Source organism: Oryctolagus cuniculus, chromosome 7 (genome assembly GCF_964237555.1).
Source record: "Oryctolagus cuniculus chromosome 7, mOryCun1.1, whole genome shotgun sequence".
NCBI lineage: Eukaryota > Metazoa > Chordata > Mammalia > Lagomorpha > Leporidae > Oryctolagus > Oryctolagus cuniculus.
The window spans coordinates 88967001-89039089 of NC_091438.1; the positions used below are offsets into that span (position 1 = coordinate 88967001).

Here is a 72089-nt window from a genome sequence, read left to right on the forward strand (position 1 = left end):
TGCAAAAGTTCATGAAAGAAGTTATGCTCATAGTTAAAACATATTTTCTCTTTGGTTGAATTCATAAGCTTCCTTTAGTTAGAAAATAAAAACCACTTAATTCATTACACTTATCTTGGTTTGATTTCTAAGAAGTTTACTTTCAATTCTTGTGCTTAATTATAATAGTTATTTATTTTACCTTTTCTCATAGAATACTAAGTAATTATCATTTCTACCTAATTATGTTAGTTATTTTTTTTTGCTTTTTTAAAAATTGTAATTTTTATTATTTTTTATCTTTATTTCTTGGAAAGGCAGGGTTTCAAAGTGAAAGAGGCAGAGAATTCTGCTGGTTTACTCCTCAAATGGCCGCAAAGGCTGGAGCTGGGCAGGTCTGAAGCCAGGAGCCAGGAGCCTCTTCCAGGTCTCCCTCATGGGTGCAGGGGCCCAAGGACTTGGGCTATCTTCTGCTGCTTTCCCAGGCCATAATCAAGGAGGCAGATAGGAAGCAGAGCATCTGGGAAATGAATAGGCACCCATATGGGACACTGGCATTGCAGGCGGCTTTATCTGCTACGTTACAGCACTGACCTCTATATATTTTTTTTAAAATCAATCTTTAATATTTTTAGAATAGATGATTATGTTGGTACATTTGAGTCTGTATGTCTATGGAAAATATATTTTTCTTTAAGCAAGACAGTAACACAAGACTATACATTTGGGAATCCAGAGAACCGTGTTTTACTCAGTAGTTTGGATAAATTTGCTGTAAAAATTTTGGACAAATCATCCGTCATTTCTATGTGTTGCTCTTTTTTAAAAAGAACATCTCCAAATTGTTTTTCCCCTTTTATAGTTCATGATTCCTTAATTTTATTTTGACAATTGTCCCTAAATTCTAAGAAAATATTAGCTTACGTTGCTCTTGAAAAAATTTAAATGAACTAAATGCAAACATAAATTTCTCTTTTGCAAATAGGCCTTCTCTGACCACATAAATAATGTTCCCTGCTTTAAAAATGTGCAATCTCATTATTCTATAGTCTCCTTTCAGTTAGCTATATGAGAAGATATGTTCTTTGTTTCTTTGATTACCTTCTCACCTCTGTCTCTCCCACCTAAGTGGTCCGAGGGACTTGGACTAAGAGGTTAATTGCAAAAGCCACTTGTGCTCAAAAGCAAGGATTTGTATAGGTCAGATGCCAATAAAGACTTACTGAATGAGTGAGTGAACTGCCCATTAAATCAAAAACCTTGATTAACATATATTTTAATATATGCCATATTATGGAGGTTTTTTGCATTTTTATAGAGTTTGGGTTTTTTTTCATAAAAATTTATTTTATTTATTAGAAAAGCAGAATGACAGAGAAAGAGAGGAAGAGAAAGAGAGAAAGAGATCTTTCATCTGGTAGTTTGCTTCCCAAATGATCCCAGTGGTTGGGGATGATCCACACCTAAGCCAGGATTCAGGAACCCCATCTAGTCCCACACAAGAGTGGCAACTGCCCAAGCACTTGGGCCATCTTCTATTTTCCCATGTGTATTAGAAGGAAAGCTGGATCAGAAGGGAGTTGGACCAGAAGTGGAGCAACCAGGACTCAAACTGGCTTTCTGATATAGATGCAGGCATTGTAGGTGGATGATAAGTTGTGTACCACAACACTGTTCTCTATTGAGTTGCTGCTAATGATAAAAAACTATTCTAAGTAATTTTAAGTCAAATGAGCAGATTTTTCTTTAAACTACAAAAAATAATAACCACATAGAGTGACTGAAATAGTGGTAGATAATCTCTAGGAAAAGAAAAAAAGTGTGATGAAAGCAGTCAGAAATCATCTTTTATAAAATACAAAAATATTAATAACCAACTTTGTATGCATTTAAAATTTTCTAATTCTATTCCATAAATTAAATTTTTTGTTTTTATTTAAAATAGAATCTAGCTTACATGCTACATGCTGAATAACACATAAAAGAATTCCATTATTTTTTAAATACATGAGTAGATGAAAAAATAAAAATAATATCAGTTCTATCATTATGGGGGATTCATTGCTTCCAAGTAAAGATTAGCTAAAATTTTAGAATAGTTGTTTTTCAGAAAAGCTCTTGTTCAAATAAAGAACCCACACTTAGCTTTTAAAATTCACAAATTAAAACAGAAATCATGGAGCAGTTCTTTGTTTTGTCACTTATGTTGAAATTTCTTGTTGGTAGTCACATTGTAACAATATAGTTCAGAAATGTTTAGTGTATCCTAACAGGAGAGATGTGGGTAATCCTATGGCTTGCTGGGAGACTGCCTTCCTAGCCTATGCAGGAGGTCAAGAGGGTGTGGCACACCATATCCCCCAAGAAAAACCCTGGTTGAGGATTCAGCACACTGAGTGGTGGCAGGTGGCAGGGCCCCAGGCACATTTCCCCCATCTCCACTTCCTGTTGAGGGGTCTTGTAATTGTCAACTAGGTAAAGAGCTCCCAGGTATAGCCCAGACCCATAAGACTACCTGGAAGGCTACATAGGCTACATGACCTTCAAGCTGATTGGAGAAGCATAGAGGCACCAGTATCTGCTTTACCTTGTAGAATTAGTGTTGCTACCCTGAGCTAGCTACTCCCCTTTGCCTGACTGTTAATAAACGGACATATTCAAAGAAACTGTCTCCAGTGCTTCTTGTCAAAGCATGGTATCACCCCACCATCCCAACAGTGTGGGCCTCGCAGGATAAGCCCATGGGGAGAAGTATTATTCTTTGAATAGTTCTGTTTGTACTGGAAGTTTCAAACCCAGAAATTATAGAAATTGTCCACCACTAAATCCAGAGTACTTATGATGAATATGAATATCAGTTTGGTGTAAATAATCCAATGTAGAAGAAAACAAATCAGCTGGAAGACCAAATTGTATGTCTCTTCACCATTGGAAGAAAGAAGAGCCATTTCAAGAAATAACCACTTTCAATAAGGCATACTGAAATTCAAATAACTGAAGTCTTAATGAATAGAGTCCTCAAAAGAAGAAAAACACCATCAAAATATGAAAAAATGCTCAACATTACTAGCCATCAATGAAGTGCAACTTCAAACCTTAATGAGATATTACCTCGCCCCTGTCAGAATGGCTGTTATCAAAGACAGAAAGAAACAAATTTTGGTGAGGATGTGGAGAAAGGGGAACTCATACCTTATTGGTGGGAATATAAAACAGTGCAGTGACAGGGGAAAACAATATGAAGATCTCTTTAAAAAGTAGAAATGGAAATGCCATATTATCCAGGAATCCCACTACTGAGTATATACCCAAAATATTTACTTTCCTAAATTGCAAATAATAATTATTATTACTGGAAATAATAAAATCAACACCTAAAAATATCTGAAGCCATTGTAAAAAAATTTATTATATGATGTATGAGAAAGGTATTTTAGATGCACAGATTTCTATTCATGTAGCATTTAAAAAATTTTATCTAATAAAATTTTACATTTAGAAAAAAGTCTAGGGACCCCAGGAAGTCAGGATATTAACCCACATGTGCAAATGGTAAAAAAGACACATTCTTGATATCATCGAGATCCTGGTTGCATTTGAACAACAGTAAAGGTTACATAGGTTTCTTAGATGAGTTTGAGGATTTATCTCTAAAATGTAGTCAATTGAACTGGTTCCTCCAAAGGATATTAATGTGTGAAGTACCTTAATAAAGAATTCCTTTTTGATCCGTTTCCTTTGAAGCCATTACAAAAGTAGCAGATCTTAGCAGCTATTAGACATTATCAAGTCAATCCATGGCTTTTCATGTCAGGTATGTAAACATTATTAAACATTAACTGGATCTTTGAAACTAACATGGTAACAGATGACAACTTCATTGTCTTAATCTATTTTTCATAATAAATGAATTATAAAACTTGACCATAACAGGCCAGGCATTTACAACTCCTCTGTTATTTTTTTTTATAGTTCTGGGGATATGAAGAGTGAAACTATTAAATGCTTGGTCACATTCAATAAGTGCTTGTATCAATTATATTCAGCAATGATTATTACCTGTCAAGATGAGCTTTGAAAATATGAAGTTTTTATTCACTTAATATACATGTGCATACTAAGTGGGCAAGAAAAGTTTTCTGTACAAGAGTGGTATCAGATTTTTAAATATTTATTATTCAGACATTTTAAACATGTACTTTTGAAATATTGCATTCTTGATTAGTCTCCAAATGAGGATTCATTCTTTTTAATTTGGAGGACAGAAAATTTCCCCTTAAGTTCACTCAAAAAATCTTCAGGTGACCATGAAATGTTTATTGTGAGTGGTACTCATTAATGTTTCCTCAAATAAATTCCAACTCTGAAATCTATTGATTTTATGAATATAACTTTTTTTTTCCAAAAGATTTTATTTGAAAGACAGGGTGTGAGAGATAGAAAGAGAGAGAGAGAAATTTTTCATCCACTGGTTCACACACCACACACACACACACACCACCAATGGCCACAACAGCTGGGCTGGGCTAAAACCCAGCACTCTGATATGGGATACAGGTGCTCCAAGTAGCAGCTTAATCTGCTGAGTCCCAGAACTGGCCCTTGAATGTCATTATTTTGAGAATGTTTTACAAAATGGAGTTCATCATTGACCAACTTTTTTTTTTACTTTGTGATGGTTATGTAAGTATCAACTTTGTTGATGCCCTACTCATTTGCTTCTCATATGCATCCCTTCCTTTCTGGGACTACTATCATGACTATAAGCTTTTTCTTTACACTCCTACTTACAGCATCATTGTGATTGTTTTCAGCTACCCCAGTCATGCTAAATAATAGAAAGCATGTGGATGTAGATATAAAAAATATCATATCTTACACATGACTGGATCTTCAGCTCCCACCACTAAGCTTACTTCATGGAAGTGTTCAAATATTTGATGCTCATATCACTTACAAAAATATAGTAGAGACTATGTAGGCAGCAGACACTTCCCTATCAATAATGAATGGAATTAACAAGAGTATTTTTGTATATCAGCCCCTATTCCAAACCATTCCTATCTCTCACCTGGATTATGATATTAGCCTCCTCCCTACTCTTGCAGCCCATCAGAAACACAACAAATGGAATGAACTTGTGAAGACAGAAGCAGCACACCTATCTACTCATTTGCTCTGCCAGTTGAGAGGGACCAGTGTAATGAGAGCCAAATAGCAATGAGCACACTGAAGGATCAGATCCTGGTTTCCTCCAACAAAATCAATTAGGGATCCTTAGTAGTAGTTGATTCTAGAACGAGGCCTTGGAACATGTAAGATTTGTTTGGGATATCTTATGGCACAAAAATGTAAGGAAGTACTCAGATATGCACACACATACATGCACACATAGGCAATTATGGGAATATGTCAAGGGTACACAAAAGTCAACTAGAAGAGTTCTCAGTGTCAAAGTTGGAATGTTAATCATCAAAATACAACCCAGATAATGTAATAAATATTCATAAAGATAATTCAATAAATAAATGATAATAGACCAATCTCACCTGCAGATTTCCAAATATTTTATATAGATGATCTCCCTGCAAGGAGCACAACTTTTTATCCTCTAAATGTGGGCTATGAATAGTGACTGCCTTCCAAAGCAAAACTTGCGGGGGAGAGTAATTTTACAGGGGTGAAACTTGGCAAACACTACTTCTGTCAGTCTATCAAGGGCAATATCAACTGTTCTATGTCACACTGTTAATTCTTATTCTTGATATGATGTGATGATAATGACACTTTTCTTCTGTGAACTTTCTCCAAAAAAATTATAATCCCTACATAATAATAATGGGACGAATATTAGACAAATCCAATGTAGATACTCTCTTCAGGAACTGACCAGTATTCCCCAAACCCTTAAGGCCATCAAAATGAAGCAGTCACAAGGCTGAGAAGAAATATTGACAACTGTAGTGTGGTACTCTAGAGGGAATCTAAATAAGAAAAGGTACCAAACAAAAAGTAAGGAAATGTGAATGATGCATGAACTTGATTTAAAATAATACATCAGTTCAAGTTCATTAGTTGTGACAAAAAGTAAAAGATAACAAAAAGGGAAATTGGTGTGGGGTATTACAAACTTTCTACAATCTTTACAACATTTCTGTGACTATAACACTATTATAAAATTCAAAGTTTATTTTTAAAATTGTGAAGTGATATCATTATTAATTTCCTTTCATTTAAAATGCTCTACGGGATTCCTATAACAGAATAAAAATTGAACTCTTTATGTTGGCCTTCAAAATTATACAACCTAGTCTTCTTCCCAAACCTCCATTGCCTCGCTGGTCTCATAACTCATAATTTTAATATCACTGTCTACTCTCCAGTCACATTGATCTCCTTTAGTGTCCAGGAAATATTATGGAGATCTCCTGCCTCAATGCTTTTGCTCTTTTTTGCCCATGTAACCACATGGCTTGTCCCTTCACTCTCCTATAGATTTTACCTCAAAACACATCTTTTTTAAAATTTTATTTAAGATTATTATTTTGTATTGTGTTTTTGTCTCAATTTTATTTATTTCTTTTCTAATTTAGATTATTTATTTCCCCTTACTAATTTTTAGTTTGGTTTGCTATTGTTTATCTAGATCCTTTAGATGGTCATTTATTTGGTGCTTTTCCAATTTCTTGATGTAGGCACCAATTATTATAATCAAATCTCTTAATACTATTTTTGCAGTATCTCATAAGCTTTGATATGTTGCATTGTTGTCTTCATTTGTTTCCAGAAATTTGTTGATTTCTCTCTCTTTTTTTAAAGATTTATTTATTTATTTATTTGAAAGCCAGAGTTACACAGAGAGAAGAGAGGCAGAGAGAGAGAGAGGTCTTCCATCCGATGGTTCATTCCCCATGTGGCCACAACAGCTGGAGCTGCACCCATCTGAAGCCAGGAGCCAGGAGCTTCTTCTGGGTCTCCCACATGGGTGGAGGGGCCTAAGGACTTGGCCATATTGTTCTACTTTCCCAGGCCATAGCAGAGAGCTGGATTGGAAGTGGAGCAGCCGGTCTTGAACCGGCGCCCATGTGGGATGTTGGCACTTCAGGCCAGGGTGTTACCCACTGTATCATAGCACTGGCCTGATTTTTCTTTTGACTTCATCTATGACCCAATGTTCATTTAGTTTCAGAGCTTTGTTTTGGGAGAGTAATGTAATGGAACTTTTCTCTGGGTTACATATCTATAAAGTATTATCTCTTATGATCAAAAACTCTTTCTATAACCTTGTTTCCTGATTTACTATGTCCCATATTATATCTAAATACGAAAAAATAAAGATAGCAAGTGTTACAGTAGTTCAAAAAAGTCAGGTTGACTACAAGAAAGAATTTTCCTCTCGGATCTCTTTACTCTTTCTAAAATAATTTGGAAATGATGTGTGCAAATTGCCCCATAAAATGTAATCCATGCACAGTATTTTATAATATACATTTTCCATGAACTAATGAAATTATTGAAGACTCCTCCTTTCAGAAGTTTGATAAAAAAAAGTTTTTGCAGCAAAATAAACTTATCTTTTAATCTCATTTTTTCATGAACTTTTGAAGTAACTTCATAGCTGGTTGCTCTAAAATAATAATAGCTACAATTTATTGAGAATGTCCAATGTGCTACATGTCATCCTAAGTACCTTCATACGTACATTTCCTTATAATTTTAAAAATAACTCTATAAGGTAAACACTTCGAACATAAGGAAACTGAGCCTAAAGTGTTATGAAATTTTTCATGTTTATGCAGCTTAGAAGTGATGGACAAGGATGTGAATATGTACATTCTGGCTCCAGACTTTGGATCCTTAAGCATATTGCTATTTTATAATTTTGCTTAGTTATTTGCAGCAGCTTGATTAGAAGGAAGGACCTTCAGGGCATTGCTGTAGAATGAATGTTTGTGTCCCTCGAAAATTCCTATTTTGAAACCCAAATGCCAGATATAACAGTATTAAGTGATGGAGCTTTAAGAGGTAATTAGGCTATGAGTTCTCCAGCCTAATGAAGGAGACTAATACCCTTATAAAAGAGGCCCACACAAGCACACTTGCTCCCCGCCACCATCTTAGGATGCAGTAAGAAGTGAGCCTCTATCAAGCAGAGAATAAGGCTCCACCAGACAGATGGGTTAGGGTCTTTACCTTCAACTTTGCAGCATTCAGAATTGTGAAAATAAATACACTTCTGATTCGGTCTGAGGTAAGTTGTTACAGCAGCTCAGACAGGCTAATACGGGTATCTTGTCTGTAACCCACCATGAGCATTACCAGTGGCTTATATCTTATACAGAGTTAGTCTGTGAATGTCATACTCTGAGACAGCAGCACCAGCCGCAGTGGCCATTGGGGGGTGAACCAACAGAAGGAAGACCTTTCTCTCTGTCTCTCTCTCTCACTGTCTAACTCTGCCTGTCCAAAAAAAAAAAAAAAAAAAAAAAAAAGTACATTGACTTCAGAAGCTAAAAGGCTCAGGATGAAACCTTGGCTGGGCACAGAACACAGACTTTCTAAGATTCATTTAAAAAGTAATCATTATATCTATTTCTGTAAGTCACTTTAAGAATAAATAAGTTTTGTATATCAAAGTACTTTGAAAACTGTAAAGCAGAACACAAATGTTAGTTTTTATTTTTCTCTTCAAAGATCCTCTAGCTTCCTTCAACTTCAGCTTACCTTTTATTATTCCTGTTGAAAACCCTGACTTTTGACCAAATATGCCTTGTATTTTACTGCTTTGATGACTTTATTTACACCCTTAATTTCTTCTAAAATGGAGAAGAAACCATGACCAGATTTTCAACATCCATAAGCCCTCCTCACATTCCTCAGAAAGCTATGTTGCAATCACATAAACTTACTCAGCTGCTTTGTAGATAGAAATGCAGGTGGAGTCATGGCATCACCTAGGAGACTCAAAAAAAATCATTTACATTGTTTATGGACAAATATCAGGCCAGAATCAAGGGAGAATGAGGAAAACAGAGGCAATCAGTCAACCAACTAAGAAATAAATAAAACCAAAAACCTTCAGGGACAGCAAAAAGAGTATTCCATATAGAAACTGACAAACTTGTGTAATTTAAAATTTTTAATATATAATTTAAATTCAAACTGTGTTCATAATAAGACCAAAGATTCTCTGAAATTAATAAAGGTAATTAAATTCACCACATTGGCCGGCGCCGTGGCTCAATAGGCTAATCCTCTGCCTTGCGGCGCCGGCACACCGGGTTCTAGTCCCAGTCGGGGCGCTGGATTCTGTCCCAGTTGCCCCTCTTCCAGGCCAGCTCTCTGCTGTGGCCAGGGAGTGCAGAGGAGGATGGCCCAAGTTCTTGGACCCTGCACCCCATGGGAGACCAGGATAAGTACCTGGCTCCTGGCTTCGGATCAGCATGATGCGCCAGCCGCAGCGTGCCGGCGGCGGCGGCCATTGGAGGGTGAACCAAGGGCAAAAGGAAGACCTTTCTCTCTGTCTCTCTCTCTCACTGTCCACTCTGCCTGTCAAAAATAAAAAAAAAAAATTAAAAAAAATCACCACATTGAAATGAAAAGAATATTTGCCTAATTAAAGGACTAATTTATGAAAGCTAAAAATTCTATGGTGATGAAGAATACGGCACACTAGACACAACAACAGCAGCATTGAAAGTGCTGAGCAAGGGTAATATCCAGTTTTTCTATAGTTTGATTTTTTTCAATGTGGATGAATACATTTGAAATTGAAGATACTTTTTTTCCTTTTGACTTTATGGCAGATTGTTATCCCCATAAAATACTCCTAAGAGATATATAAAATTATTGCCAAGAAGAATGTTCATTTGTTCATTTTTTGTAAAAAATATCTATATTTAATACTCTGTACCTACTTTTAATTTCTTTTTTTTAAATCAGGATAAAATTACAAATAAATGAAACAAATATTAAGATATCCATACATTCAACATGAAGATGAATATATTTATATCAAATTTTTATCATAAAGAACTTGAAGAGTGTAATAGAGAATGTGGGCTAAGAGAAAAGAAGGAGCTGATGGAAGAAAAAAATGTGTCTGTTTTTTGATACATTTGTACATCACCAGACATTTTTTAATTTTCAATTTTAATTTATGCTCTAGTTTTAGTTTTAGATTTAAAAAACCATTCATTTATTATTTACTTATTTATTTGAAACACAGAGTTAGAGAGAGGGAGAGAGAGAAATCTTCCTTCCACTCGTTAACTCCACAAATAGCCACAACATGTGGGGCTGGGCCAGGCTGAATCTAATAGCCAGGAAGTCCATCCGGGTCTCCATGTGAGTAGCAGGTTCCCAGATACACAGGCTTCATCTGCTGCTTCCCCATATACATTAGCAGAAAGCTGGATTGGCAGCTAAGAAACTGGGATTTGAACCAGTACTCCAACATGGGAAGCCAGTGTCACATGGGAAGCAGGCTAACTGGCTATGCCATAACAATGACCCCAGTTTTAGATGAACAATATTTATGTATTGTATGCGTACAGTTTAATATTTCAACACTTACACACTGTACAAAATGACCATAGCAGGCAATTAGCCTTTCTATTTCTTTCTCTTTTCTTTGTGTTTGAAGCCTGCTAGCTCCTCTCTTCCAGTGCTTCATACATAATATGCAGTTGTCAGCTGTAATCACCCCACTGTGCTGGGGAACACCGGAACTCCTTACATTCAACCGCTTGTGTTTGTATATTCCTTATCTCATCCCCCTTCATCTCCCCTTCTCACACTTGTCAGCTTTTAGCAATCACTATTTTAAATTTAGGTCAAATAATATACATATTTAACTTCTACATATGAGACATAACTTGCAATATCTGTCTTTCTGTATCTGGCTTGTTTCACTTAGTATAATGATCTCCAGTTCCAAACATCTTGCTGCAAATGTCAGGATTTCATTCTTTTCTATGGCTAAATAATATTGCATTGTGGATACACACATACATACCACATTCTCTTTCTCCACTCATCCGTCAATGGACACCTCCACAGGTCCCCGATCTTGGATATTGTATGTAGCATTGCAACGAACATGGGAGTGCAGGTGACTTTTTCATATGCTCATTTTCACTTACTTCAGGTACAATCCCAGAGATGAGAACAATAGTTCATAACACAGAAACATTTTCAGTTTTTTGAGGGCATCTCCATACTTGTATTAATTTGTGTTCCTGACAATAGTATATTAGGTTTCCCTTTTCTCCACATAATAATCAGCATTTATTAATTTTATCTTTTTTGATACTAGCCATTGAAACTGGAGTGAGATGATATGTCAGAGTGGATTTTATTTCCAGCTCCCAAATGGCTAGTGATTTTGAGCATCTTTTTCATGTATTTGTTGTCTATTAATATTTCTTCTTATGAGAAATACCTATCAGATCCTTTAATTATTTTTTAAAATTTATTTATCTATTTGAAAATCAGAGATGCAAAGAGAAAGACTTCAATCCACTGGTTCATTCCCCCAAACAGCTACAATAGCCAGGGCTAGGTCAGGCCGAAGCCAAGAATGAGGAACTTCTTCCTGGTCTTACACGGGTGCAGGGGCCCAAGCATTTAGGCCATCTTCCACTGCTTTCCAAGGCACATTAGCAAGGAACTGGATTAGAAGTGGAGCAGCTGGTATGCTAACTGGCACCCCATATGGGTTGCCCATGCTGCAGATGCCACAGCACTTGGCCCCCTTTGCCTATTTCTTAACTTGATTGTGTGTACAGGTTTTTAAGTTTTTAATATATTCTAGATATTAACCTTCTGTCAGATGAATAGTTTGCAAATATTTTCTCCCTTTCTATTGTCTGTCTTTTCACTCTACTGTTTCCTTTGCTATTCAGACTTTCTTAGTCTGATAATCCCATTTGTCTAGTTTTGCTTTCTCTGTCTATACCATTGAGGTCTTATTAGAAAACCAATTGGCTGTGCCAATGTCTTCAAGTGTTTCCCTTGTGTTTTCTTCTAGTAGTTTAATAGATTCAGGTCTTACATTTAAAATTTTGATCTGTTTTGAGTTATTTTTTGTATAGGGTGAGAGATACAGGTTAAAGTTTAATCTTTTGCATATGGGATAATCAGTTATCCAAGTACCGTTTATTGAAGAGATTGTCCTTTTTCCAAGGTATATTTTTGGTGACCTTTTCAAAGATAAATTAGCTATAGATGTGTGTGGATTAATTTATGATATTTCTATTGAGTTTCATTTGTTTATGTATCTGTTTTTATGGTAGTACCATGCTATTTTCATTACAGTAGCTCTATAGTATGTCTTGAAATCTAGTATTGTGGTGCCTCCAGCTATTTTCTTTTCATTAAACATTGCTTTGGCTATTTGAAGGTTTGGGGGTTCCAAATGAATTTAACATTTTTTCTAGTTCTTAGAAAAACCACCATTGGCTTTATGAAAGGAATTGTATGGAAACTGTGAACCATTTTGAGCAATATGGACTTTTTAATAGTAGTTCTTCTAATCCAACATGGAAAATCTTTTCATTGTTTAGTGTCTTCCATTTCTTTCATGAATGTCTGTAATTTTCATTGTAGAAGTCTTTCATATCCTTTGTTGAATTACTCCAAGGTTTGTTTCTGCTTTATTTGTAGCTGTGAATGGTGTTGCTTCAATAAGTTTTTTTTTCACCGAAAATTTGTTATTGGTATGTAAAAATACTACTGATTTTCGTATTGCTTTTGTATACTGTAATTTTACTGAATTTGACACCATTTCTAATAGTCTGTTGGTGGAGTCTTCTGGGTTTTTGCAACAAAATCGCATCACCTGCAAACAGGAACAATTTTATTTCCTTCTTTTCTATTTGTGTACCTTTTATTTATTTCTTGTGCCTCATCATTCCCGCTACAACTTCCAGTGCTACACTGAGGAAAAGCAATCACAGTAGACATCTTTGTCTGATTCCAATCTCAGATAAAATGATTACAGCTGTTCCCCATTCTATACTATGGTGGCTGTGGGTCTGTTTTATATAGCCCTTATTATGATGAGGTATATTTTTCCATACCTAATTTGTTCAAGGTTTTGCTATGAATAGATGCTGAATTTTATTGAATGCTTTTTCTGCATCTATTGAAATGATCATAAGATTTTTATCCTACATTCTGTAGATAATATGCATTTCATTTATTACTTTGAGTATGTTGAACCATTCCTGCATCCCTGCGTTAAGTCTCACTTGGTAAAGGTGAATGATCTTTTTGATGGGTTTTGGATTAGGTTTTCAAATATTTTGCTGAGAATTCTTCCATTTATACTCATTGGGTTGTTGTTTTTATGTTCTTTCTGGTTTTGGAATCAAGATTATGCTTGTTTACTGAAGGAAGAGATCTCTTGCTTAGAAAGAGATCAAACCATTCAATTTTTTTGAATAATCTAAGAACAATTGGTGCTAGTTATTTCTTAAAAGGTTGGCAGAATTCAACAATGAAGCCATGTCATCCTGGGCTTTTCTTTTCAGGGAGACTTTTTATTACTAATTGAATCTCATTACTCATCATAAGTCTATTCAAGTTTTATATGTCTTCATGGTTCAGTTTTACTAAGTCATATGCATCCAATAATTTGTACATTTTTCTAGGTTTTCCATTTTTGAGCGTATAGTTGTTCATAATAATTCTGTATTTCTGTGATATTAGTTGAAGTATATCCTTCTTAATTAGTGTAGCTAAATGTTTATCAATTTGTTTTATCTGTTCAGAAAACCAATGCTTCATTTCATTGAATTCTTTTTGTTTCTATTTCATTTACTTCTGCTCTGATGTTGGTTCTTTCTTTATTCTAATGTTGAATTTATATTTTCTTGTTTTTCTAAATCCTTGAGATGTATTTTTAGGCTATTTATTTGATATCTGCCATCTGTTTTTTGATGTAAGTGCTTATTGTAAATTTTCTTCTTAAGACTACTTTTGCTGTGTGCTATGTATTTTGATACATTGTGTTTTCATTTTCATTATTTAAAAATATTTTTAAAATTTATATATGGGGCCAGCATTGTGCTGCAGTAAGTTAAGCTCCCACCTGTGAGTGACACCAGCCTTCTATATAAATGTAATTAGAAGTCCTGGCTGCTCTACTTCTGATACAGCTCCTAGCTAATGTGTCTGAGAAAGCAGCAGAAGATAATCAAAATATTGGACTCCTTCTACTCACGTGGGAGACCTGGATGGAGTTCCAGGCTCCTAGCTTTGGACTGGCTCATTCCCAGCCCTTGCAACCATTTGGGGATTGTACCAACATATGGATAATCTCTCTCTTTTTCTAATTCTTCCTCATTCTCCCTCTCTCTCTGTAACTCTGCCTTTCAAATAAATAAAGAAACTTTTTAAATTTTTCTTTATTTATTTTTAGTTTTTTGACAGACAGACCTTCTGTTGGTTCAACCTCAGATGCCTGCAACAGTTGGGGCTAGACCAAACTGAAGCCAGGCATCCAGAACTCAATCCAGCTCTCCCAGTTGATGTCAGGGACTCAAATACTTGAGCCATAACTTGTCTCCCAGGGTGCACATTTGCAGGGATCTGGAATTGGAACCAGAACTTCCAATGTAGGCATCTCAAGTGGTGTCTTTACTACTGCACCAAATTCCCGTCCCTTAATGGATTTTAAATTTCCTTTTTGAGTTCCTCAGTGACCCATTGTTTATTCAGGAGCATATTTTTCGATCTCTAAGTATTTTTATTATTTCTAAGGTTTCTTTAACTACCTAGTTTTATTTCATCGTGTTCAGAGAAGACACATAACATGCTTCGAATTTCTTTGAATTTGTTAAAAACTTGTTTGGTTCTTGAGTATACCGACTTAGCCTTGAGACTGTTCTATGTGCTGTTTTAAAGAATGTATACTCCGAAGTTATTGAACGAAATGTTCTGTAAATATCTCTTAGGTATCTTTTTTTAAAAATATTTATTTTATTTATTTGAAAGGCAGAGTTACAGAGAGAGGTAGAGATAGAGAGAGAGAGAGAGAGGTCTTTCATCCATTGGTTCATTCCCCAGATGGCCGCAACCAATCTGAAGCCAGGAGCCAGGAGCTTCTTCCGGGTCTCCCACATGGGTACAGGGGCCCAAGGACTTTGGCCATCTTTTTTTTTTATTATTTAATAAATGTGAATTTACAAAGTGCAACTTTTGTATTGTTGTGCCCCCCCCCCACCTCCCTCCCTCCCGCGGCCCTCCCCTCTCCCACTCCCTCTCCCATCTGGCCCTTCATCAAGTTTCATTTTCAATTACTTTCATATACAGAAGATCAACTTAGTATACACTAAGCAAGGATTTCAACAGGCTTTGGGCCATCTTCTAATGCTATCCCAGGCCATAGCAGAGAACTGGTTCAGAAGAGGAAAAGCCGGGACTAGAAACAGCACCCATATGGGATGTTGGCTCTTCAGACCAGGGCTGTAACCCGCTGCGCCACAGTGTCGGACCCTCTTAGGTCTCTTTGATGGCTATTATGTCTTAACTCTGATATTTTTCTAAGTTTCCTTATCTGGATTATCTCTCCATCAGTAAAGCTGGATTATATACATTAAATGTATATACATTTATGATCACCGTGTCTTCTTACTCAGTTGATTACTTGATTGGTATATAGTGATCTTTTCCCTTTTTACAGGTTTTGTCTTAAAATCTATTTTGTTTAATGCAAGTAAAACTACTTCAGCTTTCTTTTGGTTTTTGTTTGCCTGTTTTATCTTTTTTCATCCTTTATTTATTTATTTATTTTACATTTTAGGCTTTATTTAGTGAGAAAGATGCATAGAAGAGTGAGAGTTTTATTTAAGAGAGAGAGGTAAATCTGGGTTCATACCGAGCACCAGGAACCAGCCACATGGAGGAGCATCTAGGCCAGGAAGCCTAGGGCGGGTGGCCCGAAGGCCATGTGCCCCTGGAGACGCAGGGCTACAGCAAGCCCCCTCTTGGCAAGAGGCCAGGGAAGAAGAGAAACCTCCTTTCACTTTCAGTCTGTGCTTGCCTTTACTGGTGAATTGAGATTACTGTAAACACCATTATCATTGGATTTTATTATCTTATCATCTAGCTGATCTGAATTTTCTAACTGGGGGAATTTAGTCCATTCATATTCAAAATTATTAATGATAGATAATGGCTTACCTCTATCTTTTTTAGAATTTCTTATTTATCTTAGATATCCTTTCTTCTTTTTCCAGTAGTTTTTAAAAATTTCACATATTTTTATGATGATGGTTATCTTTCTTTCTGAATGTCAGACATCCTTAAACACTTTATAAGGTTGTCTGGTGGTGATGAATGCCTTTAGTTTTTGTTTGTCTTGGCAAGTCTTTAATTCTCCTTCCTTTATATAAAATAACTTCACTTGGTAAAGCATTCTTGTGTGGCAGTTCTTTTCTTTCAGAATGTGTTGGATATCATTCATTTTTATCCTAGCTTGTAAAATTTCTGTTTAAAAATCTGCTGTTGGGGTTGGTGTTCTGGCATAGTGGGTGAAGCTGCCACCTGTAACACCGGCATCCCATATGGGCACTGGTTCAAGTCCTGGCTACTCCATTTCCAATCCAGCTCCCTGCTAATGCACCTAGGAAAGCAGCAGAAAATGGCCCAAATCCTTGGGCCCCTTCCACCCACATGGGAGACCTGGAAGAGTCCCTTGGCTCTGGGCTAAAGCCTGGCCCAGCTCTGGCCATTGCAGTCATTTGGGCTATTTGGTGAATGAACCAGTGGATGGAAGACCTCTCTCTCTGGCTCACTCTCTTAATCTCTCTCTCTCTCTTTCTCTGTAACTCTGCCTTTCAGATAAATAACTTTTTTTTTTTAAATCTGCTGTTAATCTAATGAGTGTTTCATTAAAAGTGACTTGGTACTTTTATCTTGCAAATTTTAGAATTTTATCTTTGCATTTTACTTTTAGCAGTTTGGCAATAATATGTTGTGGTGAGAATATTTGCTCTTCATGTATGTTTGGGGTCCCATGGGCCTCTTGTACTTGACTGTCCCTATCTTTCTCCAGACTGGTGGAATTTTCAGCTATTATTTTATTAAATAGGTTGTCTATTCATCCACTCTCCTTCTATTCTTTGACAGCTCCCAGAATTTAAATACTGGTTTATTTAATGATTCTCCATAGTTCTCAGAGGTTGTCTTCATAAATTATTATTATTGTTGTTATTATTATTATTATTTTGGTCTGGCTTGATATTTCCAAAGACCTATCTTCAAGTTTAGATGCCACTTCTGCTTGATCTAGTTTTTTGTTGAAGTTTTCAATTGTATTTTTATTTGATGTACTGAGTTCTTCATTTCTAGGATTTCTATTTAGTTCTCTTTCAAGATTTCTATCTATCTCTGCTGAATTTCTCATACACTGATATCCTGATTTCATTTAACTATCTATTTGTATTCAATTGTATCTCTTTGAATAGCCTTATAATAATTCATTTGAATTCTTTATTGGGAACATCATTAATCTCCCTTTCTTAGTAATCTTTTTTTAAAGATTTATTTATTTATTTGAAAGTAAGAGTTACACAGAGAAAAGAGAGAGAGAGAGAGAAAGAGAGAGAGAGAGAGGTTATTCATCTGTTGGTTCACTCCTCATATGGTTACAACTCCCAGAGCTGCACCAATTTGAAGCCAGGAGCCAGGAGCTTCTTCCGGGTCTCCCACAGGGGTGCAGGATCCAAGGACTTGGGCCTCTTTCTATTGCTTTCCCAGGCCAAAGCAGAGAGTTGGATGAGAATCAGAGCAGCTGGGACTCAAACCAGTGCCCATATGGGATGTCGGCACTGCAAGCGGAGGCTTTACCCGCTACACCACAGCACCGGCCCTCTTTGTAATCTTATACTGAAGCCCTGTTAAGCTCCTCTAGCAGCATCCTATTACTTTTTTTTCAGACTTCTTTTGTCACTGTGTTGATATCTGCACAAGTGGCAGATTTGTTGTCTCTGTTGCTATTAAAGGGTAGCTTTTGTGGGTTGGAGGTTTTTTCCTGAAGATGTGTCTTTGGTTGTTGGTTTGGTAGCTGACTTTGGCTTTCGTCCCAGTTGTACATCATAGTATAGACTCCCTCTGTCTTCTCTTTCTGTAGTTAATGATAGTGATGGCAGGCTCTGGGGCAGCCCTGGAGGCCAATAGGGATGCTCACGTGACTGCACACCACCCTCCAGTCACCTCATAGGGGAGTCCCTTGGGAGACAGGAGCTGCACTGATACTGGATGCAGGACTGGGTGGCACTGCAAGGGACTGGCCGTGCAGACCTCCAGGCAGCAAGCATGTCTGGAGCTGCACGGAACTAGAAGCAAGACAGATGGCCACTGAGAGTAGGCTCAGGTGGTTCTGGGGCACTGGAACTAGGAGCAAGATAGATGGATACGGGGAGTAGGCTGGGGTGGTTCTGGGAGTAGGTCAGGCTCACAGATTCCCACCTACTACTGTCCAAGTGATGAGTTGCAGTCCCCGGAGTGGTACTGGCACCGGGAACAAACACAGCATGCTGACTCTTGCCACTCCTCAAGGGAGGGCCTGGGATCCTAGGTCAAGTGCTGGCACCAGGACCGGCAGAGTGGCTGGCCCACCAACCGTCACCTGAGGGAGGATTCGGAACGCCATGTGTGTTAGGGAGTTAGTGCCTCTATTGCTCTGCTGGATCTAGCAGCATTTGTGAAGCTGTGGTCTTTTCTGCTTGTGTGGTGGATTGTGTATGAGGCCCCAAAGGTGGGGATGTGCTGGGACTTCTGGTCCACAGGGCGACGTGAATTCTATCAGTGACTCCTATCTCTAGATGGCACAGAACTGCCAAACCCTGTGCTCTGGAAGTTGGAGGGCTATGCTGTATGAGCCCCTTCTCTCACTCAAAGTGGCTGGATTCCTCGGGTAGCAATCTTTATTGGAATCCTAGTCTGCAGTGACTGTGGATTCCTCCTGGGCTGGGATCGCCTGCACAAGGCATCCGTGCAGATGGGCTGTGCTGACGCTCTCCTCTTTGCCCTTTCACGTGCAGCGAGGACCCCCTAACGGCCGGGTCTCCTGGCTGGTTGCCTTTGTTTGTCTCTCTATGTTGCTTTCCCAGGTCACCACATCCTACCAGGCTCCTAGTATTATTTTACCACACTCTAGTGCTCTTCTTCAGACCCTCGCCCTGAAATGCAACTATTTATGTGTTGCTTTGAATTTTTTCTGTAGAGTAGGAAGCAAACATTGAACACTTCTACTTGACCTACTTGACCATACTTGACAGGCAGAGTTAGACAGTGAGAGAGAGAGACAGGGAGAAAGGTCTTCCTTCCATTGGTTTACCCCCAAAATGGCTGCTACGGCCGGCACACTGCGCTGATCCGAAGCCAGGTGCTTCTCCTGGTCTCCCATGGGGTGCAGGGCCCAAGGACTTGGGCCATCCTCCACTGCACTCCTGGGCCACAGCAGAGAGGTGGCCTGGAAGAGGGGCAACCGGGACAGAATCCGGCGCCCCAACAGAGACTAGAACCCAGCGTACCCAGCACCACAGGCAGACGATTAGCCTAGTGAGCCACGGCACCGGCCCGTGAGTCATTTTTTAAATTCTCCTTAACAGAACAAAAATTTGGAAATGATTAGCAGTCATGAAGGTAAAATCAGCTGCTTGGTATATGAATGTCCAAATCTTGGCAAATGATAAAGTTGTTAGTTGCTCAGGTTTAGTGCAGGTGTTTGCAGGGTAGCTTTCCATGTGGTGAAACAAACACTGTTCTTCCCATTATGTGGTGCTGTCACCCCTTAGGGTCCTGGAATACAGTTGGTATTCTGTATTCAACTAACCTCTGATAGGAAATATCACAAAAACAGTACATCTCTATGGGCATGTACAGACTTTTTTTCCTTGTCATCATTCCCTAAACAATACAGGATAACAACTATTCAGAGAGTGTTTACATTGCACGAGACATTATAAGTAATGCCAAGATGATTTAATGTATTTGGGAGTAGGGTGGGCATTTCACACAGCTGTTAAGGTATCACCTGGGACATCTGCATCCCATGTAAGAGTACCTGGTTTGAGATCCTGCTACTCTGCTTACCATCTACCTTTCTGCTAATGTGTGCCCTGGGAGAGCAGGTGATGGATGTGATGGCTCAAGTACTTGGGTTCTTGGTACTCACGTAGGCAGCAGGCAATGGCACGAGTACTTGGTTCCCAATAACCCATATAGGAGACATGAACTGAGTCCCAGGTGCATGGATTCAACCTAACCTGGCCCAGGCTCCTGTGAACTTTTGGAGAGTGAAACAGTGAATAGAAGAGTTCTCTGTTGGTCTCTTTCTCTAAGTCTCTTTGCCTTTCAAATAAAATAAAAATAAAATTATTAAAGATTTATTTATTTGTTTGAAAGGATTCTTAGTTTTATTTGCTACACCACAACATAGGCCCTGAAAATAAATTTTTTTTTTATTTATTTTTTTTTTTCTTTTTGACAGGCAGAGTGGACAGTGAGAGAGAGAGACAGAGAGAAAGGTCTTCCTTTTGCCGTTGGTTCACCCTCCAATGGCCGCTGCGGACAGCGCGCTGCGGCCGGCGCACCGCGCTGATCCAATGCCAGGAGCCAGGAGCCAGGTGCTTTTCCTGGTCTCCCATGGGATGCAGGGCCCAAGCACCTGGACCATCCTCCACTGCACTCCCTGGCCACAGCAGAGGGCTGGCATGGAAGAGGGGCAACCGGGACAGAATCCGGCGCCCCGACCGGGACTAGAACCCGGTATGCCGGCGCCGCTAGGCGGAGGATTAGCCTAGTGAGCCGCGGCGCCGGCCTCCTGAAAATAAATTTTTAAACTCAACAAAAAATAAATAAAAATTGATTGAAAGATACATGTAGGTTATACATAAGTACCACACTATTTCCTATGAGGCACTTGAGCATTCACAGATTTTCATGTTCACTGGGTATCTGCAGGTGTCATGGACCCAGTGCCTTGCAGATACTGATGGTCAGTTCTGCTTTCCTCTCCCTTGGCAGAGAGGGTTGATGGTGGAGAACTGAAGGCAGAGTCTGCTAAAGAACAGCTCCTTAAATGGATATATCATTTCTGTCAATAGTACTTAACAGAAGAAACTCAGATGACCTCGCCAAGATGCAGAGGAATGCTGGAGAGTGGTATCCAGTCTGAGCAGTCACTTTCTGGCGAGAACTCAGCATCATGGAAGGGCAGTGAAGCTTTGTAAACAGCTTCTCTGCCACTCTTTTTTTTTTAACATATTATTGCCTTTGTCTATTAAAAATTAAATTCTTGGTGCTGGTGCTGTGGAGTAGTAGATTAAGCGTCCACCTGCAGTTCCAGCATCCCATATGGGAACTGGTGCAAGTTTTTGCTGCACCACTTCTGATCCAGCTCCCTGCTAATGCACCTGGGAGAGCAGTGGAAGATGGATGTCTGCAGCAGCACAGGAGACCTGGAAGAAGCTCCTGGCTTCTGGGTTTGTTCTGGCCCAGCCCTGGATGTTGTAGCCATTTGGAAAGTGAACCAGAGGGTGGATGGAAGATCTCTCTATCTCTCTCTTTTTCCTTCTCTCTGTATCTCTGCCTTTCCAATAAATAAAAAAATTGGTAGTAATATGAAAAATTATTATGCCAACCAAATTTTTTAAGATTTATTTTATGTATTTGAAAGACAGAGTTACAGAGAGAGGTAGAGACAGAAAGAGAATTCTTCCATCTGCTGGTTCACCACCCAGATGGCCGCAACGGCCAGAGCTGCGCCGATTGGAAGCCAGGAGCCAGGAGCTTCCTCCAGGTTTCCCATGCAGGTGCAGGGGTACAAGGACTTGGGCCATCCTCCACTGCTTTCTCAGGCCATAGCAGAGAACTGGATCGGAAGAGGAGCAGCTAGGACTAGAACTGGCAGCAATATGGGATGCCAACTCTTTAGGCCAGGGCTTTAACCCACTGCACCACAGCGTCGGCCCCCTATTTTAAGAGATTGTAAAATCTTAGACATTAAAGTAGAGTGACATTATATATTTAAAAGATTTTGTCTAAATATATGAATATTTATATTACAGTATTTCCTAACTGAACATCAAATAATTCCATCTATTATTTCAATGATTTTTCAGAAGGTACTTTCTTCAGAAAATGACACCTAAACAACCCAATTTTAATTAGGAGATTTTTTTTCTCTTATGGCAGCTAAATAAAAACTATTATCACGAAAACAATACTGAGTTAATTCAGCTGGAGTGTGACATTTATTAGATGCCTGCATTGCAAAGGGAGTAAGCGTGTGGACAAGGAAAGCCAACAAAGCTAAGTCCAAGGCATCCAGTGCTTCTTCTGAGGGACTTCTTTGCCACTAATTAGTTGCTTTATCTTGAAAAGAATGATTTGACCTCTGTTCCTGTATTTCTGCAGCTGTAAAATGCAGATTACAAAACCAACCTCTTCAGGTTGCAGGGAAAATGTAGTGAATTAATACATGCAAGGTTTTCTGTTTTAGAAGATTTATTTATTTATGAGAAAGGCAGAGCTACAGAGAGGCAGAGGCAGAGAGAGAGAGAGAGAGAGAGAGAGAGAGAGGGAGAGAGAGAGAGAGAAAGAGAGTGAAGTCTTCCATCTGCTGGTTCACTCCCTAAATGGCCCCAAAGGCCAGAGCTGGGCAGATCCACAGCCAGAAGCCAGGATCTTTTTCCGGGTCTCCCATGCAGGTGCAGAGGCCCAAGGACTTGGGCCATCTTCTACTGCTATCCCAGGCCACAGCAGAGAGCTGGATTGGAAGTACAACAGCCAGGTCTCAAACCAGTGCCAATATGGAATGCCAGCACTGCAGCCAGCAGCTTTACCTGCTACACCATAGCATTGGCCCCTACTTGCAATGCTTTTAGAAAAGTGTAGGCAAAGGGTGAACTGACTAGAAGTATTAACCATTATTATTATTATCATTGTATTAAGTATTTAAATACATTTCATCATAGTTTGCTTTTTAGGTTTTTATTATTTTTATTTATTTTATTTATTTTTTTAAGAGGCAGAGACATTGACAAGGGGGAGGGTAGAGAGAAAAAAAAGAACCCCCTTGCTGGTTCACTCCCCAAATGCCCACAATGGCCACTACTAGACCGGCACTGAAACGCCGAACCTAGGTCTCCCATGTGGGTGGTAGGTGCCCAGTTATGTGAGCCATCATCACTTTACCACAAGTTTCACAGAGCCAGAGTCAGGACCTGGAGTTGAGAATTGAACCTACATACTCTGAAACGAGACACAGGTGTTTAACCACTAGATAAGCACCATGTTTTTTCTTTTGTCTCATACTTATTTTTATCCTTACTTTAACATATGTACATTGAAGTAGAAACTATGACTCATAACTATTTACACTTTTTATGAGCACTTTGTACAAAATTTTTCACAGAGTGAGCTTTTGGTTTAATATTAATTGAATAGTAAATGCATGAATGGGAAGGAAAAGCTTTCAGCTCAGGTGAGATACAGAAGCAACTTGAGTGTGTAGATATTCAGAAATCTGCTCCAGAAATGAATGTAACAGTGGGTTCTATAACAAATCCAAGAAGAGAGATTATTGGGGCAGGGGTAGAGAAGGTAGTATACTGCATTATGCTTTCCTGAAAATTGCACCAAAACATCTAGAATCACCAAGAACAAAATGATAGGGTACTCTGCTGACCAGATGTGTGAGTAAAGTGGCAGCACTAATTTGGATGACTATTAGAGTACCGTTTTTATTAACAGTAACAACAATCGAATATTCTCTGACATTCAGAGAAGTTAAGCAGATTGTCCAGTCCGCAGAATCAGAAACTTGCCAAATAGGATTCAAGGCAAGTCTGTCTTGTTCCACTTACTGTGCCTCTTTTGAGAAATATCAAACAACAGCAAGTTGACTCCAAGTTAGGTTAAAGCATACCACTCTGCTAGTACTGAAGCTGTTTTTGTGTATTTGTTATTCCCTTTTACAATTTGGTGTTTATTTTACTTAATTATGCTTTGCAAAATGGATTAAGTGCTTTAAATCTGTTATAAATAAGTCTCTTTCTTGTACATAAACAACACTGCTTTGTTATTTCCCAGGGATTTCCCTGGGTCCAATCCAAAAACCCAAACAAAATTTCTAACACGATGTGGTTTTACTTGCTGAGCTACCCTACAACTAACTACTGATGATGGCTGCGGAGAAGAAGGGCATGGTTCAGAGTGCTTGAAAAGTCACAAACCACAAACTGAGGAAGGAGGCACAGTGCCAAACCCTTCTTATTTGCTTAGCTTTAACAAAAAGTATCCTGAACCAATCTACACTTGAAACTTCAGCTTGTCACTGAATAATTCATGGTTATTTAATTTTGGCCCCTATCAAAAGATTTATAATGCATAATCTTTTAAGCACAGATTGTGAGTATGTCGCAGGGCTCACTTAAGGCTTCACTGTTCTGTTTAGTAAGTCAAGTTTGCCAATGAAAAGATCCACAAAAATTGATGTCTTGTATCCAACTTGAGATTAGACAATACATGTAAATAAAGAAAGACATCTGATATCATCAAATTTCTCCCTACTATGCTTGGTATTTGAAGCTCAGAAGAGTCCAAATAGTCTAAAACCACTTTCAAAAGAACAAAAAGAAGGAAAAATCCTGGTTTTGTATCTTTAGATTCTTGACTACTAAACTTTAAGGTAGCAAAGTGTGTTCTAGAGAACAGTGTACCAATTTTCTATCATTTGTTGATGCATTGGAATGTGAATTGATAGTATTTTAAGATGTATGAGCAAAGCAGATCTATTGGGATTTAACAACTCTGCAAACACCTGTAGCTGAATAATAGAAGTAGAATTAGCAGTTCCTAAACTTTCCCATCCGTTCCACAGTACAGACTGTCAAAGGCAGGGGCAGTGCCAATAGCAGTTAAGTTGTTCAGTCTTACAGAGGAAATCCCCTCATCTTCTGTGTACTATGTTAGTTTACAAATGATATCTGCGAAAGCCATGTCTGCATAAATGGTAAAGTTTCAGTATACAATCCTAAATTTTACATATAGTCCAGTAAGACTGATGGCTTACTGAATCAAGTGCAAACAATATAACTCAGATAGATATAATTAATCGTGCATGGAGTACATGTTCTGCTGTATGGCTGTAGATGAAATGAACGCAGAAACCTTCCTTACCCTACAGAAGTAAGCAGAATTTTATCTTTTTTTTTTCATACCTGTACTTTTTTCATGACTTCTTAAGAAAGAGAAACATCAATTTGGAGAATGCTACTTCTTAAGAAAAGGATCCCAGCATTAAGAGCATGTTGGACAAAATAATAGCTTGCTTTGTAGAGAGACAGCAGGATTCTACCTCCCCTGGCAAGTACATTTGTAACACTCATTTTTAAGCCACATAGGTTTCGCTGTATTTTTTTTTAATAGTAAAGACTGGTCAAACACAACAACAAAATACATTTTCTTCCTGTAGAATATGAAGAAATGTCAAAAAAGCAAGCACTTAAGTTACAACTGCCCCCAGGCAAATGTAACTTCGTGCTGGGTTTATGCTGCTATCATAAACACCACACCACAGGAAATCACTAACACTAACCATGACCAAGCCACTCATGTCTTCCCAGAATTCAAGACATAATTGCCTTAATGAACTCATATTGCATCTGAAAACTTTCACTAAAATAAATTGTGTTTCATATAATGATCTTTGGTATGTGATCAGATTACCAGGTATGACTTTGTAGCTTTAAGGGGTGGTAAATATCAGGTAAATGATGTATTCTTTCATCTGGGCAACATCAAGGAAGTCACATTAAAATTGTCTTCATATTTTTGTTGGGTAGTGAAATCTCATGGAGCCCTGCAACATGAGATCAATAACGCAATCTCAAGTGTTAAGGATGTCGTTCTACGCGCTCAAATTTAGACACGGAAATGGACAATAGAGATGAGGAAAGATCAAGTAAGCAACTCAGTCCACATACACACTCCAGCAGGGGAAAATTGCTTCCTAAAATAAACCTTCTAATATTTTAGCACTGTTGACTTTTGTATGTCCCTAGTGATTAAGCTTCTATCATTCACTTTTCCTGCAAGACTATTCTTGTAACCCAATATTTTCCTATGTCAGGAAGTGCCTTAAATTTCCCTTCCTCAGTTTCAACCCAGAATCCCAGTACTGCACAGGATATGAGGAAATTAATTAAGTAGTTGTAAATCATTCTAAATATTTCAAATGCATGCTATCCAAAGTCATAGGACCAAAAATTAGCCTCTTTTTAAATCATTGTTAAAACTTTTGTATTTTTCCTCTCATTACACATTATGCAATAGCAATTTAATAAAGAGATGAAATAATTTAAGACAGAAACTATGGCTGTAATGTTCTTTTAATTAATATGTTATATATTTTTAATTTTGAGGAGAATATTAATCCTTTCTTTTCCTTGATTATTTTTCTTTCTCTGCTCTGCAGTACTTTAATTTTATCCAGTCATCTGGAACAAAGGACATTTCATAATTAAATGCTACATTTCAAATAGTTTTAGTAAACAACTTTCACTGATCTTTTTAATTTTATTCCCAGAGACAAAGCAGCCTGAGCAGTTTGCCTTTTGGACTTCACTCTTCTGTTTTAATTCTTTGGTTTCAATATTTGATGTCAACATATAAGTTATAAAAAACCAAACAAACACCTATCTTAGTCCACTCCATGCTGCTCCAGCAGAACATCTGAGATTGGATAATATATGACGGGCAGGAATGCGTTAGCTCACAGTTCTGGAAGCTGAGAAGCCCAAGATGGAGGGTCTGTATCCTGTGTCCTATGACAGTGAAAGGACGGAGTCTGGGTAAGATGCTAAACTCCCAGTTTATAAGGAAAAACTCACCACCAAGACAATGGCATTCATCCGTTCATAGAGGCAGATCCCTCATAGCTAAATCATCTTGCATTAGACCCCATCTCCCCACGCTGACACATCAGGGATACGTTTCCAGCATGTGCTTTTTAGGAGACATATTCATACCATAGCAACACTCCAACTGAAAGGAATGTGCAACCTGAGCTAGCAAATTATGGAGCAGATTTAGGAGGTCACATCTCCCTCAGCGACTCAAACTACTTCACTAATGCTTCCTCCTTATCTCCCATTCGAGACTCTCTTGATTCTATCTCTTGGATAGAAAATATTTTTCTTTACATAAACTATGAAACTTCTCAATATCATATGCCAGTACTTCTGCCTCAAATTATAAATGGATAGAAGTGTGCCACAGCAAGGTTTTACATTGTTCAAAGATGCACATGCCAACATTGGAAGAAACAATATTTGATACTTTGTGAGCTTCTCTCCCGAAGGGTATTTTGGTGTTATATTTGTGTTTATATGTTTCCCAGATCAACATCAGCATATTGATTTACTTGGCCTCTCATGGAATGCATTACTGAGAGCCTGAACAAATCCTTACAACTTGTTTAATTTCTAGCATCTTTTAAATCTTCAACCGTTAGTTATTTTGCAGGAAGGCTTTTTCCTTCCATCTTTGCCTTCAACATAATGCACAACAATATTAACAAAATAAATGGCAAAATACAATCCCAGCTAAGAAGAAAATTCTGTTCTTAAAACTCACTTGAGTTACAAAACAAGTGTGCTAAATGAGAGATGGCAATTATAGGTCAGAGAATATACTGACTGTGATGGAGGTCATGTTCTGTGAATCTTATACTGTCCACATTTTGGCAGTAGAATTGAAAGAACACGCCTTGAAAACTGAGACTGTAGGTCTATAACTAATTCATTTGGTAGGATTTGTGCATTTGTCATAAGCAGTGTGGAAGGCAATTGAAAATCTATTTCATTTCTTTTTAAAAAATCAAAAGTCATCAGGTTAATACACTGCGAAAGTCTCAGATTCCTTTTGAAACAGTCACTGAGGATTTCACTATTATATAAATATCCAGCATTGAGTTAGGCAGTGGATGGAACAGGCTTTATTTGGATGAGTTAATCATGATTTTTATGAAGTTACTGAACTTAGAGTATGGCTATTTTTCTTTTTCTAATTTTTGTGCAAAAACAAGAATAACCAGGAAAAGTAATATTAAATCTAATCCAACAGTCATTGTTTTTCAAGTTTAATAATAAGCAGACTATCTATATAAAGACATTTTAATAACATCTAAAAACACAATAAACTTTTTAAAAATTAAGAAGGAAATTTTCTTATTTTGGTTTTTATTCATAATTTGTGAAATTAAGTTAAAACAATATATTTTGTTTTTTATTAATACTAAACTGCAAAGAGTCAAGATCATTGATTTTAAAATTTCATTTTCCTTATTCATTAGTGAAAATATATTAAAAAAGGAGAATTGCTTGATAAAATTATTTTTCATCAAAAGGAATCATGTCATGGAAAATAATAGAAATAAACAATTTGATTAGATATTTCCTATAGAACATTAAGTAAAATTTAAGGGGCATTATGATTGTAGTAAGAATTTGTGTACATTTCTATAGATCTGAATAAATTATAGAAATTATAAGTAGTACATCAAGTTCCCATATAAATTAGGAATAAAGCAATTTTCTGGGACAAGCGTGGGTCAATAAACATTTAATATGAGATAGTCCACACTGTGCAGACCACATTTGGTCTTGCTTGCATGGTCTTTGGTGTGTTGCTTGTATGTTTGTGGTTTTCACAAAACCCTGTAAAAATGTAAAAACTGTTTTTAGTTCACAAGCCATCACAGAAACAGGGGTAGGCATTTGAGCAGTTAAGTTACAGGCTGGGATACTTGTAATCCTGTGTCAGAGCACCTGAGTTCAATAATGAGCTCTGGCTCCTAACTTCCTGCTAATGCAGACTCAGGCAGTGACGAGGTCTCAAAAAGTGGCGTTCTTGCAATCCATGTGAGAAGCAGGGTTTGAGCTCCCGGCTCCTGGCTTTGGCCACCCCATTGTCATCATCTCAAAGCAAGCAACAGCAGGAGTTTTTGCATTGTGTTTCAGAGTTGGAATGTGTCAGCTCACCTTTATCATGGTTCTTCTTATAGTGGAAGAGAAGGAATCCATTCCATTACAAAATCTCCCATAACCCTAGTAACATTCCCTCAGTTTTTCAATTGGAGACACACGATGTATTTCTAATGAGCAGGGAGTCCTCACAGTGGTGAAAAATCTGGAACAGGTCTCCACATCACTGGTTCTCAAAGCGGCCTACTCACACACAGTGTGTCTCCGAACTGAAAACTATTTTTATGACAGTGTCAAGGCACTTTTAGCCTCCTGCTCCCTTGTTCTTTAAGATTTTTTTCAAAGCGTATGTGACCTGTAATACCATGACACATTGATTGCAGAAGCAGATATGATGTAGCTCTCTTCTGTTGAACTGAATATTACAGAAATTAAAAAAATAATGTAGAAGACTCTGTTTTTAGAATCCTGTTTAATATATGTCTATTATTATCACTCAGGTAAATATTTCAGAAATGTACCAGTGTCCATTTTGTGAATCCCAATAAAGGTAAAATACAAAAGCTTTAACAGATTTTATGAGAGGAACATGAATGTAAGACCAGCAGTTTGAGTTTCGTTACGTATTAAACTTACCATTAGCTCCAGCATAAAGGGAGAACTGTTTTAGAGTCTGAAAGTACAGTGGGGTTGGCAGAGTCTCCCCTGAGACTTCCACTCTCCAGCCATTTCTCTGTGTCTTCAGAAACCACCAGTCCGAAGTCTTCTTTGTTCCTCCCCCCACAAAGTGACCACCTGCCTGGGTCTAAGCTTCTGTCTTGGAATGTGAAGTGACTCTTCAGTCCTTCTGGTGCCCTGCCCTGTGGGAAAAGAGGTTGTCTCAGTTAAGACATGGAAGGCTGGTGAGGTCCTTCACAGTGATCTGATGTGTGGGTTGGGTATCTGGAAGACACTCAGTTATTCAGAACTTTAGGATACAAATCTTTCTGTTTCCAGAAGAGCTCAGTGATAAAGGACACGCATGGACTGGATTTACATCATTACACTCAATAACTGTAAATGTAAGTCAGCTGTTAATCTTATTTATTTATTTGACAGGTTGAGTTACAGACAGTGAGAGAGAGAGAGACAAAGGTCTTCCTTCCGTTGGTTCACCCAAAATGGCCGCTATGGCTGGCGCTGCGCCCATCCGAAGCCAGGAGCCAGGTGCTTCCTCCTGGTCTCCCATGCGGGTGCAGGGCCCAAGCACTTGGGCCATCCTCCACTGTACTCCCGGGCCACAGCAGAGAGCTGGACTGGAAGAGGTGCAACCGTGACAGAACCGGCGCCCCAACCAGGACTAGAACCTGGTGTTCCGGCGCCCAGGCAGAGGATTAGCCTAGTGAGCCGTGGTGCCGGCCTCAATGCTCATCTTCAATCAAAGTAAATTATTTCCATCATCAATTGTAGTCAATAAATGGTCCAATCAAATGGGAAACATTCTGAAATAAGCCACACTGAGTTGTAGCTTTACCCAGAGATCTAGGCTTCACCACTCATGCATTAATAAATTACTAAATTACACCAACAGGGCCACTAACAAACATGAGTTTTATATTCAAATCTTAAGCTCCATAGAAAATTTTATGTGGTCTACCTCGTAAGAGGGTAATTGAGAGAAGGGCTAATGGAGGCTTGGGGGTGTATTGTGAGACCCCGAAATAGAGTATTAAATAATCTGGAACATCTGGGTTGGGGAAATTGTGTGTTAAGTAGAAAACTCAATAAATTATTTCCTCTGCTTACTGGAATGACTCTGAAACTATTTTTGATATATTGCTGTGAATTCATCTTCCGTAAACAAGATTCTTCCTATCAAGTCTCTTAATTCTATTTCTCAAGCATCACACTAACAGTTAAAATTAATAGTCTCTCAGAGAAATTTCATTGAAAATTTAGTAATTCATGGATTGATTTAGAGTTTCAAACAATGATAGTTTTATTTGGTTGATTTAGCCAGACAATCAATTCAGGAGAAAACAAGGGCTGTCATAAATCTTTAAGTTTAGTCAACAAACTATTTGATGTTTGGCATAAAACTATCTGTAATTAACTAACTCATTACCCAACTGTGATGCATATGGAGAAATGTCCGCCTTTTCTACTTAATACAAAATTCGATTTTGCTACATAAATCACTTTTCTGTTTTCTAAGACAGCCAGTGTATGTTCCTGGACTTTATGGAAATTATAGTATGCCTCACTATTTAAGTTGTATTCATATATTTTATCTGAAGGGGAAGAAGAGAGACCACATGCTCCCATCCGCTGGGTCGCTCCCCGTTAGTCCCCAACGGTTGAAGCCTGGAGCCAGACACTCACTGCAGGCTTCCGCTGTGGGTATCATGCACCATCCCCTGCTACCTCCCAGGGCCCACAATCACAGGAAGCTGGGATTGGGAGTAGAACTGCTACTCGAAATTGGGATGTGGAAATCCCAATGGGTGGCTTAACCATGAGGCCAAATGCCTACCTGAGTGTACTTCATTTTTTTCTGATCCAGGTAGATAAAATCAATTATTTGCATTTATCATCAGGAGTCCTTTGATTCTAATAATTGAATCAACTATTCTTTTATTTGCAAACTCTTGAGATTCCTATTAATTGTTTGATTGGTAACTATCTGAAAAAAAAAGAGAGTAAATGGGCCCAAATTTTAATTTATTATTAATATTCTAAACTCTACATAAGAGGTTATCTCATCATCAAATCATTACTAATTCATTACTTTGATCATTTAGATAAGGAAAGGAGAATGAGAGGGAGAGAGAGACACACACGCACAGGGTTTGTACAAGGGCCACTTGTAAAGATTGACAGATTCACTTTGTTTTTCATGACTCAATCAATGATTGCATCCAAAATCCCATTATTAACCTTAATGTAATAAAATTGATACTGAAATCATGATAAAATAATATTGATGTAGAGACTGAGATTATAAGTAAAAACAGTAAAGCAAAACAGGTTGGAAAATGTATTTTATTTTATTTGTTTAGAAGTGAGGAGACAGAAATAAAGAGATACAGACAGACAAAGAAACAGAGATTTCTAATCTATCTGTTAACTCTCCAAACGTCCCTTAACAGGTGGGGGGCTAAGCCACATCAAAGCCAGGAGCTGAGAACTCAATGCAGGTCCCTCACACGGGTGAGAGGAACAGAAGTACTTGAGTCATCGTCACTGCTTTCCAGGATGTGCATTAGCTGGAAGCTGTAATCGGAAGCACAGTCACAACTGGAACTTAGGCTTGCCATTATGGATGCAAGTGCTTTAAGCAGGGTCTCAACTGCTATACCAAATACCCTCCCCAAACAACATGCTTTAAACAAAATTATTGGTGTCAGTTCGAGTCCCAGGTGCTCCACTTCTGATCCAGTTCCCTGCTGATACACCTGGGAGGGCAGCAGAAGATGGCCCAAACACTCGGGCCCTCACCCTCCTCCCATGTGGGAGATTTGGATGAAGCTCCTAGCTTCAGCTAAGTCCAACCCTGGCTGTTGTGATCATTTGGGGAGTGGACTAGTAGATGGAAGATCTCTCTCTTTGTTTTTCTCCCCTCTGTTTCTATAACTCTGAATTCAAATAAATAAATAAATGTTTTTAAAAATGATAAAGATCCCTTGGACTTGTGAGATGGCATTGGTACATGCCACCTTGATGGGATTGTATTGGAATCCCCTGGCACGTTTCTAACTCCACCATTGGGGGCAAGTCCGATTAAGCATGTCCCAAATTGTACATCTCCTCCCTCTCTTATTCCCACTCTTATATTTAACAGGGATCACTTTTCAGTTAAAATTTAAACACCTAAGAATAATTGTGTGTTAATTACAGAGTTCAACCAATAGTACTAGAACAAAAAAATATACTAAAATGGATAAAGTATTACATTGTACATCAACAGTCAGGACAAGAGCTGATCAAGTCACTGTTTCTCATAGTGTCCATTTCACTTCAACAGGTTTCCTCTTTGGTGCTCAGTTAGTTGTCAGTTCATAATTGATCACACTGATAGATCTAAGAGTCAAAGGGATCACACAAACAAGTCTAGTGTCTGCTAATACTAACTGATAGAATCAAAAATGGAGAGAACGATCCAACATGGGAAGTGGGATACACAGCAGACTCATAGAATGGCAGATGTCCTAAATAGCACTCTGGCCTCAGAATCAGACCATAAGGCATTCGGATCTGGCTGAAGAGCCCATGAGAGTATTTTAGGCATGGAAAGCCAAGACACTCTGGGAAAAAAAGAAGACATAAATGAAAGATCTCTGCGAGTGAGATCCCAGTGGAAAGAATGGGGCCATCAATGAAGGAGGTACCTTTCTCTGAAGGGAGGAGGGAACTTCCACTTTGACTAAGACCCTGTCTGAATAAGATCGAAGTCATCGAACTCAAAAGGCTTCCATAGCCTTGGCAACTCATGACTAGAACCTAGGGAGATTACTGACACCATAAAAAATGGTGTCAAATTGTTAAGTCAACAACAGCAGTCACTGTGTACTTACTCCTCATGTAGGATCTGTCCTTAATGTGTTGTCCAATGTGAAGTAATGCTATAACTAGTACTGAAACAGTATTTTACACTCTGTGTTTTGTGTGGGTGCAAACTGATGAAATATTTACTTAATATATACTAAATCGATCTTCTGTATATAAAGATAATTGAAAATGAATCTTGATGTGAATGGAATGGGAGAGGGAGCTGGAGATGGGAGGGGTGCAAGTGGGAGGGAAGTTATGGGGGGGAGAAGCCATTGTAATCCATAAACTGTACTTTGGAAATTTATATTTACTAAATAAAAGTTTAAAAAAATGATAAAGATCCCCTTAATTAATTGAGGCATTCCACATTTGTTTTAATTACCTCTTGCACATGGAAATTCTCCAAGTGAGGTTTACTTTACATGTTTCTGCACACACTCTAAAATTTTACATATGATTTTTTCTTCTTTTCTCTGCGAGATTTGGGCTGTTTTCTAGAATGGATGTTTATTAATGCCTTAAAAGAGGTTTAGGACAGCTGATGAGAGCACTTATTAAGCATTGCTGTGGGATGACTGTTTGAGTAGCTCCAAAATTCCTCTTTGAATCCTAACTCCCAATGCAACAGAATTTGGAGGTGGGCCATCAACATCATAGATAAAAAAAGACACAGTCTCCATTTTCTGCATTCACCAGATTCTCAGTTCAGCCCTCAGGAAGGAAACTTGTTGTAGACTCTTCCCTGGAGAGATACAATACAAATAGAAATTGGGCACAGGCCTTCTGACATGGTCTCACAAGGATTAAAGACACAGACTCATCAGATTCCACTCTTGAAACTTTTTCCTTTGCATACTTGAGGCATCCAAAATGAGAGCTACATTCTATCTCTGTACAAATCTTTAGGCATTCATCTTTGATTATAGAAGCTGATGTGTGAGTATTTAGGGGAAACTGGTTTTTGAGAAATGAGACTTTCTTGCCCTTCGTACAGTGTGTGGCTCCCCACAGATATCTTGGTGCATTATTTAGGGTTTCCAGCCTCTCTCTGCAGGTGATAGTGCTTAAACATAGGCAGTGCAGATAAAGCTGGCTAGTGGAAGTCAGGTTTCACAGTCTGACCACCTCTCCAGAGGAACCGGATCATGCCATCCACAGGAAAAACCAAAGCAGCTTTTGAAGCATTTCTGTCTGTTGTTTTAAAATTGGATTTTTACTTCTTGGATGAATCTGAAAAAAAAAAAAAACCTTGATTTTCCTGCTCAGACAAAATATTTAGGGAGAGAATTCTTGGTGTATTATAAACTAAGTCATATAATGAAAAACAGGTATTTTTGAATAGCTAAGTATATATACCAAAAGTCAATACTCCTTATGTTCAGCTCAATGGATATTCTTCAAAAGTTTCCTTGCTTCCTGGGATAGATTTTCTTTAGATATCAACTGCACAATTTTACAATTAATTAGTTAGAAAATAGGTAGTGATTTAGTACTAGCTGACATCCATGAGTCATAACTTCAGCTGTCAGAGTGCTTAAATTCCTGTCAAGGGCAGGATGGTCGTACAAATGCAGTCAGTTCTGTAGAACTAACTTGAAAACTTAAGTAAAAAGTCTAGATCTCTCAACTCTCAATAATTCTATTTCATGTGCATTAAAAAGCATTGTTCTTCTAGATATTGTATGTTTCAATTTATAGTAGGCTGGTAGGTCCTCAGCCTTGCCAGAAATGGTATCAACCTCTTGAAAACTGTGTGTGTTAATCAGCGATTTCCAGAGAAACAAAACCAATAGGATGAGAACTTGGTTCACATAATCATGGAGAACTCTTAAGAAATGCAGTTGGTAAGCTGGAGACCCAGGGAAGTCAGTGGTGCTCTTCCACTCTGAGTCCACAGACCTGAGAACCAAGAGAATTGATGGTGTGAGTTCCAAACTCAAAGCTGATAGGCACGAGGCCCAAGATAAGTGTTTCAGTTTCAGTCCAAAGGAAGAAATAATGTTTAACCAAATATCTGAACATCCTGTAGCCCCGTCAAGTTTACACATACACTTAATAATTATACATCCGTGCCTTGTCAACTTGGTACCCACACATATCTCCTAAAAACATAGTCTCCTTATAAAGTTAATAACAAGTTTATATTTATGCCTGATATTACTATTTTGTGCACCACCAAGCACATACCCAGTAAAGGAGATGAAGTTATTGAGTGTAGGATATGCCACTTCCAATACTGCTTTCTATGACTGTGTCTGGGAAGGCAGGAGATGATGGCCCAAGTGCTTTTGCGCCTTCTACTTATAGGAGACCAACTGGAGTTCCAAGTTCCAGGCTTCAGCCTGGCCTGATCTGACTGCTGTCACTATTTGGTTAGTGAACCAGTGAATGGAAGATCTTTTTCTCCTTGCCTTTCCCTCTTTCTCTCTGTCACTTTGCCTGTCAAATAAATAAATAAACTTAAAAAAAAATTGACCCCTGTATGATGGAAGCTGTCCAGATATCGGGTTGCCACCAGATATCGGGTTGATCAGCCTGGGGAATGGTGTCACTTCTGGGAATTAATGTTGGTTTCTGCTGCTAGCAGACTGAGTATTCAGCAGTGGTCGGGGCAGCTTGAATTTGGTGAATGGAAGTGAATGTTGCTGCGAATTTACAAACCTCCATCCTTGCCACGATGATCATTTTGTTCATGAGCTCATTGGGCAAAAGCAAGGGTAACTTGTGAAAGAGAATGATTGGCATCCACAGATAAGTCATCATATCTACCTTATTATTAACTCTTCTACTGTGGTTATTTTTTGATGAGCATCCACATGGGATGCAAAAATCTACTTTTTTTTTTTTTGTCTATCAGAGACATCTATCCACATGACTCTTTCCCATATTTCTTTGCTACCAATTTTCCAATCATGTTTTTACAAGTCCCTGGTCATCTGTACAAACCTTTGGCCACAGCTCATAAATTGTTATATAATCACAGATTTTGTCATTTTTCTTCCAAGAAATGGAAGCAACCGGATACACTACTCAGAGTTCTGTCCACTGGGAGTATTCTACCTCATCATTATCTTTCAGGGATATTCCAGAAAGGGGATAAAGTGCAGTGACTGTCCACTTTTAGATGGTGCCTGCGTATTATGCAGAACATCTGTAAGTCAGGCTCACTTATTATCTTCCACTGTCAATTGATAATAGAAGCTTCTCAATGGAATCATATGTGCAGGCTCAGAGAAAAAAATGCAGTGGAGTAGTTTTGGCACCAGTAGTGGGATGCTTCTGTTAAAATGACCTAATCACATGGAAATGGTTTCAGAATTAGGTAATGCGGAAAGGCCACTATAGTGAGGTCTTATACAGAAATGAAAAGCTACTTATCTGAAACAGGGTAAGGCAATCCTTGTTTAAAAAGTGGCAAAAACTTGAGTGAATTATATTCTAGTGTTTTGGAAAAGATAGAGTTTATAAGCCATGACATTAGATGTTGTTATGATAGATGTGTGTAGTGTTGAGGAGTCATCCTGAATTCTTCCAGTTTATCATAAATTTCAAGAGAAGAGAGCTGAATGGAAGAAATAATTTTTAAACAAAAACTAATCAGAACTTGAAGAATTGAAAAATTTTCAGTCTGTTAATATTACGGAAATATTGAAAATACGCTTGGAGTAGAGCACTGAGGGCTGACTGGACTGTCATTTGATGAGAAGACTATGGAATTATATGAGCCACTTTGCAAAGCTAGTTTGAATTAGAGGGAGTGGAGATTGATAGAATGAAGGAAAGGGAATAATGGCCCTGAAGGCAATTCAGAGATCATCGGGGCTACAACTCCCCTAGCAATCTGGTTCACCCTCATTTGAGAAAGCTGGGGGCCACCACAGAGATATGTGGGTAAGGTCACCTCAGATGGCAGGGTCATCTTACTGAGCCAAAAAGCTTTGATTTCCCTGGAAAACCTAGGGATTTGTGCAGGGGGTGATGTCATCACAGTTGAATTAGAGGGGAAAGCCTAAAACTAAAAAGGAATAGTCTCAAGTCTTAGAGTCTAATGGAATTTGCCTTGCTAGGTTTGGGACCTATTACCCTCTTCTTCCTTTCAATTTCCCTCTTTTAGACTGGGACTGTCTATCCTATTGCTGTTTTACCATTGCGTTTGGAAGTATACAACTTATCAGATTTCACAGTTTCAGAGCTAGAAGAATTTTGCCCAAGGATAAATTATACCTTGAATCTCACTCATGTCTGATTTAGATGATATTCACATAAGACTTTGGACTTTAGAATTTACGTTGGAATGAGTTCATGCTTTTCAGACTCTTTAGGGTAGAATAAATTAATTTTATATGCAAAGCAGAAATAAATTTGGGGAGGACAGGGGCAGAACAGTATGGAATGAATTGCCTACTTTTAAAATTCATATATTGAAATCCTAACAATCAATGATAGGACCAAAAGGAGGTACTTAAATTTTAATAAGTTCATAACAGTAGAGGCTGGTAGTAGTGGGTAAAGCCACAGCCTGCAATGCTGGTATCCCATATGGGCACCAGTTCAAATCCCAGCTGCTCCGCTTCTGATCCAGCTCCCTAGTAATGCAGTTGGGAAAGCAGCAGAAGATGGCCCAAATACGTGGGCCCCTGCACCCACTTGAAAGACCAGGAATAAGCTCTTGGCTCCCAGCTCTGGCCATTGCTGCCATATGGGGAGTCAACCAGTGGATGGAAGACCTCTCTCTCTCTCTCTCTCTCTCTCTCCCACCTATCCCTCCCTCCCTTTTTCTTTCTGTCTCTTCCCCTATCGCTCTCTCTGTAATTCTGCCTTTCAAATGAATAAGATCTTTAAAAAAAAGTTCATAACAGTGGAACCATCATTTGTATACTCAAAAGAAACAACAAATCTTTCTCTCTCTCTCACACACACACACACACACACAATCATCTGAACAATGCAAAGATAATAGACCTCAAAATGAAGCATACCTTGCACACACCTTGATATTGGACTTCCAGTCTCCAAAAATGTGAGAAATAAATTCTCATTGTGGTGTTTTGTTACAGAAGCCCAGGCTGATTAGTATCCTATATACCACCCACTCCATATTTAAAGTTCTCTTCAAAATGAAAAGGCAAACCTAAATATAAAATTAAGCCTCATAAACAGTAGGCATAATAGGCCAAAAAATTAAACATATATAAATTTATCAGAGTTCTAATTGTTCAAATAACTAATTATGTATCTTAACATTAATAAATATGCAGATAAAACTGTAGTTCATGAATTTAAAATATTTGATCTCGGGGCCAGTGCTTTGGCGTAGTGGGTGGTGCCACTGCCTGCAGTATTGGCATCCCATGTGGATGCCAGTTTGAGTCCTGGCTGCTCCACTTCCAATCCAGCCTTCTGCTATGGCCTGGGAGAGCAGTAGAAGATGGCTCACGTGCTTGGGTGGGCCCCTGCACCCTTTTTTGGGAGGCCTGGAAGAAGCTTCTGGCTCCTGGCTTCGGATCTACTCAGCTCTAGCCTTTGTGACCATTTGGGGAATGAACCAGCAGATGGAAGACCAACCTCTCTCTCTCTCAACCTCTACTTCTCTGTAACTTTGCCTTTAAAATAAAAATTAATCTTAAAAAAATACTTGAATCTCCCTAACCCCATTTTGTAGACCTTTAACACATGTGTTTCGCCATCATTTCATCTTTGTCCTTCTAACTCCTGTCTATGACATCATCTTCAACTAATATAACCTCCTTAGGAAACCTCTTCTAACACACAAACTGGGATTAATTTCCCATCATATGTTTACACAACACTTTTTTTTTATTTGACAGGCAGAGTTAGACAGTGAAAGAGAGAGAGAGAAAGGTCTTCCTTCCATTGGTTCACCCCCAATATGGCTGCTGCGGCCAGCGCTGCACTGATCTGAAGCCAGGGCCAGGTGCTTCCTCCTGGTCTCCCACGAGGGTGCAGGGCCCAAGCACTTGGGCCATCCTCCACTGCCTTCCCGGGCCACAGCAGAGAGTTGGACTGGAAGAGGGGCAACCGGGACAGAACTGGCACCCCAACGGGGACTAGAACCCGGGGTTGCTGGCGCTGGGGCGCCAGCCAACACAACACTCTTAACTTCCTCTTTGTCACACTCAAACCAAATGTATTGTTCTAGGCTCTGAAGAGAAACAGAACCAATGAGAGGAGAGAGAGAGAGAAAGAGAGAGAGAGAGAGATAGTTGGTTAGTGTGATTATGGAGTCTAAAAAGATTCAAGATCTACAGCCAGTGACACTTGTGTTTCAATGATCACCAATGGAGTTCCACAGGCCTGACAACCAAGAGAGCTGATGGTGTGGTCCCTGTCTGAAGACTTGCAGTGGCAAGTCCCTGGAGAACTCAACATTTCAGTTCATGTCTGTAGGCAGAAAAAAAAATGTCTTCCTAGTCTGAAGGCAGTCAGGCATGAGGAGTTCTTTTTTACTTACAAGATAATTAGACTTTTTTCTTCTACTTATGCCTTCAACTGATTGAATGAGGCTTTCCCACATTACAGAGGGCAATCTGCCTTAATTAGACTACAGATTCAAATGTCAGTATTTCCGAAAATAACCTCACAGGCACCTCTAGAATAATGTTTGGCCAAATATCTAGGATTTCCATGTTGGCTCAGTTAAGTTGACAGAGAATTAACCACCACACCCACTTACTATCTTTCAATAATAATAAAGAAACTGTATCTGGCTTTCTCCTCTATACGTATCCAGTGCTCAAAAATAATAGTCACTCAGAGTCAGACATTTGGCCCACAGTTAGGGATACCTGCATCCCATATTGAATGGCCTGGGTTCAAGTCCCAGCTACACTTACAATTCTAGCTTCCTAATGCACACCCTATAGGGAGCATGATGATGATGTAAGACAACATGGTGATGGCTAAAGTAGATGAGTTCCTGACAACCATGTGAAGTACCCAGATTGAATTCCCATTTCTTGGCATTTATCTGGTCCAAGCCTGGTTGTTGTAGGCATTTGAAAAGTGAACCAGCAAATAGATGGTATCGTTTTATCTGCCTTTCATATAAATAAAATTTATTTGATTGATAGGTTGATTCAAGTTTTCAAAAATATGCACTCAATAAATAATCAACTTATGAATAACTTATTAAATGTCAATTCAATGTCACCAACTCAACCTTTATAGTAATAAATCATTTTATAACTATGATAGATAAATCAGTATGTATATCTTTTACTTAAATTTATATCTATAATGTATCAAGACTTCCTCCTAGAAAATCATATCCAACTAGAAAAGCAAAGAAGTTACGAATTCATTTACTTTTTGAATTTTATTTAAGGAAAAAAAAATTCAAGTATGTCATGTATATAGATTTAGGAACATAGTGATATTTCCCACCCTACCTTCCCTCCCGCCCAACCTCTCACCTTCCTCTCATATTGTCTCTCTTAATTTTTATAATGGTCTACTTTCAGTTTACTTTGTACTCATAAGATTAACCCTACACTAAGTAAAGAGTCCATTTATATTTTTAATATAATGTTTTAATAATTTCCATTATAAATTTTATTGAAAGGAAATGTCTTTGACTTTACAATTTAACTCACATACTGCATATTTAAGGCTTTAAGTATACAAAACACATACAAAAGATTCCTTTAATAGAACCCTCATTCTCCTCTAGATATATTCTATTTTCTCTTCTCTATTTGATAGGTAAATTTCTCAAAAATGCATCAATATGAACAAAGTTCCTATATTTATTACACTATCCATCTCAACACATCCTAGTCTGACTTCAGCTTTTGTTTAGCCTTGGTTTTCCCATATTATAAAATCTGATTAATTTTATTTTATTGTTTTTTAAAAATTGTGTATTTATTTACATGAAAGGCAGAGAGAGAGGGAGTTCATATCCACTGGTTCACTCTCCAGGTCCACAACAGTAGGGGCTGGGCCACATGAGACAGGAAGCCAATCAATTGAGTCATTACTACTGCCTCCCACTGTGTGTGTTAGCAGAAAGCTGGAATCAGAAGTCAGAGCCAGGCATCTAACCCAGGTACTTTGATTTGCTATGCAGGCATCTTATTTATTTATTTTAATTTTATTTAAGCTATACAAGTTTAATGTATTTCATATATACAGATTTCAGAACATAGTGACACTTCCCCCCACACCCTCCCTCCCACCTATGCTCCAAACCTTCTTCCTCCTCCCACTCACATTTCTACTCTTAATTTTTACAGAGATCTATGTATAGTTTACTTAATGGTCATATAGTTAGCCCTACACTAAATTAAAGAGTACAAAAAAAAAAAAAAAAAGAAAAAAAGAAACAGAGGGCCGGCGCCATGGCGCAGTAGGCTAATCCTCTGTCTGGGGCACCAGCATCCCACATGGGCGCCGGTTCTAGTCCGGCTGCTCTTCTTCCAATCCAGTTCTCTGCTATGGCCTGGGATAGCAGTAGAAGATGGCCCAAGTCCTTGGGGCCCTGCACCCACGTGGGAGACCAGGAAGAAGCTCCTGGCTGATAAAGAACTTTCAAGATAGGATCCAAAAAAGGATGCAAGCATCTTAAACAACGTTTTACTGCTGGATTAAATGCTCACCACTGATTTGCTTAAAATCCTTGTAAAATTTGCATCGACAATATTGATCTCAAAATTTTCTTAGAATTACTCTTTTCACTCTGCTTCCATGATCCCAGGTTTTCTTCCCATCACTTTGTTTTCTACTTCTAAGTCTCCATCAAGATAATTCTCTTCCTGATTCCCACATGGCAGAGGTTCTCCCATTTGTTTACTAGGTCCTCTTCTCAAACTGCACTTTCTCAGTTAGTTTAAGTCACCACCAACATGGAAATAAATCCGGATTTGTGTTTCCTCCCAGATCTTTCCCTGTGTTTCATATCATATTCCTAAGACATTCCATTTGAATGTCTCAAAGGCTACTTGGTCTTCTGCTTCTTTTCCACCCAGGTCCTGATCAAGTGTTCCCCATCTCAACAATATTAACAGCAAATTTTCAGTTGTGCCGATGAAAATTCTAAGAATCTTTATTAGCATCTAACCTTGTTGATATAAGCTCTTTTCTACCTCTTCATTTTCGCTTATTCTTTCTCTTCCACATTCTACTCTCCCTTCCCTAAGTTAAAAGTAGCATTATCTTTGGCCTATAATAGTGTTTCATGGCTGCAACAATCTATTAACTTTTTTTCCTTTAAATTCATTTCACTCCTATCTATTATTCAAAATGCAACTGGAATAACCTTTACAAAATGGAATTATAAAAAATGCTTGAGGGCCAGCACTGTGGTATAGTGAGCTAAGCCTCTGCCTGCAGTGCCAGCGTCCCATATTGGCACCAGTTCAGGTCCCAGCTGCTCCTCTTCCCATACAGCTCTCTGTTATGGCAGCAGAAGATGGCCCAAGTCGTTGGGGCCCTGCATTCAACGTGGGAGACCTGGAAGAAGCCCCTGGCTCCATATCAGCCCAGCTCAGGCCATTGAGGCCATCTGGGGAGTGAACCAGTAGACGGAAGACCTTTCTCTCTATCTCTCCCTTTCACCATCTATAATTCTACTATTCAAATAAATAAACGAATCTATCTTTTAAAAAAGTGCTTAAAAGTTTTTGGTGACTATAGTTAGACTGAAAAATAAACCTTAATTTATCTAAAAGACACTGAGTAGTCATACCTTCCCCTATCTTTCACAATTCATGTTTAGTTCACTCTCCAGATCGTCTTCATTCACCTTCTATTCTACTGTACTTTGGATACGCTGGCCCTTTCTCTGGTTTGAAAACATCATACTGTTCCACATGGCATGGCCTTCATAATTAAATGTACACTATCCCAACCCCAACACATGCAGACATAGTTTACTCCCTATGACAAATTGGCACAAGCCTTAGGACATTAGATGCTCTTAGAGCATCATGTACCTCTCCTTTGGGTTGCATGTAATTGCACTTGTTTCATCATTTCATCAATGTCTGTTTTCCCTAGTGGACTATAATGTCCATTAGTGTAACCATGATGTCTTTCTTATTCACAGCTTGTCCCCAGATCCTGTCTAGCACACTGATTAATAAATGATACAGCTAATTGAAGAAAAAATTATTGAATGGTGATTTTGTACAGGCATCACAGTGGTGATATTAAAATGTCAGAGATGTTTGTCTCCTCGAATGACCTTGCTTTTTAGTTTAGGAGATAAACATAAATATAAATGAACATGAATACTACAATAGTATCAAATGCTATGGCATGAGAGGTCATAACATGAGTTAAAAACAATTAAAAAGTGTGCGTTTAACCTAGTGGTTAAGAATCCAGGGTTCCACATTTTTGTGCGTGTGATTGATTCCTGATTTTATCTCCTGAATCCAGCTGCCTGTTAATATGGGCCCAATGATTGGATTTCTGCCACCCAAGGGGGAGACTTGAATTGAATTCCTAGATCCCAGCTTCTAACACAGACTCAACCTAGCCAGAACCATTGTAGGTTTTTAGGGAATGAACCAGCAGATGGGAGTTCCTCTCTCTCTCTTTCTTTCTCTCTCTCTCTCTCTCCCCCTCCCTCTTTCTGTGACTCTCAAATACATTTTAAAATAAATAATTTTAAAGCTATACAATAAAAAAAAGAGCTCAGTCTAATGATTATTCATGAATGAAACTAGTTTTAGTTAGACCTTGAAAAATAGAAAGAAACTGGAAAGTCAAAACTGAAAATGCAGAAATTTCTGGGAAGAAGAATGGAATGAACAATACTTCAGAGGCAGGGGAATCTCAGGGATCAAAAGTCATGTGAATCACCTCCCAGCAACTCCATGGGGAACCAGTGTTCTGTGGAAATGAACAGACTATAGTCCTAGAATATGTAATAGCTAGGCTATAGAATGATACGAATTTTAATGGCTGAAAATTTGGAAATAAAGCTTTCTATTGTATTTCTATCTAGAAGTATCATTGCTGTGAAACTGGAATGTGGGAAGAGAAGATATAAAACTCTAAAAGATTGGTGTAAAAGAATTTTTTAAACCAGATTACAAAGTTGTAGTCTTATCAGACAGTTTCTCCAATGTCAGTGAGAGCTTTGAAAGTATCAGCAAATAAAACAAGATGTGTGTTCTTCTACTTAGTAATAAGACCTAGTTCATGTCTTCAAGTTCCTACATTTCATGTACACTTATGTGTACAGTATCTTCTTTTAATCAAAACTGACCTTAAGATGGTTTGCCAACAATGCTTGGAAATGGGCCCTCGTTGGGAAAGCTATGTTTTTCTTGATCGCTACTTCAGAAAGAACAGAGTAGTAGTACTTGGCAGAACAGCAGTATTTTATCTGTTATATCATCATTTTGCAACAAAAGAATTAAGAAATCCACACCCTCTTCCATGGAATTTCCTATGCAAACATGCTAATGTAAAGATCAACACTACATTGTTTTATAGCATTTCTGTGGTTGTGTATAAATAAAATTATCAAACTGTGTCACTAGATTTCCAAATCACTATGGTATAGTAGGGTGGAAATGAAGTATTCACAAAGAGACTTCTGTTTAATTTGACTTATCAAATTAACATATCACATAGTCTGAAGAGTCAAATATTTCCACAAGGCTTGTTTTGAAAAAGATTGGTTTATCTTCCTCAACCCACAATCCCTGTATCCTGTTCCCTGAGGCATTCTGTGGGCACGTTATTCCAGCTGTGGGCATCAATTACTGACTTCCAACTATGGATGCTGTAAACCTCATTCTCAACCCCCTCCTTTTACATGGGCCATTGCATTCATTCCCACTCAGTTTTCCTTCTCTATCATATCATCATAAGAATTTTATTTATATTCACATTCAATGCTTATTTTAGCAGTGGGAATGTATTCACTCCTGAGTCATGGAATATAGTATGTCATTTTCAGTGTCATTTGGGGGGAATCATTTCATCTTCTCTCCTGCACAACTTCCTGTTTTTCCTGAAGTTAGTGACTGTCTTGTTCAGAGCTTGCTTAATTGTCTTATTAAGTATCACTAGTTTGAAACCAGAAGCTCTGCCAATCACCTAATCCTTTGCAATACATTAAAATACATTGAGTATTCTATCTATTTCATCTTTTGTGGTTATTACTCATGGAGCCTTCTGAGTCACTCCAGTCTGAAAGGAGAGAACAGCTGTCATCGTAGAATCTCTCTTCTCGTACTACTGGGGGATTCTCTTCACTTATCTGTTCAGTTGCAACCAATATCCTCTGGATCCCTTGTCATCCTCTTTCTTCTTCTTTCTCAATCATCTTTAAGATTCTATAAGGAGTCAGATGGGTTAGTAGGCAGTCAGGTTGGTCCTGATGGAAAATGAGGGTACAAAATGCTTGCTTTCCCCAAAAGTTATCTTTAACAAGATCAAAAGTGCCTGCCCCACTCCTTGGGAGCTTCCAGTTTTACCATGAGGCTAGCAAGGGAGTGGCAATTCCATCCTTCTGAACTCACAGTTTACTGTAAAAACAAGTTACCCATCCCACCCCTGGGCAAGTAAGATTACAGACCAGGTGTTTTAATGGGTTTTGTCCTTGCCATGTAACTGATTGTCAAGTATTTATATTCTCCAAAATTGTGCTTAAAAACCCAACTACCACCAGCCCCTTCAGTTTTGCCTCTCTTGGAGCACCTGTACTGGCTGCTCCACCAGGAGGTATGTCTTGCTTTTCTCTGTCTTATCCACTTGGAAATTCTTTTATGTGAGACAAATAACTTGAAAGGAAAGGCTACCACAAAACACACCAAACACCAGAGTAAGGGAGAAGTTTATTGTCCAGTGGGGGAAACCCGACAGGCTGCCTCCCCATGCACAAGAGAACAACAACCTGTACTGGGAAAGCAGGTCTTACACAGCTTTGCAGAGGTACGGAAGTGGGAGCAGCTAATCCCGTTAGTGTTGGGGTGAAGCTGACACTTGTGATTGGGCCATTTGGTCACCTGACTTCTAGTAAGCCAGGCTGGGCTTAGGAAGATGGCATCATTTTACTACCAGAACTGAGGAAGTCTTTTCTCCATCATAACAATTCCACTGTTATTATTTGGATGTCTCAAGTCATTCTTACTTCTTGTTCTCTATTAGGAAATCTTGTTTCTTGAAGATTTTTGAATATCTTCTTTTCCCCACAGCATTCTAAAGTTTCATCATGAATATTGTAGTGCAAATCATATTTTAGTCATTGTGCTTGGTGCTCAATATAAACACATGTCCTGAGTTCAGCTGTAAATTGTGTTTTTGGTGATGATCTTTCTGTTTTCTCTGTTTTGCGTTTTTTTTTTTTAACTGAAGCTTTAAATTTATTATCTTTCTTTTCCTATGTCCATCATATTCTTTTTCTTTGTATTAAGAATATTTCAGGGCAGGTATCCTCAGCTTTATCTGACAAACTATTTTTTTCTAAATTTCCATTGTAATTAATTTCCAGAGATAGTCTAAATATTAAGCTGCAATGGCACTGTGTTCTCATCTTGTAAATTCAATATTTTCTCATCTATTTTTTTTTAGATCTTTCTGTTCTTAGAGACTCTGAATTTCTTCCAAAAATTTTTCTTCTCTTCCTATGATTTTTTTTTTTTGTCTTTGGCTTTAATTGTTGAGCATCTCCTTAACTGGCTGTTGACTCCTGAAGGCCTGCTCATGATGAAAAACACTTAACAGTTTTTCTTTTTCTTTTTTTTTAATATTTACTTATTTTTTTGAAAGACAGAGGTACAGAAAAGCAGAGGCCGAGAGAGAGAAAGAGAGAGAGAGAGAGAGAGAGAGAGAGAATTTCTTCCATCCACTGATTCACTCCTTAAATGGCAACAAGGGCCGGAGATTAACAGCTTTTCTCAACTGGAAGCTCTGAATCCAGGGTAGTGAGTCTCCATTACTGAGTTCATTGCAGGAAGTTTTGGCTGGGCAGTTATGCTACACAGCCCTAATAACATTCTCTTTAGGTGTTTTAAAATTTTTGTTTCTTATACTAGTCAAATTCTTTTTCTTATTTTAGATTTATTTATTTCTTTGAAAGGCATAGTTACAGAGAGGCAGAGAGAGAGAGAGAGAGAGAGAGAGAGAGAAAGTCTTCTATCATCTGGTTCACTCCCCATATGGCCTCAAGGATCAGAGCTGGGTTGATCCAAAGTCAGAGGCCAGGAACTTCTTCATGGTCTCTTGCATGGTTGCAGAGTACTAAGGACTTGGACTATCTTAGAAGATAGTAGTAGGCCATAGCAGACAGCTGGATTAGAAATGGAACAGCCAGGACTCAAACCAGTGCCTTTATGGGATGCCAGCACTGCAGATGATGGCTTTACCTGCCTCACCACAGCACTGCCCCACTAGTCAAATTCTAAGGATTCTTGCAATTTTTCTTTCAGGAGGGTAAGGGTCTGGATGCCAGCATGCTGGAATACCAGTGGCAGGAAATGTAGGTTTCAGATGAGAAATCCTCAACTCACATGTACTCTTCCATCTATCACTGTTTTTTCGATGCTGTATCCTTACTCTCAACAACAGCTCTTGCCACAGTCCCTCCATTATGTCTCCCTTTACTATCATAGTGGTAGATGTCAACATGTAAATCCAATCTGCCATCTCTAGACTTCTCGATGATCTCTTTACTCATTTGTATTAGTGAGAATGTTAATGAACATTTTTAGTGCCCTTGTGAGGACTTGGTGAGATGGTATGTACAAAGCACCAAGTGATGAGTCTGGCATTTTGTAGATGCTTAAAAGTATTTGCTGTCCTTTTGAAGTAGTAACTACGATCATTCTCCACCCTCATTTTACTCTTATTCCCCACTATCTCATTATTTACCACATTAATGATAAAACACTAAGGTTCAAATGGATTCATGTGAGTTACTCAAGGACATTCAAACTTCCAATGGCAGAGAGATTTTAATTTTCCCTTTGTTATCTTTCGTACACATATGTTACTCTATTTTGGTCTGAACTCGCATATAACGATGCCAGTTTTCCTTTAGTACAATTGGATATCTTATTTTCTCTACTGGATCAGTAAAATATGGCTCCCAATGATATTGACACAAATGGCCAAAAATGCTTAATTTAACAGGAAATATAACTGACCAGCCATAACAGCAGCCTGTTAATTAAACAAGCAACAGTGTTCACAATTGGCTGTGAATTAATAGGGGTTATCCTAAATGACACTCTGAATCTACACACTTCTGCATAAACTTAATAGGAATATAACTATTTCCAAGGAGACTACAAGACTTCATTTGTGTTCCAATACTGTGCATTGGGTAAACCTATCTGGAAAGCTTTTCAAAATAGTTCCCTAACTCTCACTCTCAGAGATTCTGATTCCATCTATCCTGCTAAATCCACTAACCTGGATTTCCATTTCAAATGTATCCAGGTAATTCTGACTTAGAAGTCCCTTTAATAGAATACCTGCCATCTGAGTACAGCAGAAACAGGAATATTTTTCTCAGTGGATCAACAAAACATCCTGAGAAGTTCTTGGAAGTTCCTATTCTATCTTTCTATTTTGAGAGCTCCAAAATAATATTTGAGTGGCATTTCTTCCTGGTTTTACAACACTCCAAAGCTGGATGACTGAGAAGTGTCAAGGAAGAAGCTGGAGGCTTTTGAACATTGCCGTATCACACAACAGCTTTCCAACAGAGACAAGTACAATGTGCCCTCCACACACTGATAAATTAGATTGCAGCTTTACTGCACCACCTAGAAATTAAATAGAGGGTGCTAACCATTAGAGTTGGTCCTTGTACGGAACATGTCGCTCTGTGAGTAGGACTGTCATCTACAGATAGCACTTCACCAATCTTTTATAGAATTTTGTTACTTGAGAAATAATATTTTATAAGGTGTTCATGAAGAAACAAAGGAAATTGAACTCCTCTCTTGCAAAGATAGGGACTTCCACCTAAAAAGAGGACAGGGCAGTCTGGATCACTATATTGATGCCTTTTTTTCTTATGAACTCAAGTTTCTTACAAATTCATATGAATTTAGCATAAGGTCCATATGGTGTATTTACAGATGTTAAGCTCTAAATGAATGTTTCAAATAGAATCACAGACTTTTATTGCCAGAAAGAACTAAGGATTATGCTCTCTACTACAAAAATCCTCACTTTATTGGAAAATAAACTGAGGCTTAGAAAACCAAAATGTTTTATCTATAGTCATATATCTATGACATCAAATCCAGATCTTCCAATGTTGGCAGGAATCGTATTTCTACTATACTACTTTGCCCAAACTATGTTCTCAAAAAATATAGGTGTCCCAAAAAGATGTCATGAAGTATTTGGTGGGGTTGGGAGGCTATAAAAATTTAAGTGTTATATATAGATACATACAGTGTTTCCATAAAGAGTAAGTTTGGACAGTCTTTCCCATGCAATGGACCATGTAAAATTCTAGTCATAATACCTATGAATTTTACAGGGACACATATTGCACTTTGGAAAATCACTTCTATTCTGTGTGCCTGAATTCTGTCTGTATTTCTACATGATTGTACTGATGGAGCATGTGATGCTAAATCACAGAAGTTTGGTGCAGGGTTTTTTCTTGTTACTATTTGGACAGTGCCATCCAAACCTTCACTAGTGAATAAGCGAGATACTATAGCAGGGTTCAAAAGATATTATAACACTCTCCCTTGAAGACCTGTAGCAAGACTGAATTTCTTTAGGGGGACTATTTTGTAGTTTCCATTTCTATGCTATTTTCTGTTTCAAATCTGCAGGGGCTGCTGCATTTGTGTATGAGATCAGGAATGATGCAGTTACATTATTGAAGCATTTTGGAAATCCTTGACCTTGATCTATAAAGAATATTTCTACGCTTGCTTTAACTGTGCTATTATTACTTCCATTTCCCCTATTTCTATTTTTTCCTTTAATGTGCTTTGAGCTCCTCAGATGAAAGGATTATCAGAAGTACAAAGTGTTGTATTATTACTACAAGCATAAGATCTTATCTTTTCAGTTCATCAGTGAAACTTTGGTCAATTGAAAGAGAGTGGTCTAAATTTTTTGAAGTATGCTAGCAACACATTTTTGAGGACTTATAAAAATTTTGAGGGACATATATAGGATCGTGTTATGTCTTTTAAATGCTCAAATACTGGTTTCTAGAATAGTATGTTTAGTTCCTCTAAAGGTATTTTGAAAAAAAATTAAATAGAGGTATTTTGAATGTAGTTTTTACTTCTTTTCTTCCCGAGAGAGAGGAATAATCATGCCCATCAGTGTTCTTTCATAACAGTAGTTTGACAAATGGGAAAGTTACTTATTGCAAAGACATTAACAATTTCAGTCAGAGCTGCATTCAAACTAGAAGGTCGTTAGCAAAGAGAATTGGAGAGAAAAAAATCTGCATTTGCCAAGAGTGCTCCTTCTCATATCTTACTGTCAAGGATGGAATGGTTAGAGTCCTTGAACTGAGGAAAATTGTCCTCAGATAAGTGAGTGTCTGTTAAACTCCAAAGAAAATCCAGACATTAGGGTAACTGGGAAAGTACAATAACTCTCCTCTACCTGCACATTCTCAAATAGAGAACTTGACTGCACCACTTCATTCTCATATTCCTCTCCCAAGCACCACTAAAATCTCAATCTAAGAAGCTTTACAAATAAGTAACTCTACCTGGTCCTTCAGCAAGTCCCCAATCTCTTATCACCACCATATTTCTTTCAAAGTTTCTGTCTCCAGGCATGTAGATGCTTAGCTATCTTTTAACTGAGTATTTCCCTATCTGATCTTTCTTTTTAAATTTCAGCTTACTTTTTTTTTTTCCAGCCCAGGTTTTAATTGTCTTCAGGGCAGTCAGCATCTCCTGCTTCTATTGCATACCCAAACACTGAGAACTTCACTGTGGCTCAAAAATACTTGTTGATTTTGCTCCACTAAAGGAGGGCCACAGACAATGAGTTTAAACAAAGCGTCAGAGAAGACCTCATTACTGTTTGATTTCAGTTACAGAAATCCTACATTTCATGTCCCAAGACAAGTTCCATAGCACTGATCTCAGGAATGAGCTGGATAATAGCAGTACAAGGATCTGAATGTTAGAGCCCTTAGGATTATGATGGTTAAAAATAGTTAATGATTTATAACAACTGGGCTGTAGGGTTTTTTTTTTTTTTTTTTTTTTTTTTTTTGCAACTCAAGGCTTTTTTTTTTTTTTTTTAATCAGCTTGAAATGATATCTCCTGTTATATCCGCATTTCATTAGAGGAGAACTTAGACGTGAAGGAAAGCAGAATGGGAAGAAATTTTTCCTAAATTTTGCCCGATTCTTCTCCCTGGAGGGGTGGGGGTCAGAGAGCAGATGCTCATAAGCTCTCAGGAGCAGCGCAGTTTTACAGCAGTCAGAGTGGTCAGGAAACAAAAACCAGTGTCTTGCCCCCTGTGCTTTTGCCTGATGTAGTGGATGGGGTCAAGTGACCCCACTTGAGGCGAGGTCTGGAGAAGATAATAGAAGGAGACATATGCTAGCACAAAGACAACTTTTCAAATAACACTGAACACCATGTGATAACCTTGTGCTATAACAAAGGCCAGAGGCAGGAAAGCCAGACCTTGTGCCAAACTTTCTGATGGATGTGATCTGTGATCTCAGGTCATTTCTTCCCCTCATGTTCTCAGCCATGCCATAGATGGTGGAAATGACACTAGCCCAAGTGGAATGCTGTGAGGTAAAACGAAAGACACATTTTCACCATGCAGCAATTTCTATTGATACACTAATTCTCGTGTAGAAACTCTTAAAGTAGTGGTTTGCCCTGAAATGCAGAGAGTAGTGTGTTGTAAGGAATGCCATGGCCATGTGGTTGGGTCGTGGTCCAGAGCTTTTGGCTCAGTAGAGGCTTGCAGAGTAAGGACAGCACTTCTGTGTCCCAGAGACCCCAAACCCACCAGGAATTCCATAACTTTCATCTTGGTCATCCAGCAGAAATACCCACCGCTCTGTCACGTTGCAAACTTTTTTGAACTTGGTAGTTAACTGATTAAAAAAAAAAAAAAAAAAAAAAAACACCTTGTAGGATTCAACAAACAAAACACCAATAAACGTAAGAATTGAAAAGGGAATGGCATTGTGGCACAGCAGGTCAAGCCAATGCCAGCATCTCATATCAGAGTGATAGTTCAAGTTTCAGCTGCTCCACTTATGATCCAGTTCCCCTTAAGTCAACTTCCCCTGGGAAGTCAACAGGAGTGATTGCAGGTACTTGGGCCCCTACCACCCATGCGGCAGACCAAGATGCAGTTCCTGGCTCCTGGTTTTAGCCTGGCACAACCCCAACTGGCTTTTTGGGAAGAGAACTAGTGGGTCAAAGTGCTCTCTCTCTCTCTCTACTTCTCTAATAAATACATAAATCTTAAAAATAATAAAAAGAGACCAGTGCTGTGGCATATTAGGTTAAGGCTCCAGCTGTGGTGCTGGCATCCCATATGGGCATCTGTTCATGTCCCAGCTGCTCCTCTTCTAATCTAGCTCTCTGTTAATGCACCTGGGAAAGCAGTGGAGGATAGCCCAAGTCCTTGGGCCCCTGCACCCATGTGGGAAACCCGGAAGAAGCTCCTGGCTCTTAGCTACAGAAGGGCTCAGCTCCAGCAGTTATGACCATTTGGGAAGTGAACCAGCAGGATGGAAGACCGCTATCTCTGTCTCTCTCTGTCTCTACTTCTCTCTGTAACTCTTTCAAGTAAATAAAATAAGTCTTAAAATTTACTTGTATATTTTGTAGTTGATACTCATTATAAATTTATAAAGGAAATTATAGAAACAAATGAAATGTTTTATGGAGAAAAAACATCTAAAATTCAGACATCAGGAAATAGCATGTTAATTGATACTTATGCCTATGTATCATTTTTGCCTGGACATATTACCAGATAAAAATAATAAAAATGGGTTTAAAAGAGTGAAAGTGATTCTTTTAAGTTTTCATGGCTACAAGATACTAGGTTAGGGACTCAAACCCCACTTTCCCATTGTACATTCATGTCACCACAGTTCTTGTGAGGCTGTAGCGTGCACATGTTGTCCAATAACATTTGGTAATAAACAGGCACCTTGGCAGGCTCAGGAATCTATTAGCTTCTCGTTCCTAGTGCCTGGGAAGAATTCATTCTGGTCAGTCCTTTGAATATCTGTCTTTTCTATTGTTTAGTTTTTTGAGTTGCTGATATATTCTACACTTGATCTTAGCCAAAAGGCCGAGAAGCGATGCTGCTGATATATTCTAGATATTAACCTTCGTGGGATAAGCAGCTTGCAAGCAATTTTTTCCATTCTTGTGGACATCTCTCTATTGATTGTTTCCTTTGCTGTGCAGAGCTTGGGAATTTGAGAGAACCCCATTTGTCTAGTTTTTTGTATTTGTTTTTTGGTTGCCTGTGATTTTGAGGTCTTATCCAAGAAGGTATGTTCTAACACTTTATTATTATTTTTTCTGCATAAAAATGAAATATTTGGTGGATCAGAGTTGTGATGCAGTGGATTAAGCCACCTCTTGCTACACCCAAATCCTATATTGGAACACAAGTTAGAGAACTGGGTGCTTCCCCTTCTGATTCAGCTTCCTGCCAATATGCCTAGGAAGACAGCAGATGATGGCTCAAGTATTTGGACCCCTGTCACTCATGTGGATGGAGTTACTGGCTCTTGGCTCTTGGCTTTGGTCTGGCCCTGTCCTGGCTGCTGAAGGCATTTGGGGGGAATGAATCAATGATGGAAGACCTCAATCTCTCTCTCTTTCTCTCTCTCTCTCTCTTCAAATAAATGAATAAATCTTTTTTTAAAAGAGAGAAGTCTTTGAGTTTTATTTTGTCAGATCAGAAAGAAATTGAAGGGCTCCCCAGAGCAACATGAAGATAGGAGAAATGACATTTTAAACAGAGGCAAGAAGAAACCCCCTAAAATGGAGGCTGTAAAATGGGGGAACGGGCTAGTAAATATTTGTCCAACCCATCTAAACCCATCTCCCTTTTGTCTGCTAATGTCTCCTTTAAGACACACTGTGCGAAAGGCATCCATTACAAAGATTCTCTCGGCTGGCGCCACGGCTCAATAGGCTAATCCTCCGCCTTGCGGTGCCGGTACACCGGGTTCTAGTAGCAGTCGGGGCGCTGGATTCTGTCCTGGTTGTCCCTCTTCCAGGCCAGCTCTCTGCTGTGGCCCAGAAGTGCAGTGGAGGATGGCCCAAGTCCTTGGGCCCTGCACCCGCATGGGAGACCAGGAGATGCACCTGGCTCCTGCCATCAGATCAGCACAGTGCGCCGGCTGCAGCGCACCGGCCACAGCGGCCATTGGAGGGTGAACCAATGGCAAAGGAAGACCTTTCTCTCTGTCTCTCTCTCTCACTGTCCACTCTGCCTGTCAAAAAAAAAAAAAAACCCACAAAGATTCTCTCATCATTTCTGCACCTCCTTACTACACACTCACTCAAAAGCATTCACACCATACATTAACACAGCCATAATGATAAGCAAGTGGTTCAAACTATAATTGGCATATATTCATTACCTTACTCAATTCTTTATTGACTGATTCATATTGGAATTCCACTAGATATCCCTCCTCAACTCAGTTGCCCATTAGAAATCTCTAGCTTCTGTGTCCCGTGACCAGGGAGAATGAGGAGTACAGGCAATAGAGAGAGGGTGAGCAGAAATGAGGGTGTACTAAGCAAGAAGAGAAAACAAAAGCTAAAGAGAAAGCTGCTGGCAGCACAGAGAGGGATGCCTGAGCAGGAATCTAACGTTAAGGGAAGTTGCCTCTGAGTTTATACCCTTAGGGCTGGGGGAAGTTTGTACAGGGTTTTGCAAATATCTCAGCCCCCAAGGACTTTCTCATTGCTGGGGAGTTGGTATCTGGAGCTGGATGGGTCCAGTTGTAACTGCATCCTGTTTTGTTTTCCGTTTCTCTATCTTTTGTTTGAATAGTGGGGGCATTTTGTTCCAGGCTTGTCCCTCTGTACATCAAGCTTGAGTCACTTGTGCCCTTTGTCCCTGGTTACCTGCTTAGGTCTCTATCATTACTGTGTTATTGTAACTAGAAAGTGATCTGAGGAGTAATAACTTTTCACCAATGAATGTTCTATCTTTCCAATATTTTTCTTAATTAGATTTAGAATCCAGTGATGGTCCAGGGCATATACATTTTTAAAGATACCTCCCTCTGTTTTTACTTCTTAATTTAACATTTATCTTTTTCTAAGTCTGTCCAAAATGTTTAGACACAATATTCTTATCTAATACAGCATAAATAGCAAAATAGCTCTATGACACTTTTTTTTTTTTTTTTTACTTACTTGACAAGCAGAGCTACAGAGAGAGTAAGAAAGAGGAAGAGAAAGAGTGAGATCTTTTATCTGCCATCTGCTGGTTCATTTCTCAAATGGTCACAATGGCTAGGGCTAGGCCACGAAAGCCCAGGCTGAAGATGGAGCCTGGAACTCCATCCAGCTCTCAGGTGTGTGGCGGGTTCCAAGCTCTTAAGGTATCTTCCAGTGTCGTCCCATGGAGTATGAACAGGGAGGTACATCCTGTGTGGAACAACCAGGACTTGAGCTGCTAATATAGGATGCTGGAGTCACAGAAGGCAGCGTAACATGCTGTATCACAATGCTGGCCCCTATAAAACTATTTTTTGAGACTTATTTTTTATTTATTTGAAAGGCAGAGTTACATAGAGAGACAGAGGGCCAGGCCAAAGCCAGGAGCTTGGAGCTTCTTCTGGGTCTCCCACTTGGGTGCAGGGGCCCAAGCACTTGGGCCATCTTCTGCTGCTTTCCCAGGAAAGCAGAAGTAGAGCAGTTGGGTTTTGAACTGGGACCCATATGGGATGCCTGTTTTGTGGGTGGCAGTTTAACTGGCTCTTCCACCACACCGACCCCCTTCTCCCACAAGACTTTTTTAGTCTTCAGAGTACTCCTTTATCCATATAATTTTTACATTTGATTTTATGTAGTTCAAGAAGATATGTTGGAATTATGTCAGTAAACCTACTATTTGAGTGGGCTAGCGTTGGGCATACTAGTTAAGACACTGCTTGAACACTAGTATCCCATACTGTATTGCCTGGCTTTGAGTCCCGATTCTGCTCCAGGCTGCTGCTTCCTGCCAAAGCAGACAGCGGGAAGCTGTAGTGACGATTCAAGTAGTGCAGTTCCTGCCACCCACGTGGGAGACACAGATTGGTTTCCTGTCACTTGGTTTTGTCCTGGCTCAGCCCTAGCTGTCACAGGCATTTGGGGGATAAACCAGCAGATGGTAGGGTTCTGTTTCTCTGTCTGTCTCTCTCTGTCCTTCAGTGTCTCTCAGCCCTTCAAATAAATTAAATAAATAAATCAAAATTACAAGAAAAAAAGAAAACATACACTTTTCCTACTATACCAGAAAGTTGAATTTCAGCTTTATTTGCCAAGGAAGAGGCAAAACAACAAGGGCTCTCTCGATGTGAGCAGCAGGTTCTGGCAGAGTCCAGGGCAGCTCTGAGCCCAGCGGGAAAGGTGAGGAGACTTGAGTACAGAATCTCTCAGCACACGTGTACTAATCAAATTCCAAACAGAAGAACGAGTTTTCACTGCTTAACTATTTGGTTCAAAAACACTTGTATGTCATTTATCTAATAATTATTAGACTATGAACTATAAAATTTCCAAATGCATTGATTGTTTCCAAATATTCATTAAACAAATGATTTTTTGAAAGAATATTTATTTGAAAGGTAGAGTTACAGAGAGAGAGAGGAAAGAGAGAGAGAGAGAAACAAAGAGATACAGAGAGAAAGAGAGACAAAGAGAGAGAGAGGTTTTTCCATCCTCTGGTTTACTGCCCATATAGCTGCAATGACCTGAGGTGGGCCAATCCAAAGACAGGAGCCAGTAGCTTCTTCCAGATCTCCCATGCGGGTGCAGTGGCCCAAGCACTTGGGCCATCTTCTAGTGCTTTCCCAGGCCACAGAAGAGAGCTGGATCGGAAGAGGAGTAACTGGGACACGAGCCAGTGCCCATATGGGTTGTCTAGGCTGCAGTCAGAGGCTAAGCCTATTACTGCACAGCGCCAGCCCCTTAATCAATGATTTTAACAGGAATAATATTCCTCTTTGTATGTAATTTAGTAACAATGCTCTATTTTGTCAATTTTAGCACCATTGAAAAAAGTAAAATATTCATAAGGGACACAACTCCTAATATGGTACATTGCATGAAGGATGCTAAAATGTGTTAATACTCATGAATTACACAGATATCCTTCCAATGGGTCCCCAACCTCTCCCTCTATTCTTTTGTAAGCTCACTTTTTAAATGAATCTTTTTTTAAGATTTATTTTATTTATTTGAAAGACAGAGTCACAAAGAGAGGCAGAGACAGAGAGGGAGGTCTTCCATCTGCTGGTTTACTCCCTAGATGGCCGCAATGGCCAGAGCTACGCCAATCAGAAGCCAAGAGCCAGGAGCTTCTTCAGGGTCTCCCATGTGGGTGCAGGGGCCCAAGGACTTGGGCCATCATCCACTGCTTTCCCAGGACATAGCAGAGAGCTGGTCAGAAGAGGAGCAACCAGGACTAGAACCTGCTCCCATATGGGATGTTGGCGCTTCAGGCCAGGGCTTTAACCCGCTGTGCCACAGCGCAGGCCCCTAAATGAATCTTTTAATGACACCTGTTTCCATATTTCATGCCACTGTGGAAAGCATGCAACTGCTTGTCAGTGATTATAGAAGTCAAGCTTAGTTTTAGCATTCTGGGATCTTAAAGTCTTTAGTGTCTCCTTTGTTCTCTCCAGTGTCACTTTTCCCCATTCCCACCAGGATGTCCTGATTCTCATTTGGACAGGCCCCTACACAACAGGCACAGGTAAGTATACTTAGAAGCAAATCAAGTTTCAGCTTCAGGGCTTCCTGCTTATGCAGGTCCCCAAAGGCCTCTTCCAATTTGTTTTTCATAATTTTATTTTTCCTTTCCCCAAAGAGGCATCCACAAAAACTCAAACTTCTCTTAACCATTCATCAAACACATTAATTCCATTATCTTATCTTAAAATACATGAGCTTTTCCTTGTTCACAGGGAATATGTTCCAAGACCCCAGGATCTGAAATATTGGTTAGTATCAAAGTCACCCTATATTGTGTTTTTTTTCCTACATATATATATACACACACACACACACACACACAAAGATAATGTCTTTTCCATCATAACTAAGCACTTACTATGCACTATTATTATAACTTCTGAAGTTTGAGATGTGATAGCAAACCTAATACAGATTTCATTTTCCTCTAAAGAATTTCTTAGAATAGAAGATTTGTTCTTACTGTCACCCTTAGCAAACTCAGCATAGGATTTCTCTTCCTTTCCTTCATGAAGAATGTTCACCTTCTTACTTAAAAGAAGCCTTTATGGCTTATCTTTGGTGTATCCATATTGCCAGAATTGCTTTTCTTGGGTCTTAGTGTCATTATGAAGTAAAATAAAGACTACTAGAACACAGGCACTATGTGTTCTATTTTACACTATGTTTATCTCAGCAGGTGACCTAATCACCTTGACAGCTACCAAGTGAATAACGAGGTGGAAGCATATACATCATGGGTACCCTGGACAAAGTTGATTCACGTCCCAGGTGGGACATAGCAGGACAGCATTGTCATCATACTATTTAGAATGGAACACAATTTAAAATATATGAGCAGTTTATTTTCTGGATTTTTTTATTTAATACTTTCGGACTGTGATTAACTGCAGGTACTCTTTTTTCTACTTTTTACACTGAACTTTCTTTCTTTTTTTTTTAAGATTCATTTATTTATTTGAGAGGCAGAATTACTGACACAGAGAGAGGTCCTCCATCTGCAGTTCACTCCCCAAATGACCACAACAGTCAGAGCTGAGTTGATCTGAATCCAGGAGCCAGGAGTGTCTTCTAGATCTGCCATGTAGATGCAGGGGCCCAAGGACTTGGGCATATTCCACTGCTTACCAAATCATAAGTAGAGAGCTGGATCAGAAGTGGAGCAGCCAAGACTCGAACCAGTGCCCATATGGGATGCTGGCACCACAGACACTGGCTTAATCTGCTATGCCACAGTGCAGGCCCATACATTGAAAATTTAATTTGCTTCTTAAAGCCTCAGATCAGCTCTTGTTCCCTCCGTCAAACATCGCAGAGGCTTAACTTACTACATCATAGCGTGGGCCCCTAGAGTACACTTTTATAAAGATCACAGAGGAGTTGTGAGAAAGCAGTAGTGAAATGATGACATGTACTCCGAAGTACTCAGATATATGTAAACTTCAGGACAAAAATGGCTGATGGAGATGACATGTGACCCTGAGACACATATGTAGAACATGTAAGGATTCTAAGGGGTATCAGAAGGGGGGCCCAGTGAAGTGATGAACTTAGCCAATCTATAAGAGGAAGGCCAATGTGATAGTTTGATGGTTAAAATAAATTAACCTGTTTGGGAGTCACAGGCTATAGATATGTAATAGCGTACCAATCATCCATCAGTTGTCTTGGTCTTCTCTTTGGTTAATAAAATGAATTCTGAGGAGAAAAATGGACCCCAGCACAAATTACAGGTGAAGTATGTTTCATAGTTCCTAAAGACAATCAAGACTAAAAAGAGTGTAAACCTAGCGACATATTAAAATATCTTTGATTTGACTTTTTGATGGGCAATAAATTCACATGCTTTAAATCAATAAAAAGGGGAGGTGGATATTCAATGACAACTCACATTCTCTCTATACTCATGCACTCGTCTGGTACTACCAGTATCATCAGTTTCTTGCATTCCACTAAATGTTCTTTATGCAGAAAAAAATGCACACATATATGCGCCTAATACTTTGTACAAACAGTAGTATTCAAGGCACACGTTTTGATTCTTCTTTCATTTAATTTATTTTAGAGATCATCAAGTCATACATTAAGAGTTTCACTATTCATTTACAAATCATTGAATATATTTCATTATTATTTCATTTAAAAGGTATTTCAAAACATTTAACCATCACTTTCTGGCTAGTCATTAATTTGTTCCAAAATTTGCAATTTCACTTATATGATAATGACTAAATTTGTGTATATATTAATTATCACCTGGGTAGAGTTACATAAAAATTCTTCTAAAATGAAAATTTTGGGGTCAAATAACATGTACAATTAAAATTTTAGGGGGCAGTTGCTGTGGCCCAGCAGATTAAGCTGCCATCTGCCATGTCTGCATCCCATATGGGCACTGCTTCGAGTCTCAGCTGCACCATTTCTGATCCAGTTCCCTACTAATGCATCTGTGAAAGCAGCAGAAGATGTCCCAAGTTCTTGGGCCTTGCACCCACGTGGAGATCCAGAAGAAGCTCTTGGCTCCTTACTTTAGCCTGGCGCTGGTCCGGGTGTTGCGACCATTAGGGGAGTGAACCAACAGATGAAAGAAAGATCTCTCTCTCTGTATCTCTCCTCTCCTCTGTAACTCTCACTTGCAGATAAATGTTTTAATAAAATTTAGACACACTTTTTAAATAATGCCGCTATTCCTTAACAATGCTTTTATTAGGAGCTACACAATTAACATTTGTTTTGTTATTTATTAACACATTAGAAATGTAATTTAATACAAATAATTAAATGTAAGAAATTTCAACATCTCTATACCATCTCTATTCTTAAAGAAAGAGCTGGCTTTGCTTGCTCAGTTTTTATCCAGGTTCTCTTCCTCATACAAATATAAAGAAATTCAGAGAAGGGAGTTAAGAAGGTAAGAAATACATTGAGAGGATTATATAATAGAGAAATCAGACAGGGAAAAGTATATGAGAAGGGCTATTGTATACTATATGTGAATCTCATGTTGTTTAAGAAATTCACAAAAAGAACTAAAATGATTTTCAAATTATCTATTTTTGTTCAGCAAATGCTGGACCAAGTGGGTCTGCTCCGTAGCAGAGCGGCACTGGGGATGAGAGATTGCCATTGTCAGTTTCTGACTTCAGACACCGTCCTTTGTTGTAGCCTTAATTCAAATGATCATACTAAATGCAAATCAGTTAACAGTTCACTATGACTACAAAACTGTTAAAACTGCAGATCAATCCAGATTTATGGTGGATATTGGAGTAATATAAAATAATAATTATTGCACAGACAATGGCAAAGTTGCAAATATGGGAAAATACCCTGTACAGACTTGAAGAAATAAAATAAGAAAAATATAAAATAAGAAAAAAAATTATGAGATGTTATTACTATTTAACTAGTGATAAAGCCTGAGATCCATTTCTTAGGAAGCGGCTAACCAGAAACAAAATTTTTCTCTGTATAAACAGGCACTAATTTATAATTCTTGTTTAATTATTTTTGCTTTTTTACTTTTTTTTTCTAACCATCAAAGTTCTTTTGGGGTGTAAAGGAGTTCAGTGTAAAACCTCTACTTGATCCAAATTGAGCTACCTACAATATACTCATGCTTTAAGCTTTTCCACAGAAGAATTCAAGCTCCAGGGCCAATCTCAGTTTGCATCCTAAGTATGTTAGACTCATCAGTTATTCTTTTATATCTCAGTTTCCTAATATGCAAACCAGGAATAATAACAGAATTTACCCCTTGGGATTGTGTTGTTGGGGTTAAATTAGTTAACTTATATTTGGATGAAGATTTTTTTTTAAAGAACTTCACGGCTTGTAGCATGTCAATGATTTCAACAAGAAAAACTAGAACAAAAAGAGTGGAATTAAAAAAATGGCAAGGTTTCTTAATGTGAGATCCATAGACAGAAGTTATGGAGTTTGTGAACCTGAGCAAGAATAGTATTTTTCATTGTCATACTAAAATTATAAATTTTCAATTATAAATGTAAACCCAAATTACTCTAATGTTAGCAGTATCTGTGATACTGCCAATAATAAAATTGCAGATGTTTAATCATATTGCATCTATTGCATCCTAAACTAGTATTTATTCTCTGTGGTGATTACTTTCATATATCAACTCGGTTGGAACATGGAATCAAGAATTTTGGTTAGGAGTTGGCCCTGAGGTGTAGAAGGTTAAACTTCTGCCTGCAGCACTGGCATCCTGGATGAGTGAGGGTTCAAGTCCTTGTCACTCCAATTCTGATCCAGCTCCTTGCTAATGCAGCTGGGAAAGCAGCAGAGGATGACTCAACAGCTTGGGCCCCAGCACCCTTGAGGGAGACCCAAAAGAAGCTCCTGGCTCCTGGCCCCAGCCTGGCCCAGCACTAGCTGGTTCATTTGGGGAATGAACCAGCAAATGAAAGATATTCTCTCTCTCTCTCTCTCTCTCTCTCTCTGCCTCACTGCCTCTCTGTAACTTTGACTTTCAAATAAAATAAATAATAAATCTTTAAAGAAAAAAGAAACTATATAGTATAGGCTGGCAATCTAAAGTCTACAGGATAGGCCAACAGGGTGGAGACCTAATGAAGAAATGTTGAGATATAGGAGACTACTAGAAATGCCTAACCTAGGCCGGCGCCGTGGCTCACTAGGCTAATCCTCCACCTTGCGGCGCCGGCACACCGGGTTCTAGTCCCGGTCGGGGCGCCGGATTCTGTCTCGGTTGCCCCTCTTCCAGGCCAGCTCTCTGCTGTGGCCAGGGAGTGCAGTGGAGGATGGCCCAAGTACTTGGGCCCTGCACCCCATGGGAGACCAGGAAAAAAATTAAAAAAAAAAAAAAAAAGAAAAGATAACTACTGATTTTTATCAAAAAATGACAAAAACATCAACCCACAGAATGCCTATGAATTCCAGGTAGGATAATATAGATAAAACCACAACCTAAGGATATTACTATTAAATAGTTATGAATATATATATGTATATATATACATATATATTTAAAATACTAAGAAAAATCTTTCAAAAGAACAATGACAAAATTGACAATTAACTGATGGAAGTAAGAAAATAATAGAAAAAAGTTTTAAAATGCTGAAAGAAATAATTGACAGTGTAAAATTCTATACTTAATGAAAATATACTTTAAAACTACAGGAGGTAAATATCGTCAGACAAAATGAAAAGTGCTGAGAGAATTTTCCCCAGCAGATCCACCATAATTCTTCTTGCAAAAGAAAATGACCCTAGACAGAGACAGGGGAAGGAAAAGAAGAAAAAGAACAAAGAGAACAATAAATATCTGATTTATATAAAAGGAAATAGACTGTACATAATGCACTGTTGGTTGAATGTTAAATTACATTTAGAATTAAAAATGCACACAATTATAGCACAATAAGAGGAGACAGACAAATGGAATTAAAATATTGGAAGGTTTACTGTTGTTTGGAAAGAGTTATATTTATCCTATATTCTATTAAATTAAATCTCTAGGGTAATAATCAAGGGATAAGAAATTTTGAAGAATAAAATACCAGGCTAAATTTTTTAAAGGTAAGAAAAGTGACAAAAGAAAATATAAAGCAGATGAGACAAATAGGTATTTAAATAAATTCAACTATGTAAACAATTGTACTGAATGGACTAAAATGGAAAGTGAAAGACACAGACAATATTTTTAAAAGAAATGAAAACAATAATGCTCATATATTCCTTATAAATATACAACTCAGAAAATTTAAAAGTAAAGGGTTAGGAGAGTTGGGGGGAGGAGCGGTGTGCAGTGTGCTGGGCTGCAGCTTGGGGTTCCTGCATCCAGTGTCAGGATGCCACTCTGGTTCGGGTGCTCCACGGTCAGTCCCGCTTTCTGCTGATGCATCTGGGAGGCAGCAGGTGCTGGATCGAATGTCTGGGCCCCTGCCACCCACATGGAGAGCAGATAGTTTCTAGCTCCTGGCTTCAGCCTGGGCCATCCCTGTTTGTTGTGAGTATGGCGTCTCTCTCTCTCTTTCTGGTCTTAAATAAATAAATAAGTACACACACACACACACACACACGCACAAGACTAAATCAATCTAATCTATTGTCAAAAAAAAAAAAAAAAAACCGTGAAGAAAATGAAAAGTTTCTACAAACTTAAGATATTTATAATGCATGTTTGACAATATACTCATACACATCCACTCCATCCAAGAAAAAAAAAAATTCTTTAAATCAATTTGAAAAACAGACTTACCCCTGCAGACTACTGGGCAAAATGCATTAAAGTGTACAAAAGAAAATATTCGTGTAGTCAAGACAAATATCAACGCATACTCTACAACAGGAGTCATAAAGGATGCCATAATTAATATCACAATGAGATACAAACACCCATTAGAAAGGCTAAATAAAATAAAAAATAGGCAATAGCGAATGTTAGCACAGATACCTAGCAACTGAACTCTTATACTGCAATTAGTAGCATAAACTGGTGCAGCCACTTTGGAAAACAATTTGGTTGTATACTTTATGACCCAATAACAGGAATAACAGAAATATTTCTCTAAAATTCTTATAGGAAACAGTCATACATTAACAGTCATAATAATAAAAGTATAATGAATAAACTACAAAGTAATGAGAATGCACAATGTGCCACAGCTTGAAAGAATCCAACAATGATACTGGTTGAACATCCCATATCTGAAGTATTTAGGAGCAGAAGTATTGCAGATTGAGGCTTTTCTTTTTCAGATTTGGGGTTATTTGCATACATATAATGAGCTATCTTGGAGGTGGAACCCAAGTATAAACATGAAATTCATTATGCTTCATATATACCTTATACATTTAGTGTGGGGCAACCTTATACAATATTTTCAGTATACCTGTGCCTTGACTGCAAATGTTATTAGATGTGGGAGTTTCCACTTGTGGCATGATATTGGCACTGAAAAAGTTTTGGATTTTAGAACACTTTGGATTTTCAATTTTTGGTTTAGGGATGTTCATCCTTCAATATTTATTCAAATAATCTGAACTTCAAAAGTAGATAAAGTATGATTCCATTTATTTAAGGTGCTAAAAGAAACAGTTAATATCTAGAATTTGAAGTAAGCATAAAGGTTACTTTTACAGTTGGAATAATAAATATATATTAGTGCTAACTGGTGGAGCATGATAAAGATGATGGTTATTCATTTTATGAAAATATGTTAAGCAGTACAAATATATTTCATCTGTTTGTAGGTATGCTATACTTAAAAGTTCATACACATATATTTTGAGTAGTTTACACATAGTAAATGCTCAAGAAGTTAGTCATGCGGAAAAGATAGTTGAAGCATTAATTCCCTATTTTTATGTTTAAGATTTATTTATTTATTTGAAAGGCAGAGTTACAGAGAGGTAGAGGCAGAGAGAGTTAGAGAGAGAGAGAGCAAGTAAGTCCTCAATCCACTGGTTCAATCCCTCAGTTGGCCACACTGGCCAGCGCTGCGCCAATCCGAAGCCAAGAGCCAGAAGCCTCTTCTGGGTCTCCCATACAGGTGCAGGGGCCCAAGGATTTGGTCCATCTTCCACTGATTCCCCAGGCCACTGCAGCCAGAATTCGAACTGGCCTCCATATGGGATGCCAGAACAGCAAGCAATAGCTTCACCCACTAAGCCACAACGCCGGCCCCTAATTCCCTATTTTTAAAGTTTTGAACATTAGGTGGGACAATTTAAGCCAGGATCAGCTGCAAAAAGATGTGAATGCAAATATGCACATTCCCAATAGAAAAAGAAGTAAGATCAGTAATGGACTGATCATAAAGAATGTGTCTGGGCTGCGCATGTAAATATTACTCATCTCTTCAGAGACCACAAATCCTCACCAGAAGGAAAGTGTGATGGGGCAAAAATTGTCAATATCCTACAATTCCATTTTTCTTTTCTTTCTTTATATGCTAAAGAGGGTTCTGGCCTTTGCACTCTTGGTCTGTTGTCCTCTTCCAAAGAGGATTTTACTCTTGCCATATGGTTCCCTGGGTTTTTGTAATGCAAACATCAGTATAAGGAAGAGATAGAATTTGGAAAATGGTAGATTAGGGAGAGAAGGAGTCAAGGAGCAATATCCAGATGGTGTAGGTATCCTCCATAATGAGCAGATATAGCTTGGAAGGAAAAAAAATCATAAAATATCCACATTAAAAAAGAGACAAAGAGAAAAGACATAAGAAAGAAGTAGAGATTAAATTGAAAGAATTTAGCCATAGCTGATTCAATAACTTCTCTTCAAGCCTAAAGTTAAATATCCAAGGATACCTGAGTTTAAAAGGCTAAAATACCACTGTTAAAAATGTTATATGGTCATGAGAGTAGTGGTTAAGTATCCAACAGTAACTGCTAGATAGAAAAAGATAGTACTATAGACCTCAGGTTTGTCAATACAATGTTTTCCTAACGGAAAGCACAATTGTAGAAAATTGCTAAAGCAGATTCTCTTTATAGGATTCCTACCAGTTGGAAAAATAATTGGAGCTTGGGGACTAAAACACGATTGGTAGGTTCTTCTAGAAATTAAATTTTCTAGGCGCTTTCTGCTTTGTTGTTGGAGAAAGGAAGTAGTGTTAGAAGAAGAAGGGGTCTATTTGCTTGAGTGGCCACATAGAGTGGTGGAGCGTTATCCCGGGATTCATCCACTTTGGTTCATGGTGCATCCACCTGAGACTCCCGACACTGTCATTTTGTCTTGGTGACCTCCATCATTACTTTCCACATTTCTAAGCCATTTACTGAGATGCATGTTCAGTCACTTGGCAAGCAGCTATATTTGGGCTATACTGTAACCTCTACCCCACACCATTCACCCCTCACTCCTCCCGGAGCCATGGAAAGCTGTGGAACAGAAGGATGTGGTGAGGATTACCTGGATCTTCCCTGAGACACACAGTATTGTGATATCCTTAAGCATGGTTGATCTTCCAGCTACTGATATCCTTAGATCAGAATTAGGCACAATTTTTAGTTGCAAAAGTGCCCCCAAAGTTCAGGGAATATGTGACAGCATATATATTTCTTTCCTTCAAGATGAAGGGGGAGACCAGAAAAGATAATGTGTCGTCACAACTAGGTTTTCTGAATGCTCTACTGGAATATTATAATATATTCCACTGCACTGGGGGACTCAGGATGGAATTAAGGGTTTTATAAAAATGGAATTGGGGAGTAGATTATTGGTCTCTAGTAATGGCGGCCACACACTAAATTTACGAATGATTCTACTGTAAACCTTCCCATGGTCTTTAGGGAGCAATCTTTTCCTGTTCCAAAAGAGGAGAGGGTGTAGCATTTTGCCATAAATTTGATCATCTAAAAAAAGAAAGAGAAAAAAATTCTCTCTGTTCTAAGTCCTCTTTTTATGTTGATTTATTGAGCAGATACTCTTGGGGGTAGGGCTGTAGCATGCACATAGGTTTGCGGTAGGATCAGTTTTAAGCTGGCCTCCAGGACAATGGCTTGCCCCCACTCATGGTGCTCCCTTGAACTTAAAATACAGTGTACTTCTAGCCATTTCTTCTGCTTAGGACATTGGATGTAATTTCAAGACAAGAAAATTTCCATTGATAACTCTGCTACAAAGGAATGAATGAACTCTTCCTTTCCAGCCATAACAGTGGATCCCAACCGGAAGCATTTTCCTTCCCAGGGCATATTTTTGGTTGTACTAACTTAGCACTGCTACCAGCATCTAATCTACTGTGTAGAGGTCAGAGTTAAAGTTCAGCAACCCACGATGCAAAGGACAGAATCCCAGAACAAAAAAATCATTGTTACTAATGGTGAGAAATTCTAGATTGAAATATATTGGGGTATACTTACCCTAAAATAAAAATCTAGTAAACAGGAGACACTTCACAGTAAAGATGAGTATTCCTAAAACACAATTAGCAATTTAATGTGATTCTCTAAGAGTTACATGCTTGTTATTCTAAAAAACCTCTCGGTGGACCACTCTGCTTATATCAAACATTATCATCATTTCTATCTCCAAATGTAACCCAGTATAAGTATGTATATCTGTGTTTCGGGTCAATAAAAATTAATTACTAAAACTCAGCTGATCTCTTTGCAAGGTGATTGGCCTCGCCAGATTTGACAGGTTGCCAGAACTTGATGGGAATGTCAACAATCAGATAGAAACCTAAAAGGATAAAAATCCAATAACTGCATCCGTTTCACATTTTTCAGAGGCGTCATCAAACCACTCAGTTTACAGTTTCTCCAGAAACATAAGTAACTGCAAAACTACATAACTACCAGGACAGGTGGTAAAGCAGGCTAGAGGTCAAACAAGCAAATTGACATAACATTTTAAAATATGCTATTTTGTCAGGGTGAGTGACAGTTCTGTTATGTGCATAAAATCACAGATTTATCTGAATGCTAAGTTACTTGTCAAGGAGTCATTTTACCATTCTTTTTTTTTCTTTTTGCCTTGTGTCATGTAAGATTCCTTGAAGCAACTAAAAAAACAGTCATAATCCATTTGATTTTCTGCCTTCCTATGAGAAAAACTTTTGACAGATGATAAATAGCAACTGCTGACAATCATCAATGCGAAGCTATCATGCTTTTACATTAAATACAAAAACAGAGTTGTAAAGTCACAAGGGATAGGACTTTTGACACATAAGAGACAAATATATAATCCTCAGAACTAAATCACTGTTGGGATCTAAGCAAGTGCAACAAAGCACAGCTGCTTTTAGAATCTCACAAAGTCAAACTAAAGCTAACTTTGATATCTGGAACCTAGTGCATGTCCCAACCCAATGTGCCATGCTCTCATCCAGAAGCTCAAGTTAAACTTGCAAACATCAGTGAATGTGCGCGCACAAAGAAAATAGCCATTTTTATCATACTGTCTCTTTTAATTAAGGCCAAAAAGGAAACCAGAAAACAAATAAAAATACCATAAAAGCTACTTAATTAGAATAGAAGGGCAGTTCTGAGGCAAGGGGGTTTAAGTATCAGATGTCTGTATCTCATTAAACCTGCGTGAGCTCTAAGCATGTATGAACCTTCAAAGAAAAACAGTAAATTTTCCAGATTGCTTGTCAATATGAGGAAGTTTCTGCAAAGGTTACTTCCTTTATAGTCTTGGTTGCTCCCTCGTCTGCTGTTGACAAGTTATCAGAGTGGTTCACAGATCATTCTCCCGCTATGGCTAACCCATGGCTGTTTAGTGACATTCACTTCAAGTTATCTAACCAATTTAGCAACCCGTGGTACCCTTGGGACCCAATTTCCACCTCAAATTATACATATTTTTCTACTTTGGATTAAATGACTGATTTTAATGGGGGAAATCTTATCTAATAAGGCTGGGGAATAGCAGTTACTTCAAATTTCATGCTATTTTGAATGATCCTGATATCAAATTAACAAGGTTTTACAGCATACTGTTTATTTACCCAATTAGTAATACACTGGCCTTTTGGCTTTCATCTAAGCTTGTTTTTCTCTATTTGGCCTAATTTTCCCACGGGAGAAAAAGCTGAGATAGACAGGGCTAGCAAAATCATTCCCTATGCTCTGATCTCTTTCCTTTCTTCCTCTTACACACACACACACAAATCGCACACACACAGATCACACATGCACACACATTTGTAGCTCTAATGGGTGATAGGGCATAGCAGTCTCTCCTTGAACCTGTTTGGCTAGGAGCACATTATTTTAACAGGCTGCCAAAGTGAGTGTTTTTGGTTTGGTTTTGTTTTTTACATTTTTCTTACCTGCAACATTTTCCTATATTTATTCTACATTTGTAATTCTGTACTTTCTGTAATACATCATAGTTCCCCAAATCAACCATACACAAAAAGGTAAGTAACTTATATTATAAACACACTTAAATGAAAAGAATACCTACTTGGGAGTTAGTGGGAATGATGATAATGGTGACAGTGATTCCATTCAGCGCTTTCCTTATGTAGTTTTTACTTAATTTTTTTTTTTTTTTTTTTTTTTGGACAGGCAGAGTGTACTGTAAGAGAGAGAGACAGAGAGAAAGGTCTTCCTTTTCTGTTGGTTCACCCCTCAATGGCCGCTGCGGCCGGCGCACTGCGCTGATCCGAAGCCAGGAGCCAGGTGCTTCTCCTGGTCTCCCATGCAGGTGCAGGGCCCAAGGACTTGGGCCATCCTCCACTGCACTTCTGGGCCACAGCAGAGAGCTGGCCTGGAAGAGGAGCAACCGGGACAGAATCCAGTGGCCCGACCAGGACTAGAACCCGGTGTGCCCGTGCCGCAGGCAGAGGATTAGCCTAGTGAGCTGCGGCGCCGGTCATAGTTTTTATTTAATTCTAACAACAACCCCATTGTGGAGATAATACTATTTCAAATTTACAGAAGTTAAGTAACTTATTTGCAGTTGCATATCTCATCAGTAGAAAAGTCAGAGCTTGAATTATTTTTAAGTGACTCTCATATGAATGGTAAATCCAATCACCTTTACTTCATTTTTCTTAATTTTTGAAACTTCTGCAGTATCTTTATTCAAAAGAGTAAAGGATATAAACATTCAAAGTATACAGGCTCATGTAGCACAATTAAATACAATGAAGTAGCTACATTTTAAATCATTCATTTTAGGGGTTAGAGTTGTGGCACAGCATGTTAAGCAGCCATTTGTGACACCACTGTTATTCCATATCAGAGTACCTGTTGCAGGTCTGGCTGCTCCTCTTCTGATCCATCCAGCTTCCTGCTAATACTCCTGAGAAAGCAATAGAAGACGGCTCAAGTACTTGGGCTCCTGTAACCCAATTGAGAGACACAGACAGCCCCTGGTTATGGCCTGCACCATCCCAGGCCATTGCAGCTACTTGGGGAGTGAACCAGTTCATGAAAAACCCCTCTCTTTCTTCCTTAAGTTCCCATAACTCTATCTTTCAAGTATAATAAATAAGATTTTAAGGGTTATTCATTTTACTTTATTTTGTCTTTTTACTATATTCATTATTATATTTTAAAACAGCTTTTGATAAAAACAAATAAGATGGTGGTTAATTTTTTGTACAAACCAACCCGAAAGATCATTCTCTCAAATTTCAGAAGCTGAAATGATCAAAGCAATTCATTTGAATTTAAGGAGTTGTAACTAAATAATAGCGGGGTAAAGTCATCAGGGAGCATCAACCCTATGGTTAGTTTAGGTGAATGAAAATATTGAGATTAACATCATTTTGAAGTAGACTTTAGGATCCCAAGTTCAATGCATGGAAAACCTAGATACTGCATACTTTCAAAAGGAAATGGACTTATTTGTATCTACATGTAAATAGAAAAGTGTACAGTGACTTCCATGTTAAACTGCTTGCTTTTTAGCAAAATGCGACATATGGCTTAGATCAATGTCAACCAGAAGCGATAACGTTGATTACAACTGTTTCCCCTTAAAACAGAATACATTTATTTTCCAAAAATACTTAGAAAGAGAGCAGATGATTGCATCCATCCTGGAATACATTCTAGAAGTATTCATCAAGCATATCACACAGTAGATGGACTATACGTTCCAACCTTCCAACCTGTTGTAAATTAAAGGAGGAGACCCTCATGTGAAAGACATCAGCATTGTCAAGATTCCTTTTTCTTTAATCCTTCTCTGACCTGAACTGCTTACACTTGAAA

The 72089-nt window shown here is 38.5% G+C and overlaps 1 long non-coding RNA gene across 1 annotated transcript; it reads right to left on the reverse strand.

The window, feature by feature from the left end:
* Positions 1-26549: 26549 nt before the first annotated feature.
* On the reverse strand, positions 26550-59002 carry LOC103350138 (uncharacterized). The gene is made up of 5 exons (XR_007923571.2): positions 58879-59002; positions 33895-34742; positions 31495-31644; positions 29619-29842; positions 26550-26822 (listed from the first exon to the last, which is right to left on the reverse strand). It is a non-coding gene; the product is annotated as an uncharacterized lncRNA (long non-coding RNA).
* Positions 59003-72089: the final 13087 nt, after the last annotated feature.